Genomic DNA, 72,089 nt, shown 5'->3' with positions numbered 1-72,089 from the left:
CGCCGTTTTAAATATTTAAATAGAGACGTAGGCGAACAAAATTTATATACACACAACAACAAGGTTGTCAATTTCATAATACTAAAAGCTTTTCACCCATTTTCATCAGTAGATACATGGGAATGAGCAAGAACGAAAACGAAGCCAGAATTTATACTGGGGGTAGAGAATCAGCAAGAATATTCTTACGCAAGGCAGTTCCGTAAAAAGTCTGCATTCTCACGACTACGGATGATCCGGCCTTTGCACTTTAAAACATAATTCAGGTCCTGAATTAGTCGGTGGTCCAGTCGCCGTTTTAAATATTTAAATAGAGACGTAGGCGAACAAAATTTATATACACACAACAACAAGGTTGTCAATTTCATAATACTAAAAGCTTTTCACCCATTTTCATCAGTAGATACATGGGAATGAGCAAGAACGAAAACGAAGCCAGAATTTATACTGGGGGTAGAGAATCAGCAAGAATATTCTTACGCAAGGCAGTTCCGTAAAAAGTCTGCATTCTCACGACTACGGATGATCCGGCCTTTGCACTTTAAAACATAATTCAGGTCCTGAATTAGTCGGTGGTCCAGTCGCCGTTTTAAATATTTAAATAGAGACGTAGGCGAACAAAATTTATATACACACAACAACAAGGTTTTTAACCCTTTGGAGTCCATGGTTCGATTTCGAACCATGGGCATTTTGTATGCATGTGGGCGCAGTCAAACTTTCGGTTCTCGGCCAAATCTTGACCAAATTCAACAATCGAAGAGTCTAGATGGTAGAGAAAACTCTCAGCTATCGCCTTGAACAGGTCCGAAGTCTCTCCGGTGAAATATTTATGAGCGGCGAGCGATCAAACATTTCGAATTTTCTGCGCTGCATGCTGCGAGTCAACAGTGCGTCAAAAAAAGGGATTTCCCCAGCTTCATGACAGGCGGCACGTGCCAGGACCGGCGCGGCGCGAAGTCACGGCAAGGTAAGCTTCTACTCGAAAAACTTTGAACAGTTCCGAGCTAGATTCAGTGAAATGGCTACAGGAGACCGATTTAGTCTCAGAACTGGAACTGGACTCGCGTTTGGGGCGCGTTGTAGCAGACAATGAAAAGTGCTCTTGGCGAGTTGGGGCTCATTGTATTTCTCTCATCAGGAGCTTTCTAACGAGCCCAATATCTTCAAAATCGGTGAAGTAGAACCAAAGTTATGTTGGAAATGGAGTGCGCATTTTCGTGACTGCCACAAATTCTGTGGAAGTAAAAAAGTTACGGACTCCAAAGGGTTAAAGAGTCGGCGTGGAGAAAGCAATTTTATTAGTGCAATTAGGAGTATAATCGATGCAGACATGGCCAGACAACAACGAGTTCATGGGATTTTTAAGGATTTTTATGTTATTCAAAATCGATTTTCGTGTTCCGCTCATCAGTGAATAGTATCGGAACTGAGGGTACTGTGTACAACAATAGAACATTTTATAACAGCATAATTAATTAAAAGTGTGAACAACAAAGGAAGTGCTACAGCATTACATAATAGGTGTCAAACATAGTGCTAACGTATATAACTGAGTGCAGCCACAAAGCAAGAGGCGATACAGTGCAACATGACACAACATTTACATCTGATAACCAGCTACGAGAACAACTTTAGCGCGACTACATGCTTCTTTTGTTTACAAAGAACAGGATTATGCACACGAATACATACAGCTTCCAGAACCTTCAGCTGCTTAACATAACTTGCACGGCACAAAACAGAAAAGTGAGAATCATCGTACACACCAAGACAATCTGGACGTGATAACAAGTGACAAAATACAGCTGACTTTTTGCTCACGTCGCTCTCTTCCGTCTCATCCCGCTCCTTTCCTTCGACCTCCTCCGCCTTATCCTCGTCCTCCGTCTCATCTTCATCATCATCGTCCTCATCACCACCATCATCATCATCAGTCACTTCCTCATCATCCGTTTGATGCTCAGTCTCACTGCACTCCTTATCAGCCTCCAACATGGCTCCGTCATCTCCACCAGCATCACAAGTCGTTTGACCGCTGCTCCGCGTCACCGTTGCTGGGTTCTCTGCTACTGCACACCCATTTCCACTGTCCATTTTGCGTGGGCCAAGTCCATTCCGTGCATAAATTTCAAGTGAATAGTTTGCTGTGCTTCTTCTGGGTCTATGGGTGAGGATATTGGTTTCATTTTGGTTTGTCGATGATCTCCCTCTCTGTCCAGACACAGTCGGCACCGTGGATCCCAGCACCGGGGGGACCACCGTCTCGGTAGTCACCAAAGGTAAAGGGGGTGGCTCAGGCGGAGGCAAGGGCAACTGCCGAGGTGAAGGTTCAGTGTCTCTCGGTGGCCCCTCCTCCATTCCAGGACGATGATGGGGCACCTGGGGTGCCGTGGGTGGCTGGGGCTGGGGTGGGTTTGCCATCATTGACCTGGTCACCACTTCTCGACCCACTGCAAACGGCAGCGGAGCCTACTCTAGCACAACATCATCGTCCTGGAATGGAGGAGGGGCCACCGAGAGACACTGAACCTTCACCTCGGCAGTTGCCCTTGCCTCCGCCTGAGCCACCCCCTTTACCTTTGGTGACTACCGAGACGGTGGTCCCCCCGGTGCTGGGATCCACGGTGCCGACTGTGTCTGGACAGAGAGGGAGATCATCGACAAACCAAAATGAAACCAATATCCTCACCCATAGACCCAGAAGAAGCACAGCAAACTATTCACTTGAAATTTATGCACGGAATGGACTTGGCCCACGCAAAATGGACAGTGGAAATGGGTGTGCAGTAGCAGAGAACCCAGCAACGGTGACGCGGAGCAGCGGTCAAACGACTTGTGATGCTGGTGGAGATGACGGAGCCATGTTGGAGGCTGATAAGGAGTGCAGTGAGACTGAGCATCAAACGGATGATGAGGAAGTGACTGATGATGATGATGGTGGTGATGAGGACGATGATGATGAAGATGAGACGGAGGACGAGGATAAGGCGGAGGAGGTCGAAGGAAAGGAGCGGGATGAGACGGAAGAGAGCGACGTGAGCAAAAAGTCAGCTGTATTTTGTCACTTGTTATCACGTCCAGATTGTCTTGGTGTGTACGATGATTCTCACTTTTCTGTTTTGTGCCGTGCAAGTTATGTTAAGCAGCTGAAGGTTCTGGAAGCTGTATGTATTCGTGTGCATAATCCTGTTCTTTGTAAACAAAAGAAGCATGTAGTCGCGCTAAAGTTGTTCTCGTAGCTGGTTATCAGATGTAAATGTTGTGTCATGTTGCACTGTATCACCTCTTGCTTTGTGGCTGCACTCAGTTATATACGTTAGCACTATGTTTGACACCTATTATGTAATGCTGTAGCACTTCCTTTGTTGTTCACACTTTTAATTAATTATGCTGTTATAAAATGTTCTATTGTTGTACACAGTACCCTCAGTTCCGATACTATTCACTGATGAGCGGAACACGAAAATCGATTTTGAATAACATAAAAATCCTTAAAAATCCCATGAACTCGTTGTTGTCTGGCCATGTCTGCATCGATTATACTCCTAATTGCACTAATAAAACAACAAGGCTGTCAATTTCATAATACTAAAAGCTTTTCACCCATTTTCATCAGTAGATACATGGGAATGAGCAAGAACGAAAACGAAGCCAGAATTTATACTGGGGGTAGAGAATCAGCAAGAATATTCTTACGCAAGGCAGTTCCGTAAAAAGTCTGCATTCTCACGACTACGGATGATCCGGCCTTTGCACTTTAAAACATAATTCAGGTCCTGAATTAGTCGGTGATCCAGTCGCCGTTTTAAATTTAGAAAAGCGATCCTGTCAGCTTTTCTATTATTGTGTTCACATGGCAGAAAAAACGACATCGCTATGCTACGTAAGTTTCTACGTAAGGTGCTCGATATTTCACTTAGACTACGTAAGTTTCTACGTAAGGTGCTCGGTACGCGGTATTAGATCTACCAACGCTTGGTAGCCGCGTGCTGTGCACATGCACGGCAGACATTGTGTTGCAGTCCGTTTTCGGATGTGCATGCGGCGAGGAACTTCCTTCTTTGGAACTGCTTCTTGCATGAGCTGTTTCGGATATTTCGTGTCCTGGCTTATTTCGCTCCGGCTCTGCTGAGACCTCCTTTCACGAAATATTACTCAATGACATGTCGACAGGTGAGTTGACCAGTTCCCTTTGATTCATTTGCTTGTGTTGACTCTTTCATTTACGAAAAGTGTGCTGATTTTAGGTGGAACACAATAAAATTAATAATGGAAAAGCTGACAGGTACTCTTTTCTAAATTTAGCTTTTCTGCTGTCGAGGCCTCCTTTTACGGAATACTCAATGACAGGTGATCTCTGAGTTGACCAGTGCAGTTTCCTTCGATTCATTTGCTTATGCTCACCCTTTCATTTACGGAAACGTGTGCTGATTTTATTCGGATTTAGATCCATTCGTATCTCTTTCCCCTTACCAACAGTGTGCGAAGAACGCGAGTTCACCTTCTTGACGGTAAGGCTTATGTTGCTGCTGAGGCTTAGATGTGTTGTCGAAATACTCATGTTCATTGTACATTGGTACGTTACAAGTAAGGCACTGGTCATGATTGCTTCCGGCATTCCGTGCTCCGATCATAGGGTAGAATCTGAATTTTGCAGTGGCATAGCATCGTTGGCAGTTCCCAATCTGGAGGGAAAGGTTCAAGGACGCATTGGCCGAGTATGCAAAGTAAATTCACATATCAGGGAAAATCTCCATTATGGACAGGTTCATGCATTCAGTGACTTGTTTGCTTCATGCGAAACAAGCCAATGGGTGCAGTCTCGTCTCGTGAAAATCTAGTACGATTGGATTTGTTTACTCGAGTCTGGACTGTTTGATTTGTGAGAAGCGCCGAGATTGCACTGCCCCAAACAAAGTTGCGTGCCGGCAGAGCAAGAATTACGATCTGCAATCTGTTTGTAGTACATGTACCAGCGAGAATGTGCTGTATTATTATTATTTATTATTATTAACTTTTATTTCACAAGGGTGTACATGTCTCGTATTTTCTCTGTTGTTGTTTCAGTTGCCGTCATGTTGCTAAAGAAAGGTTCAGTGACTCATTTGTTTCATACAAGATGAGTCAATGGTTTGGTCTGGCTAAGAATCTTTCGCTGTAGACGAAATCTATTCGTGTCTATTGGAGAAATAATTGTATTCACTCGTTATAAAATAGAGCTAATTAAGACAAACTCACAGAACAAAATTAATACCATCTGTCCCTTGATATTCGTCCTAAAGAGGTTTGATTGGATATCATTCATACTCCCCCAAATTCGTGTAACATTTTTATTACTATGGAGTGCTTTGTTTATCTCTCAGTACCTCCAACCATAATTATATCCTTGCCCCTTATATCCTTTAGATCAGTGTAGTTGTTGGAACAAGGTGTCGGACTCAACAATGTATTTGTTTACATTTTAATACATGTTTATTGTTCCTACTTTGCTGTGTTGCTTTAGACAATCGTGGACTTGTAACACTTTGAAGTCATTGAACTACTTCCAAAAGTTGTATCGACATCAACAGGATTATGATTTCAGTACAATATGATGCAGGATGACCTTATCACGACAACCCATGACGTCAATTATAAACACAGAATCAACAAAAACATCAGCGGTACGCACCTGGTTACAATTCTCAAGTAAATGTGATTTAGGGTGTGGACATCTAAATTTTCTGAAAGACAAGACAATTTTATGACAGTCATGAAATTCTGCAACAGCAACATCCACAGAATGACCTGCGTAGAAAAAAGTATCACCGCCACTACCCATATGATTCCCCTGCAGAAGAACATGAATATGCAAGACTAGTGCCATTTTCTGCAAGAAAAGGCTTGCACATCAATACGGTATTGAATTTGATATGATGCACATGTAGAGGCGCTAACATTTAGGGCATTCCATTGGTGACACAATTATTATAATAATAGTATCAAGAGTCCATAACCACGGGTTATGGACTCTTGATAGTATCCTTAGCTAAAAAAAGAAAAGAAATTATAGCAATAAAAACTGCTTTATGGCAGTTTTCTAAAAAAAGTTATTGTGTTCTAGCAAGAGTCCATAACCCCCCAGAGTGTGCAACTCGTGATCCTTCTCAGCACAAATCAGTGCCGCAACGAAATCCAAACTTCATACGTCATGTAGTGAGTAGCGGATGTACCAGATATGCACATGGCCCCATCCCTGATCCGCCCATGCTTGACTATGGACCGGATGACGCAATGTTTGGATTTCGTTGCGCCAGACCCCAACCTGGAGTTGCACACTCTGGGGGGTTATGGACTCTTGGTTCTAGTCCATGGACCCCGTCTAAAAAGTAAGAAATTAACGAAATGTGATAGCTGAAAATTAAAATTTCACACAAAACCTCACAATAATTTACCCCCCACGGCTCAACATCGTGTATTGACGTTGTACTCACGGATCATCCTCACCTACTACTCTCTGTTACATCTGTTGCTCCTCTTGGTGCATCTGACCACGCACAGATCCTCAGTCATTTCCTACTGCCTACTGATGCTGTTTACCGTGAGGAACCTGCTGCAAGCGGACATCCCGCTGTTGCACCCCAAAGCCACTTCAGCAATGTTCCTGCAAAGCCGGAATATGACTTTAAATCCGTGCCATCTTCCGTCTGGGATAGTGTGAATGCAGAGCTCTCTGATATTGACTGGAGCTGGCACCTGCGTGCCAGCAACGTCGATGATGCGCTTTCACACTTTTCTTCCATTCTCAACAGTGCCCTTGAGAAGCACCTCTGGCCATTCGGAAAGCAGCCGTATTCTCACCGCTGCCCACGGCCCAGTCAGCCACCCTGGGTTGATGCCCATCTCCGCACAGCAATCAAGTGGAAATATGATCTCTATAGCATTTTTAGGAAGTACCCAACACAACAAAACAAACAAGCATACCAACAGCAGCGAAATATAGTGAAAACCCTGACGCGGACAAAGTACAGAGCTTATATCCGCTCAATGAAAACTACTTTGCAGGGTAGACACCGTCCATCGCTTCACCAGTTTGTGAGACAAGCAAGAATTCGAAACGTATCACGGGAAATTCCGTCACTCACAACAGGGACTCAGCAGGCGGCTGACCCTTTGGCCAAAGCTACGGCATTAAACGCCCAGTTTGCCTCTGTGACTCGGCCAGATGACCCGTTGCTCTCTATTCCCCCTATTCTCACCCCCTCGGAGCCCTCAGCTTGTTTCACGTCCGTCATCACCACAACTGCCACTGTCCGGCGTCATCTGAAGAAGCTTCCGACGTGCAAGGCGTCTGGTCCTGACGGCATCCCCAACCGGGTCCTCAAGGCCCTGGCACCATCCATAGCATTCCCTTTGTGCCATATTTTCAACATGTCATTTACCACGGGCATATTCCCTTCCGCATGGAAAACAGCGAAAGTCATACCTGTATTCAAGAAAGGTTCCCGCCACGAACCTGCAAACTACCGCCCTATCTCTCTTCTTCCCTGCGTGTCCAAAGTATGTGAACGCATCTTTTATGACCACTTATACAGACATGTTTCGCCGTTTCTGAGTCCCGCACAATCTGGGTTTCGTAAAGGCGACTCCACCTCTCTTCAACTGACCCGCATCGTGCAGCAGGTGTGCCAGCATAGGGATAACAGGGCGCTTGCTGGCATTTGCTTCTTTGACTTGGCCAAGGCTTTTGATACCGTCTGGCATCGAGGACTTTTGGCAAAGCTCGAGCATGCATTCAGGGTACGCAAACAGCCACTCTCCTGGCTGAAATCTTATCTCTCTGGGCGTTATCAGTACGTAACTGTGCTTGGCACATCCTCGGCTGCAGAGCCAGTATTGTCGGGCGTTCCTCAAGGATCAATTCTTGGTCCCCTACTATTTATAATTTACGTAAACGACTTACCTGCAGTCTTCCCTGGAACGTCTCTGTTTGCTGACGACACGACCCTTCTCACCTCATCAGCTTCCCTCACTGGCCTGAAAAACAACTTGCGTGCTGGAATTCAGGAAGTTCTTTCCTGGATGTCGTCCTGGAGGTTGTCCCCAAATCTATCAAAAACAAAGATCATGCTCTTCCCGCCCCAGCCGGAGTTCACAACCCTCATCCATGCCAACTTTCCAAATCCAATTGACATAGTGTCTTCTCACAAACACCTTGGCATTGTGATTGACTCTGCACTCTCTTGGGTACCTCACATCGAATATATCTGTAAAAAATCAAGTAAATCCTTAGGAATTCTCTCCCCCCACTGCTCCTACCTCCCACTTTCTTGCAAGCTTCTTTTTTATTTCGCCTACCTTCGCCCAATATTTCATTATGCAGATACGTCTTGGGTTGGGTTATCCTCTTCCGCTGCTGCAAAGCTTGAAATACATCACAAGAAAATCCTTAAAATTCTCCTCCGTCAACCCCGCATGCTCTCATCATCCGCCCTTTATAAAATCGCTCACACAACCCCGTTATCACATGGACGCAGTGCACACCTGGCTTCTCTTGTCCATTCTATTAAGCTTGAGTTGTGCCCACCTCATCTCATGTGTTTTAATTGGTTCTCTTCTCTAAGAACTAGAAACTCACTCTTACTCCCTAAGTGTAACTCATCCACTCTTTTGCGCTCCCCTCTCTTTATTGCTTATTCTGTTTGGCTCACTCTACCCAGAGAAGTTAAGGACCTGACCTCACTCCGCCTGTTTAAGATCCGTGCCGCCCCTTATTTACTACGACATGCATAGCTCATTATCCACATGTCCTTTGCGTCTCTGTGTTTTTCACTGTTTTTATTTGACATTATCTTTCTTTACGGAGTTGTTGTTGCTGTTCGTTTTGCTACTCTTTCTTTTTCCCTCCCCTTATTTCTATTTATCGCCGTGGTTGGCAATCACCCACTCTCGTAATATTGGCCGGTGTTTCCGCCGAGTCTTGAGATGTTGCAATAAATAAAAAAAAAAATAATAATCACAACACATGAGGATTAAGTTAAAAAAATACTGCTTTCAACACTGGTTTAGTCTGACCAAGAGTCCATCTTGGTCTGACACTTCACGGGTGACTTGTACGAGTACTGCGCCAACATGCATGAATAGGAAAGAGGACCACGAGGGGAAAAGGTCTTCTCGCTTTTCATCCTGTGTGTGATTATTGTGAGGTTTTGTGTGAAATTTTAATTTTCGGCTATCACATTTCGTTAATTTCTTACTTTTTAGACGGGGTCCATGGACTAGAACCAAGAGTCCATAACCCCCCAGAGTGTGCAACTCCAGGTTGGGGTCTGGCGCAACGAAATCCAAACATTGCGTCATCCGGTCCATAGTCAAGCATGGGCGGATGGGGCCATGTGCATATCTGGTACATCCGCTACTCACTACATGACGTATGAAGTTTGGATTTCGTTGCGGCACTGATTTGTGCTGAGAAGGATCACGAGTTGCACACTCTGGGGGGTTATGGACTCTTGCTAGAACACAATAACTTTTTTTAGAAAACTGCCATAAAGCAGTTTTATTGCTATAATATTTAAATAGAGACGTAGGCGAACAAAATTTATATACACACAACAACAAGGTTGTCAATTTCATAATACTAAACGCTTTTCACCCATTTTCATCAGTAGATACATGGGAATGAGCAAGAACGAAAACGAAGCCAGAATTTATACTGGGGGTAGAGAATCAGCAAGAATATTCTTACGCAAGGCAGTTCCGTAAAAAGTCTGCATTCTCACGACTACGGATGATCCGGCCTTTGCACTTTAAAACATAATTCAGGTCCTGAATTAGTCGGTGGTCCAGTCGCCGTTTTAAATATTTAAATAGAGACGTAGGCGAACAAAATTTATATACACACAACAACAAGGTTGTCAATTTCATAATACTAAAAGCTTTTCACCCATTTTCATCAGTAGATACATGGGAATGAGCAAGAACGAAAACGAAGCCAGAATTTATACTGGGGGTAGAGAATCAGCAAGAATATTCTTACGCAAGGCAGTTCCGTAAAAAGTCTGCATTCTCACGACTACGGATGATCCGGCCTTTGCACTTTAAAACATAATTCAGGTCCTGAATTAGTCGATGGTCCAGTCGCCGTTTTAAATATTTGAATAGAGACGTAGGCGAACAAAATTTATATACACACAACAACAAGGTTGTCAATTTCATAATACTAAAAGCTTTTCACCCATTTTCATCAGTAGATACATGGGAATGAGCAAGAACGAAAACGAAGCCAGAATTTATACTGGGGGTAGAGAATCAGCAAGAATATTCTTACGCAAGGCAGTTCCGTAAAAAGTCTGCATTCTCACGACTACGGATGATCCGGCCTTTGCACTTTAAAACATAATTCAGGTCCTGAATTAGTCGGTGGTCCAGTCGCCGTTTTAAATATTTAAATAGAGACGTAGGCGAACAAAATTTATATACACACAACAACAAGGTTGTCAATTTCATAATACTAAAAGCTTTTCACCCATTTTCATCAGTAGATACATGGGAATGAGCAAGAACGAAAACGAAGCCAGAATTTATGCTGGGGGTAGAGAATCAGCAAGAATATTCTTACGCAAGGCAGTTCCGTAAAAAGTCTGCATTCTCACGACTACGGATGATCCGGCCTTTGCACTTTAAAACATAATTCAGGTCCTGAATTAGTCGGTGATCCAGTCGCCGTTTTAAATATTTAAATAGAGACGTAGGCGAACAAAATTTATATACACACAACAACAAGGTTGTCAATTTCATAATACTAAAAGCTTTTCACCCATTTTCATCAGTAGATACATGGGAATGAGCAAGAACGAAAACGAAGCCAGAATTTATACTGGGGGTAGAGAATCAGCAAGAATATTCTTACGCAAGGCAGTTCCGTAAAAAGTCTGCATTCACACGACTACGGATGATCCGGCCTTTGCACTTTAAAACATAATTCAGGTCCTGAATTAGTCGGTGGTCCAGTCGCCGTTTTAAATATTTAAATAGAGACGTAGGCGAACAAAATTTATATACACACAACAACAAGGTTGTCAATTTCATAATACTAAAAGCTTTTCACCCATTTTCATCAGTAGATACATGGGAATGAGCAAGAACGAAAACGAAGCCAGAATTTATACTGGGGGTAGAGAATCAGCAAGAATATTCTTACGCAAGGCAGTTCCGTAAAAAGTCTGCATTCTCACGACTACGGATGATCCGGCCTTTGCACTTTAAAACATAATTCAGGTCCTGAATTAGTCGGTGGTCCAGTCGCCGTTTTAAATATTTAAATAGAGACGTAGGCGAACAAAATTTATATACACACAACAACAAGGTTGTCAATTTCATAATACTAAAAGCTTTTCACCCATTTTCATCAGTAGATACATGGGAATGAGCAAGAACGAAAACGAAGCCAGAATTTATACTGGGGGTAGAGAATCAGCAAGAATATTCTTACGCAAGGCAGTTCCGTAAAAAGTCTGCATTCTCACGACTACGGATGATCCGGCCTTTGCACTTTAAAACATAATTCAGGTCCTGAATTAGTCGGTGGTCCAGTCGCCGTTTTAAATATTTAAATAGAGACGTAGGCGAACAAAATTTATATACACACAACAACAAGGTTGTCAATTTCATAATACTAAAAGCTTTTCACCCATTTTCATCAGTAGATACATGGGAATGAGCAAGAACGAAAACGAAGCCAGAATTTATACTGGGGGTAGAGAATCAGCAAGAATATTCTTACGCAAGGCAGTTCCGTAAAAAGTCTGCATTCTCACGACTACGGATGATCCGGCCTTTGCACTTTAAAACATAATTCAGGTCCTGAATTAGTCGGTGGTCCAGTCGCCGTTTTAAATATTTAAATAGAGACGTAGGCGAACAAAATTTATATACACACAACAACAAGGTTGTCAATTTCATAATACTAAAAGCTGTGCACCCATTTTCATCAGTAGATACATGGGAATGAGCAAGAACGAAAACGAAGCCAGAATTTATACTGGGGGTAGAGAATCAGCAAGAATATTCTTACGCAAGGCAGTTCCGTAAAAAGTCTGCATTCTCACGACTACGGATGATCCGGCCTTTGCACTTTAAAACATAATTCAGGTCCTGAATTAGTCGGTGGTCCAGTCGCCGTTTTAAATATTTAAATAGAGACGTAGGCGAACAAAATTTATATACACACAACAACAAGGTTGTCAATTTCATAATACTAAAAGCTTTTCACCCATTTTCATCAGTAGATACATGGGAATGAGCAAGAACGAAAACGAAGCCAGAATTTATACTGGGGGTAGAGAATCAGCAAGAATATTCTTACGCAAGGCAGTTCCGTAAAAAGTCTGCATTCTCACGACTACGGATGATCCGGCCTTTGCACTTTAAAACATAATTCAGGTCCTGAATTAGTCGGTGGTCCAGTCGCCGTTTTAAATATTTAAATAGAGACGTAGGCGAACAAAATTTATATACACACAACAACAAGGTTGTCAATTTCATAATACTAAAAGCTGTGCACCCATTTTCATCAGTAGATACATGGGAATGAGCAAGAACGAAAACGAAGCCAGAATTTATACTGGGGGTAGAGAATCAGCAAGAATATTCTTACGCAAGGCAGTTCCGTAAAAAGTCTGCATTCTCACGACTACGGATGATCCGGCCTTTGCACTTTAAAACATAATTCAGGTCCTGAATTAGTCGGTGGTCCAGTCGCCGTTTTAAATATTTAAATAGAGACGTAGGCGAACAAAATTTATATACACACAACAACAAGGTTGTCAATTTCATAATACTAAAAGCTTTTCACCCATTTTCATCAGTAGATACATGGGAATGAGCAAGAACGAAAACGAAGCCAGAATTTATACTGGGGGTAGAGAATCAGCAAGAATATTCTTACGCAAGGCAGTTCCGTAAAAAGTCTGCATTCTCACGACTACGGATGATCCGGCCTTTGCACTTTAAAACATAATTCAGGTCCTGAATTAGTCGGTGGTCCAGTCGCCGTTTTAAATATTTAAATAGGGACGTAGGTGAACAAAATTTATATACACACAACAACAAGGTTGTCAATTTCATAATACTAAAAGCTTTTCACCCATTTTCATCAGTAGTTACATGGGAATGAGCAAGAACGAAAACGAAGCCAGAATTTATACTGGGGGTAGAGAATCAGCAAGAATATTCTTACGCGCCTCAAGTTCACACTACACTACCATAAGAATGTATGGATAGAGACGTAGGGGAACAAAATTTGTATACACACAACAACAAGGTTGTCAGTTTCATAACACTAAAAGCTTTTCACCCATTTTCATCAGTAGATACATGGGAATGAGCAAGAACGAAAACGAAGCCAGAATTTATACTGGGGGTAGAGAATCAGCAAGAATATTCTTACGCAAGGCAGTTCCGTAAAAAGTCTGCATTCTCACGACTACGGATGATCCGGCCTTTGCACTTTAAAACATAATTCAGGTCCTGAATTAGTCGGTGGTCCAGTCGCCGTTTTAAATATTTAAATAGAGACGTAGGCGAACAAAATTTATATACACACAACAACAAGGTTGTCAATTTCATAATACTAAAAGCTTTTCACCCATTTTCATCAGTAGATACATGGGAATGAGCAAGAACGAAAACGAAGCCAGAATTTATACTGGGGGTAGAGAATCAGCAAGAATATTCTTACGCAAGGCAGTTCCGTAAAAAGTCTGCATTCTCACGACTACGGATGATCCGGCCTTTGCACTTTAAAACATAATTCAGGTCCTGAATTAGTCGGTGGTCCAGTCGCCGTTTTAAATATTTAAATAGAGACGTAGGCGAACAAAATTTATATACACACAACAACAAGGTTGTCAATTTCATAATACTAAAAGCTTTTCACCCATTTTCATCAGTAGATACATGGGAATGAGCAAGAACGAAAACGAAGCCAGAATTTATGCTGGGGGTAGAGAATCAGCAAGAATATTCTTACGCAAGGCAGTTCCGTAAAAAGTCTGCATTCTCACGACTACGGATGATCCGGCCTTTGCACTTTAAAACATAATTCAGGTCCTGAATTAGTCGGTGATCCAGTCGCCGTTTTAAATATTTAAATAGAGACGTAGGCGAACAAAATTTATATACACACAACAACAAGGTTGTCAATTTCATAATACTAAAAGCTTTTCACCCATTTTCATCAGTAGATACATGGGAATGAGCAAGAACGAAAACGAAGCCAGAATTTATACTGGGGGTAGAGAATCAGCAAGAATATTCTTACGCAAGGCAGTTCCGTAAAAAGTCTGCATTCACACGACTACGGATGATCCGGCCTTTGCACTTTAAAACATAATTCAGGTCCTGAATTAGTCGGTGGTCCAGTCGCCGTTTTAAATATTTAAATAGAGACGTAGGCGAACAAAATTTATATACACACAACAACAAGGTTGTCAATTTCATAATACTAAAAGCTTTTCACCCATTTTCATCAGTAGATACATGGGAATGAGCAAGAACGAAAACGAAGCCAGAATTTATACTGGGGGTAGAGAATCAGCAAGAATATTCTTACGCAAGGCAGTTCCGTAAAAAGTCTGCATTCTCACGACTACGGATGATCCGGCCTTTGCACTTTAAAACATAATTCAGGTCCTGAATTAGTCGGTGGTCCAGTCGCCGTTTTAAATATTTAAATAGAGACGTAGGCGAACAAAATTTATATACACACAACAACAAGGTTGTCAATTTCATAATACTAAAAGCTTTTCACCCATTTTCATCAGTAGATACATGGGAATGAGCAAGAACGAAAACGAAGCCAGAATTTATACTGGGGGTAGAGAATCAGCAAGAATATTCTTACGCAAGGCAGTTCCGTAAAAAGTCTGCATTCTCACGACTACGGATGATCCGGCCTTTGCACTTTAAAACATAATTCAGGTCCTGAATTAGTCGGTGGTCCAGTCGCCGTTTTAAATATTTAAATAGAGACGTAGGCGAACAAAATTTATATACACACAACAACAAGGTTGTCAATTTCATAATACTAAAAGCTTTTCACCCATTTTCATCAGTAGATACATGGGAATGAGCAAGAACGAAAACGAAGCCAGAATTTATACTGGGGGTAGAGAATCAGCAAGAATATTCTTACGCAAGGCAGTTCCGTAAAAAGTCTGCATTCTCACGACTACGGATGATCCGGCCTTTGCACTTTAAAACATAATTCAGGTCCTGAATTAGTCGGTGGTCCAGTCGCCGTTTTAAATATTTAAATAGAGACGTAGGCGAACAAAATTTATATACACACAACAACAAGGTTGTCAATTTCATAATACTAAAAGCTTTTCACCCATTTTCATCAGTAGATACATGGGAATGAGCAAGAACGAAAACGAAGCCAGAATTTATACTGGGGGTAGAGAATCAGCAAGAATATTCTTACGCAAGGCAGTTCCGTAAAAAGTCTGCATTCTCACGACTACGGATGATCCGGCCTTTGCACTTTAAAACATAATTCAGGTCCTGAATTAGTCGGTGGTCCAGTCGCCGTTTTAAATATTTAAATAGAGACGTAGGCGAACAAAATTTATATACACACAACAACAAGGTTGTCAATTTCATAATACTAAAAGCTTTTCACCCATTTTCATCAGTAGATACATGGGAATGAGCAAGAACGAAAACGAAGCCAGAATTTATACTGGGGGTAGAGAATCAGCAAGAATATTCTTACGCAAGGCAGTTCCGTAAAAAGTCTGCATTCTCACGACTACGGATGATCCGGCCTTTGCACTTTAAAACATAATTCAGGTCCTGAATTAGTCGGTGGTCCAGTCGCCGTTTTAAATATTTAAATAGAGACGTAGGCGAACAAAATTTATATACACACAACAACAAGGTTGTCAATTTCATAATACTAAAAGCTGTGCACCCATTTTCATCAGTAGATACATGGGAATGAGCAAGAACGAAAACGAAGCCAGAATTTATACTGGGGGTAGAGAATCAGCAAGAATATTCTTACGCAAGGCAGTTCCGTAAAAAGTCTGCATTCTCACGACTACGGATGATCCGGCCTTTGCACTTTAAAACATAATTCAGGTCCTGAATTAGTCGGTGGTCCAGTCGCCGTTTTAAATATTTAAATAGAGACGTAGGCGAACAAAATTTATATACACACAACAACAAGGTTGTCAATTTCATAATACTAAAAGCTTTTCACCCATTTTCATCAGTAGATACATGGGAATGAGCAAGAACGAAAACGAAGCCAGAATTTATACTGGGGGTAGAGAATCAGCAAGAATATTCTTACGCAAGGCAGTTCCGTAAAAAGTCTGCATTCTCACGACTACGGATGATCCGGCCTTTGCACTTTAAAACATAATTCAGGTCCTGAATTAGTCGGTGGTCCAGTCGCCGTTTTAAATATTTAAATAGGGACGTAGGCGAACAAAATTTATATACACACAACAACAAGGTTGTCAATTTCATAATACTAAAAGCTTTTCACCCATTTTCATCAGTAGTTACATGGGAATGAGCAAGAACGAAAACGAAGCCAGAATTTATACTGGGGGTAGAGAATCAGCAAGAATATTCTTACGCGCCTCAAGTTCACACTACACTACCATAAGAATGTATGGATAGAGACGTAGGGGAACAAAATTTGTATACACACAACAACAAGGTTGTCAGTTTCATAACACTAAAAGCTTTTCACCCATTTTCATCAGTAGATACATGGGAATGAGCAAGAACGAAAACGAAGCCAGAATTTATACTGGGGGTAGAGAATCAGCAAGAATATTCTTACGCAAGGCAGTTCCGTAAAAAGTCTGCATTCTCACGACTACGGATGATCCGGCCTTTGCACTTTAAAACATAATTCAGGTCCTGAATTAGTCGGTGGTCCAGTCGCCGTTTTAAATATTTAAATAGAGACGTAGGCGAACAAAATTTATATACACACAACAACAAGGTTGTCAATTTCATAATACTAAAAGCTTTTCACCCATTTTCATCAGTAGATACATGGGAATGAGGAAGAACGAAAACGAAGCCAGAATTTATACTGGGGGTAGAGAATCAGCAAGAATATTCTTACGCAAGGCAGTTCCGTAAAAAGTCTGCATTCTCACGACTACGGATGATCCGGCCTTTGCACTTTAAAACATAATTCAGGTCCTGAATTAGTCGGTGGTCCAGTCGCCGTTTTAAATATTTAAATAGAGACGTAGGCGAACAAAATTTATATACACACAACAACAAGGTTGTCAATTTCATAATACTAAAAGTTTTTCACCCATTTTCATCAGTAGATACATGGGAATGAGCAAGAACGAAAACGAAGCCAGAATTTATACTGGGGGTAGAGAATCAGCAAGAATATTCTTACGCAAGGCAGTTCCGTAAAAAGTCTGCATTCTCACGACTACGGACGATCCGGCCTTTGCACTTTAAAACATAATTCAGGTCCTGAATTAGTCGGTGGTCCAGTCGCCGTTTTAAATATTTAAATAGAGACGTAGGCGAACAAAATGTATATACACACAACAACAAGGTTGTCAATTTCATAATACTAAAAGCTTTTCACCCATTTTCATCAGCAGATACATGGGAATGAGCAAGAACGAAAACGAAGCCAGAATTTATACTGGGGGTAGAGAATCAGCAAGAATATTCTTACGCAAGGCAGTTCCGTAAAAAGTCTGCATTCTCACGACTACGGATGATCCGGCCTTTGCACTTTAAAACATAATTCAGGTCCTGAATTAGTCGGTGGTCCAGTCGCCGTTTTAAATATTTAAATAGAGACGTAGGCGAACAAAATTTATATACACACAACAACAAGGTTGTCAATTTCATAATACTAAAAGCTGTGCACCCATTTTCATCAGTAGATACATGGGAATGAGCAAGAACGAAAACGAAGCCAGAATTTATACTGGGGGTAGAGAATCAGCAAGAATATTCTTACGCAAGGCAGTTCCGTAAAAAGTCTGCATTCTCACGACTACGGATGATCCGGCCTTTGCACTTTAAAACATAATTCAGGTCCTGAATTAGTCGGTGGTCCAGTCGCCGTTTTAAATATTTAAATAGAGACGTAGGCGAACAAAATTTATATACACACAACAACAAGGTTGTCAATTTCATAATACTAAAAGCTTTTCACCCATTTTCATCAGTAGATACATGGGAATGAGCAAGAACGAAAACGAAGCCAGAATTTATACTGGGGGTAGAGAATCAGCAAGAATATTCTTACGCAAGGCAGTTCCGTAAAAAGTCTGCATTCTCACGACTACGGATGATCCGGCCTTTGCACTTTAAAACATAATTCAGGTCCTGAATTAGTCGGTGGTCCAGTCGCCCTTTTAAATATTTAAATAGAGACGTAGGCGAACAAAATATATATACACACAACAACAAGGTTGTCAATTTCATAATACTAAAAGCTTTTCACCCATTTTCATCAGTAGTTACATGGGAATGAGCAAGAACGAAAACGAAGCCAGAATTTATACTGGGGGTAGAGAATCAGCAAGAATATTCTTACGCGCCTCAAGTTCACACTACACTACCATAAGAATGTATGGATAGAGACGTAGGCGAACAAAATTTGTATACACACAACAACAAGGTTGTCAGTTTCATAACACTAAAAGCTTTTCACCCATTTTCATCAGTAGATACATGGGAATGAGCAAGAACGAAAACGAAGCCAGAATTTATACTGGGGGTAGAGAATCAGCAAGAATATTCTTACGCAAGGCAGTTCCGTAAAAAGTCTGCATTCTCACGACTACGGATGATCCGGCCTTTGCACTTTAAAACATAATTCAGGTCCTGAATTAGTCGGTGGTCCAGTCGCCGTTTTAAATATTTAAATAGAGACGTAGGCGAACAAAATTTATATACACACAACAACAAGGTTGTCAATTTCATAATACTAAAAGCTTTTCACCCATTTTCATCAGTAGATACATGGGAATGAGCAAGAACGAAAACGAAGCCAGAATTTATACTGGGGGTAGAGAATCAGCAAGAATATTCTTACGCAAGGCAGTTCCGTAAAAAGTCTGCATTCTCACGACTACGGATGATCCGGCCTTTGCACTTTAAAACATAATTCAGGTCCTGAATTAGTCGGTGGTCCAGTCGCCGTTTTAAATATTTAAATAGAGACGTAGGCGAACAAAATTTATATACACACAACAACAAGGTTGTCAATTTCATAATACTAAAAGCTTTTCACCCATTTTCATCAGTAGATACATGGGAATGAGCAAGAACGAAAACGAAGCCAGAATTTATACTGGGGGTAGAGAATCAGCAAGAATATTCTTACGCAAGGCAGTTCCGTAAAAAGTCTGCATTCTCACGACTACGGATGATCCGGCCTTTGCACTTTAAAACATAATTCAGGTCCTGAATTAGTCGGTGGTCCAGTCGCCGTTTTAAATATTTAAATAGAGACGTAGGCGAACAAAATTTATATACACACAACAACAAGGTTGTCAATTTCATAATACTAAAAGCTTTTCACCCATTTTCATCAGTAGATACATGGGAATGAGCAAGAACGAAAACGAAGCCAGAATTTATACTGGGGGTAGAGAATCAGCAAGAATATTCTTACGCAAGGCAGTTCCGTAAAAAGTCTGCATTCTCACGACTACGGATGATCCGGCCTTTGCACTTTAAAACATAATTCAGGTCCTGAATTAGTCGGTGGTCCAGTCGCCGTTTTAAATATTTAAATAGAGACGTAGGCGAACAAAATTTATATACACACAACAACAAGGTTGTCAATTTCATAATACTAAAAGCTTTTCACCCATTTTCATCAGTAGATACATGGGAATGAGCAAGAACGAAAACGAAGCCAGAATTTATACTGGGGGTAGAGAATCAGCAAGAATATTCTTACGCAAGGCAGTTCCGTAAAAAGTCTGCATTCTCACGACTACGGATGATCCGGCCTTTGCACTTTAAAACATAATTCAGGTCCTGAATTAGTCGGTGGTCCAGTCGCCGTTTTAAATATTTAAATAGAGACGTAGGCGAACAAAATTTATATACACACAACAACAAGGTTGTCAATTTCATAATACTAAAAGCTGTGCACCCATTTTCATCAGTAGATACATGGGAATGAGCAAGAACGAAAACGAAGCCAGAATTTATACTGGGGGTAGAGAATCAGCAAGAATATTCTTACGCAAGGCAGTTCCGTAAAAAGTCTGCATTCTCACGACTACGGATGATCCGGCCTTTGCACTTTAAAACATAATTCAGGTCCTGAATTAGTCGGTGGTCCAGTCGCCGTTTTAAATATTTAAATAGAGACGTAGGCGAACAAAATTTATATACACACAACAACAAGGTTGTCAATTTCATAATACTAAAAGCTTTTCACCCATTTTCATCAGTAGATACATGGGAATGAGCAAGAACGAAAACGAAGCCAGAATTTATACTGGGGGTAGAGAATCAGCAAGAATATTCTTACGCAAGGCAGTTCCGTAAAAAGTCTGCATTCTCACGACTACGGATGATCCGGCCTTTGCACTTTAAAACATAATTCAGGTCCTGAATTAGTCGGTGGTCCAGTCGCCGTTTTAAATATTTAAATAGAGACGTAGGCGAACAAAATTTATATACACACAACAACAAGGTTGTCAATTTCATAATACTAAAAGCTGTGCACCCATTTTCATCAGTAGATACATGGGAATGAGCAAGAACGAAAACGAAGCCAGAATTTATACTGGGGGTAGAGAATCAGCAAGAATATTCTTACGCAAGGCAGTTCCGTAAAAAGTCTGCATTCTCACGACTACGGATGATCCGGCCTTTGCACTTTAAAACATAATTCAGGTCCTGAATTAGTCGGTGGTCCAGTCGCCGTTTTAAATATTTAAATAGAGACGTAGGCGAACAAAATTTATATACACACAACAACAAGGTTGTCAATTTCATAATACTAAAAGCTTTTCACCCATTTTCATCAGTAGATACATGGGAATGAGCAAGAACGAAAACGAAGCCAGAATTTATACTGGGGGTAGAGAATCAGCAAGAATATTCTTACGCAAGGCAGTTCCGTAAAAAGTCTGCATTCTCACGACTACGGATGATCCGGCCTTTGCACTTTAAAACATAATTCAGGTCCTGAATTAGTCGGTGGTCCAGTCGCCGTTTTAAATATTTAAATAGGGACGTAGGCGAACAAAATTTATATACACACAACAACAAGGTTGTCAATTTCATAATACTAAAAGCTTTTCACCCATTTTCATCAGTAGTTACATGGGAATGAGCAAGAACGAAAACGAAGCCAGAATTTATACTGGGGGTAGAGAATCAGCAAGAATATTCTTACGCGCCTCAAGTTCACACTACACTACCATAAGAATGTATGGATAGAGACGTAGGGGAACAAAATTTGTATACACACAACAACAAGGTTGTCAGTTTCATAACACTAAAAGCTTTTCACCCATTTTCATCAGTAGATACATGGGAATGAGCAAGAACGAAAACGAAGCCAGAATTTATACTGGGGGTAGAGAATCAGCAAGAATATTCTTACGCAAGGCAGTTCCGTAAAAAGTCTGCATTCTCACGACTACGGATGATCCGGCCTTTGCACTTTAAAACATAATTCAGGTCCTGAATTAGTCGGTGGTCCAGTCGCCGTTTTAAATATTTAAATAGAGACGTAGGCGAACAAAATTTATATACACACAACAACAAGGTTGTCAATTTCATAATACTAAAAGCTTTTCACCCATTTTCATCAGTAGATACATGGGAATGAGGAAGAACGAAAACGAAGCCAGAATTTATACTGGGGGTAGAGAATCAGCAAGAATATTCTTACGCAAGGCAGTTCCGTAAAAAGTCTGCATTCTCACGACTACGGATGATCCGGCCTTTGCACTTTAAAACATAATTCAGGTCCTGAATTAGTCGGTGGTCCAGTCGCCGTTTTAAATATTTAAATAGAGACGTAGGCGAACAAAATTTATATACACACAACAACAAGGTTGTCAATTTCATAATACTAAAAGTTTTTCACCCATTTTCATCAGTAGATACATGGGAATGAGCAAGAACGAAAACGAAGCCAGAATTTATACTGGGGGTAGAGAATCAGCAAGAATATTCTTACGCAAGGCAGTTCCGTAAAAAGTCTGCATTCTCACGACTACGGACGATCCGGCCTTTGCACTTTAAAACATAATTCAGGTCCTGAATTAGTCGGTGGTCCAGTCGCCGTTTTAAATATTTAAATAGAGACGTAGGCGAACAAAATTTATATACACACAACAACAAGGTTGTCAATTTCATAATACTAAAAGCTTTTCACCCATTTTCATCAGTAGATACATGGGAATGAGCAAGAACGAAAACGAAGCCAGAATTTATACTGGGGGTAGAGAATCAGCAAGAATATTCTTACGCAAGGCAGTTCCGTAAAAAGTCTGCATTCTCACGACTACGGATGATCCGGCCTTTGCACTTTAAAACATAATTCAGGTCCTGAATTAGTCGGTGGTCCAGTCGCCGTTTTAAATATTTAAATAGAGACGTAGGCGAACAAAATTTATATACACACAACAACAAGGTTGTCAATTTCATAATACTAAAAGCTGTGCACCCATTTTCATCAGTAGATACATGGGAATGAGCAAGAACGAAAACGAAGCCAGAATTTATACTGGGGGTAGAGAATCAGCAAGAATATTCTTACGCAAGGCAGTTCCGTAAAAAGTCTGCATTCTCACGACTACGGATGATCCGGCCTTTGCACTTTAAAACATAATTCAGGTCCTGAATTAGTCGGTGGTCCAGTCGCCGTTTTAAATATTTAAATAGAGACGTAGGCGAACAAAATTTATATACACACAACAACAAGGTTGTCAATTTCATAATACTAAAAGCTTTTCACCCATTTTCATCAGTAGATACATGGGAATGAGCAAGAACGAAAACGAAGCCAGAATTTATACTGGGGGTAGAGAATCAGCAAGAATATTCTTACGCAAGGCAGTTCCGTAAAAAGTCTGCATTCTCACGACTACGGATGATCCGGCCTTTGCACTTTAAAACATAATTCAGGTCCTGAATTAGTCGGTGGTCCAGTCGCCCTTTTAAATATTTAAATAGAGACGTAGGCGAACAAAATATATATACACACAACAACAAGGTTGTCAATTTCATAATACTAAAAGCTTTTCACCCATTTTCATCAGTAGTTACATGGGAATGAGCAAGAACGAAAACGAAGCCAGAATTTATACTGGGGGTAGAGAATCAGCAAGAATATTCTTACGCGCCTCAAGTTCACACTACACTACCATAAGAATGTATGGATAGAGACGTAGGCGAACAAAATTTGTATACACACAACAACAAGGTTGTCAGTTTCATAACACTAAAAGCTTTTCACCCATTTTCATCAGTAGATACATGGGAATGAGCAAGAACGAAAACGAAGCCAGAATTTATACTGGGGGTAGAGAATCAGCAAGAATATTCTTACGCAAGGCAGTTCCGTAAAAAGTCTGCATTCTCACGACTACGGATGATCCGGCCTTTGCACTTTAAAACATAATTCAGGTCCTGAATTAGTCGGTGGTCCAGTCGCCGTTTTAAATATTTAAATAGAGACGTAGGCGAACAAAATTTATATACACACAACAACAAGGTTGTCAATTTCATAATACTAAAAGCTTTTCACCCATTTTCATCAGTAGATACATGGGAATGATCAAGAACGAAAACGAAGCCAGAATTTATACTGGGGGTAGAGAATCAGCAAGAATATTCTTACGCAAGGCAGTTCCGTAAAAAGTCTGCATTCTCACGACTACGGATGATCCGGCCTTTGCACTTTAAAACATAATTCAGGTCCTGAATTAGTCGGTGGTCCAGTCGCCGTTTTAAATATTTAAATAGAGACGTAGGCGAACAAAATTTATATACACACAACAACAAGGTTGTCAATTTCATAATACTAAAAGCTTTTCACCCATTTTCATCAGTAGATACATGGGAATGAGGAAGAACGAAAACGAAGCCAGAATTTATACTGGGGGTAGAGAATCAGCAAGAATATTCTTACGCAAGGCAGTTCCGTAAAAAGTCTGCATTCTCACGACTACGGATGATCCGGCCTTTGCACTTTAAAACATAATTCAGGTCCTGAATTAGTCGGTGGTCCAGTCGCCGTTTTAAATATTTAAATAGAGACGTAGGCGAACAAAATTTATATACACACAACAACAAGGTTGTCAATTTCATAATACTAAAAGTTTTTCACCCATTTTCATCAGTAGATACATGGGAATGAGCAAGAACGAAAACGAAGCCAGAATTTATACTGGGGGTAGAGAATCAGCAAGAATATTCTTACGCAAGGCAGTTCCGTAAAAAGTCTGCATTCTCACGACTACGGACGATCCGGCCTTTGCACTTTAAAACATAATTCAGGTCCTGAATTAGTCGGTGGTCCAGTCGCCGTTTTAATATTTAAATAGAGACGTAGGCGAACAAAATGTATATACACACAACAACAAGGTTGTCAATTTCATAATACTAAAAGCTTTTCACCCATTTTCATCAGTAGATACATGGGAATGAGCAAGAACGAAAACGAAGCCAGAATTTATACTGGGGGTAGAGAATCAGCAAGAATATTCTTACGCAAGGCAGTTCCGTAAAAAGTCTGCATTCTCACGACTACGGATGATCCGGCCTTTGCACTTTAAAACATAATTCAGGTCCTGAATTAGTCGGTGGTCCAGTCGCCGTTTTAAATATTTAAATAGAGACGTAGGCGAACAAAATTTATATACACACAACAACAAGGTTGTCAATTTCATAATACTAAAAGCTTTTCACCCATTTTCATCAGTAGATACATGGGAATGAGCAAGAACGAAAACGAAGCCAGAATTTATACTGGGGGTAGAGAATCAGCAAGAATATTCTTACGCAAGGCAGTTCCGTAAAAAGTCTGCATTCTCACGACTACGGATGATCCGGCCTTTGCACTTTAAAACATAATTCAGGTCCTGAATTAGTCGGTGGTCCAGTCGCCCTTTTAAATATTTAAATAGAGACGTAGGCGAACAAAATATATATACACACAACAACAAGGTTGTCAATTTCATAATACTAAAAGCTTTTCACCCATTTTCATCAGTAGTTACATGGGAATGAGCAAGAACGAAAACGAAGCCAGAATTTATACTGGGGGTAGAGAATCAGCAAGAATATTCTTACGCGCCTCAAGTTCACACTACACTACCATAAGAATGTATGGATAGAGACGTAGGCGAACAAAATTTGTATACACACAACAACAAGGTTGTCAGTTTCATAACACTAAAAGCTTTTCACCCATTTTCATCAGTAGATACATGGGAATGAGCAAGAACGAAAACGAAGCCAGAATTTATACTGGGGGTAGAGAATCAGCAAGAATATTCTTACGCAAGGCAGTTCCGTAAAAAGTCTGCATTCTCACGACCACGGATGATCCGGCCTTTGCACTTTAAAACATAATTCAGGTCCTGAATTAGTCGGTGGTCCAGTCGCCGTTTTAAATATTTAAATAGAGACGTAGGCGAACAAAATTTATATACACACAACAACAAGGTTGTCAATTTCATAATACTAAAAGCTTTTCACCCATTTTCATCAGTAGATACATGGGAATGAGCAAGAACGAAAACGAAGCCAGAATTTATACTGGGGGTAGAGAATCAGCAAGAATATTCTTACGCAAGGCAGTTCCGTAAAAAGTCTGCATTCTCACGACTACGGATGATCCGGCCTTTGCACTTTAAAACATAATTCAGGTCCTGAATTAGTCGGTGGTCCAGTCGCCGTTTTAAATATTTAAATAGAGACGTAGGCGAACAAAATTTATATACACACAACAACAAGGTTGTCAATTTCATAATACTAAAAGCTTTTCACCCATTTTCATCAGTAGATACATGGGAATGAGCAAGAACGAAAACGAAGCCAGAATTTATACTGGGGGTAGAGAATCAGCAAGAATATTCTTACGCAAGGCAGTTCCGTAAAAAGTCTGCATTCTCACGACTACGGATGATCCGGCCTTTGCACTTTAAAACATAATTCAGGTCCTGAATTAGTCGGTGGTCCAGTCGCCCTTTTAAATATTTAAATAGAGACGTAGGCGAACAAAATATATATACACACAACAACAAGGTTGTCAATTTCATAATACTAAAAGCTTTTCACCCATTTTCATCAGTAGTTACATGGGAATGAGCAAGAACGAAAACGAAGCCAGAATTTATACTGGGGGTAGAGAATCAGCAAGAATATTCTTACGCGCCTCAAGTTCACACTACACTACCATAAGAATGTATGGATAGAGACGTAGGCGAACAAAATTTGTATACACACAACAACAAGGTTGTCAGTTTCATAACACTAAAAGCTTTTCACCCATTTTCATCAGTAGATACATGGGAATGAGCAAGAACGAAAACGAAGCCAGAATTTATACTGGGGGTAGAGAATCAGCAAGAATATTCTTACGCAAGGCAGTTCCGTAAAAAGTCTGCATTCTCACGACTACGGATGATCCGGCCTTTGCACTTTAAAACATAATTCAGGTCCTGAATTAGTCGGTGGTCCAGTCGCCGTTTTAAATATTTAAATAGAGACGTAGGCGAACAAAATTTATATACACACAACAACAAGGTTGTCAATTTCATAATACTAAAAGCTTTTCACCCATTTTCATCAGTAGATACATGGGAATGAGCAAGAACGAAAACGAAGCCAGAATTTATACTGGGGGTAGAGAATCAGCAAGAATATTCTTACGCAAGGCAGTTCCGTAAAAAGTCTGCATTCTCACGACTACGGATGATCCGGCCTTTGCACTTTAAAACATAATTCAGGTCCTGAATTAGTCGGTGGTCCAGTCGCCGTTTTAAATATTTAAATAGAGACGTAGGCGAACAAAATTTATATACACACAACAACAAGGTTGTCAATTTCATAATACTAAAAGCTTTTCACCCATTTTCATCAGTAGATACATGGGAATGAGCAAGAACGAAAACGAAGCCAGAATTTATACTGGGGGTAGAGAATCAGCAAGAATATTCTTACGCAAGGCAGTTCCGTAAAAAGTCTGCATTCTCACGACTACGGATGATCCGGCCTTTGCACTTTAAAACATAATTCAGGTCCTGAATTAGTCGGTGGTCCAGTCGCCGTTTTAAATATTTAAATAGAGACGTAGGCGAACAAAATTTATATACACACAACAACAAGGTTGTCAATTTCATAATACTAAAAGCTGTGCACCCATTTTCATCAGTAGATACATGGGAATGAGCAAGAACGAAAACGAAGCCAGAATTTATACTGGGGGTAGAGAATCAGCAAGAATATTCTTACGCAAGGCAGTTCCGTAAAAAGTCTGCATTCTCACGACTACGGATGATCCGGCCTTTGCACTTTAAAACATAATTCAGGTCCTGAATTAGTCGGTGGTCCAGTCGCCGTTTTAAATATTTAAATAGAGACGTAGGCGAACAAAATTTATATACACACAACAACAAGGTTGTCAATTTCATAATACTAAAAGCTGTGCACCCATTTTCATCAGTAGATACATGGGAATGAGCAAGAACGAAAACGAAGCCAGAATTTATACTGGGGGTAGAGAATCAGCAAGAATATTCTTACGCAAGACAGTTCCGTAAAAAGTCTGCATTCTCACGACTACGGATGATCCGGCCTTTGCACTTTAAAACATAATTCAGGTCCTGAATTAGTCGGTGGTCCAGTCGCCGTTTTAAATATTTAAATAGAGACGTAGGCGAACAAAATTTATATACACACAACAACAAGGTTGTCAATTTCATAATACTAAAAGCTTTTCACCCATTTTCATCAGTAGATACATGGGAATGAGCAAGAACGAAAACGAAGCCAGAATTTATACTGGGGGTAGAGAATCAGCAAGAATATTCTTACGCAAGGCAGTTCCGTAAAAAGTCTGCATTCTCACGACTACGGATGATCCGGCCTTTGCACTTTAAAACATAATTCAGGTCCTGAATTAGTCGGTGGTCCAGTCGCCGTTTTAAATATTTAAATAGAGACGTAGGCGAACAAAATTTATATACACACAACAACAAGGTTGTCAATTTCATAATACTAAAAGCTTTTCACCCATTTTCATCAGTAGATACATGGGAATGAGCAAGAACGAAAACGAAGCCAGAATTTATACTGGGGGTAGAGAATCAGCAAGAATATTCTTACGCAAGGCAGTTCCGTAAAAAGTCTGCATTCTCACGACTACGGATGATCCGGCCTTTGCACTTTAAAACATAATTCAGGTCCTGAATTAGTCGGTGGTCCAGTCGCCGTTTTAAATATTTAAATAGAGACGTAGGCGAACAAAATTTATATACACACAACAACAAGGTTGTCAATTTCATAATACTAAAAGCTTTTCACCCATTTTCATCAGTAGATACATGGGAATGAGCAAGAACGAAAACGAAGCCAGAATTTATACTGGGGGTAGAGAATCAGCAAGAATATTCTTACGCAAGGCAGTTCCGTAAAAAGTCTGCATTCTCACGACTACGGATGATCCGGCCTTTGCACTTTAAAACATAATTCAGGTCCTGAATTAGTCGGTGGTCCAGTCGCCGTTTTAAATATTTAAATAGAGACGTAGGCGAACAAAATTTATATACACACAACAACAAGGTTGTCAATTTCATAATACTAAAAGCTTTTCACCCATTTTCATCAGTAGATACATGGGAATGAGCAAGAACGAAAACGAAGCCAGAATTTATACTGGGGGTAGAGAATCAGCAAGAATATTCTTACGCAAGGCAGTTCCGTAAAAAGTCTGCATTCTCACGACTACGGATGATCCGGCCTTTGCACTTTAAAACATAATTCAGGTCCTGAATTAGTCGGTGGTCCAGTCGCCGTTTTAAATATTTAAATAGAGACGTAGGCGAACAAAATTTATATACACACAACAACAAGGTTGTCAATTTCATAATACTAAAAGCTTTTCACCCATTTTCATCAGTAGATACATGGGAATGAGCAAGAACGAAAACGAAGCCAGAATTTATACTGGGGGTAGAGAATCAGCAAGAATATTCTTACGCAAGGCAGTTCCGTAAAAAGTCTGCATTCTCACGACTACGGATGATCCGGCCTTTGCACTTTAAAACATAATTCAGGTCCTGAATTAGTCGGTGGTCCAGTCGCCGTTTTAAATATTTAAATAGAGACGTAGGCGAACAAAATTTATATACACACAACAACAAGGTTGTCAATTTCATAATACTAAAAGCTGTGCACCCATTTTCATCAGTAGATACATGGGAATGAGCAAGAACGAAAACGAAGCCAGAATTTATACTGGGGGTAGAGAATCAGCAAGAATATTCTTACGCAAGGCAGTTCCGTAAAAAGTCTGCATTCTCACGACTACGGATGATCCGGCCTTTGCACTTTAAAACATAATTCAGGTCCTGAATTAGTCGGTGGTCCAGTCGCCGTTTTAAATATTTAAATAGAGACGTAGGCGAACAAAATTTATATACACACAACAACAAGGTTGTCAATTTCATAATACTAAAAGCTTTTCACCCATTTTCATCAGTAGTTACATGGGAATGAGCAAGAACGAAAACGAAGCCAGAATTTATACTGGGGGTAGAGAATCAGCAAGAATATTCTTACGCGCCTCAAGTTCACACTACACTACCATAAGAATGTATGGATAGAGACGTAGGCGAACAAAATTTGTATACACACAACAACAAGGTTGTCAGTTTCATAACACTAAAAGCTTTTCACCCATTTTCATCAGTAGATACATGGGAATGAGCAAGAACGAAAACGAAGCCAGAATTTATACTGGGGGTAGAGAATCAGCAAGAATATTCTTACGCAAGGCAGTTCCGTAAAAAGTCTGCATTCTCACGACTACGGATGATCCGGCCTTTGCACTTTAAAACATAATTCAGGTCCTGAATTAGTCGGTGGTCCAGTCGCCGTTTTAAATATTTAAATAGAGACGTAGGCGAACAAAATTTATATACACACAACAACAAGGTTGTCAATTTCATAATACTAAAAGCTTTTCACCCATTTTCATCAGTAGATACATGGGAATGAGCAAGAACGAAAACGAAGCCAGAATTTATACTGGGGGTAGAGAATCAGCAAGAATATTCTTACGCAAGGCAGTTCCGTAAAAAGTCTGCATTCTCACGACTACGGATGATCCGGCCTTTGCACTTTAAAACATAATTCAGGTCCTGAATTAGTCGGTGGTCCAGTCGCCGTTTTAAATATTTAAATAGAGACGTAGGCGAACAAAATTTATATACACACAACAACAAGGTTGTCAATTTCATAATACTAAAAGCTTTTCACCCATTTTCATCAGTAGATACATGGGAATGAGCAAGAACGAAAACGAAGCCAGAATTTATACTGGGGGTAGAGAATCAGCAAGAATATTCTTACGCAAGGCAGTTCCGTAAAAAGTCTGCATTCTCACGACTACGGATGATCCGGCCTTTGCACTTTAAAACATAATTCAGGTCCTGAATTAGTCGGTGGTCCAGTCGCCGTTTTAAATATTTAAATAGAGACGTAGGCGAACAAAATTTATATACACACAACAACAAGGTTGTCAATTTCATAATACTAAAAGCTTTTCACCCATTTTCATCAGTAGATACATGGGAATGAGGAAGAACGAAAACGAAGCCAGAATTTATACTGGGGGTAGAGAATCAGCAAGAATATTCTTACGCAAGGCAGGATTCAGCAGCTGGTTCGTGTGTTTGCGTGTGCACGTGTGCGCCTGCCTAGGAGACAGCATAGTCGGATTCGGCAGCTGGTTCGTATGTTTGCGTGTGCATGTGCGCGCGTGCCTAGGAGACTGCATAGTCGGATTCGGCAGCTGGTTTGTGTGTTTCCCTATTCACGTGCGCGCGTGCCTAGGAGACTGAATAGTCGGATTCGGCAGCTGGTTCCTGTGTTTGCGTGTGCGCGTGCTCGCGTGCCTAGGAGACTGCATAGTCGGATTCAGCAGCTGGTTCGTGTGTTTGCGTGTGCACGTGTGCGCGTGCCTAGGAGACTGCATAGTCGGATTCGGCAGCTGGTTCGTATGTTTGCGTGTGCACGTGCGCGCGTGCCTAGAAGACTGCATAGTCGGATTCAGCTGCTGGTTCGTGTGTTTGTGTGTGCACGTGTGCGCGTGCCTAGGAGACTATATAGTGGGATTCGGCAGCTGGTTCGTGTGTTTGCGTGTGCACGTGCGCGTGTGCCTAGGAGACTGCATAGTCGGATTCGGCAGCTGGTTCGTGTGTTTGCGTGTGCACGTGCGCGCGTGCCTAGGAGACTGCATAGTCGGATTCAGCAGCTGGTTTGTGTGTTTCCCTGTTCACGTGCGCACGTGCCTAGGAGACTGGATAGTCGGATTCGGCAGCTGGTTCGTGTGTTTGCGTGTGCGCGTGCTCGCGTGCCTAGGAGGCTGCATAGTCGGATTCAGCAGCTGGTTCGTGTGTTTGCGTGTGCACGTGTGCGCGTGCCTAGGAGACTGCATAGTCGGATTTGGCAGCTGGTTCGTATGTTTGCGTGTGCATGTGCGTGCGTGCCTAGGAGACTGCATAGTCGGATTCAGCAGCTGGTTCGTGTGTTTGCGTGTGCACGTGTGCACGCGCCTAGGAGACTGCATAGTCGGATTCGGCAGCTGGTTCGTATGTTTGCGTGTGCATGTGCGCGCGTGCCTAGGAGACTGCATAGTCGGATTCGCCAGCTGATTCGGGTGTTTGCGTGTGCACGTGCGCGCGTGCCTAGGAGACTGCATAGTCGGATTCGGCAGCTGGTTCGTGTGTTTGTGTGTGTACGTGCACGTATGCCTAGGAGACTGCATAGTCGGATTCGGCAGCTGGTTCGTGTTGTTACTTGTGCACGTGCGCGCGTGCCTAGGAGACTGCATAGTCGGATTCGGCAGCTGGTTCGTGTGTTTGCGTGTGCACGTGTGCGCGTGCCTAGGAGACTGAATAGTCGGATTCACCAGCTGGTTCGTGTGTTTGCGTGTGCACGTGCGCGCGTGCCTAGGAGACTGCATAGTCGGATTCGGCAGCTGGTTCGTGTGTTTGCGTGTTCACGTGCGCGCGTGCCTAGGATACTGCATAGTCGGATTCGGCAGCTGGTTCGTGTGTTTGCGTGTGCACGTGCCTAGGACACTGTATAGTAGGATTCGGCAGCTGGTTCGTGTGTTTGCGTGTGCACGTGTGCGCGTGCCTAGGAGATTGCATTGTCGGATTCGGCAGCTGGTTTGTATGTTTCCGTGTTCACGTGCGCGCATGCCTAGGAGACTGCATAGTCGGATTCGGCAGCTGGTTCGTGTTGTTGCTTGTGCACGTGCGCGTGCCAAGGAGACTGCATAGTCGGATTCGGCAGCTGATTCGTGTTGTTGCTTGTGCATGTGCGCGCGTTCCTAGGAGACTGCATAGTCGGATTCGGCAGCTGGTTCGTGTGTTTACGTGTGCACGTGCACGCTTGCCTACGAGTCTGCATAGTCGGATTCGGCAGCTGATTCGTCTGTTTGCGTGTGCACGTGCGCGCGTGCCTAGGAGACTGCATAGTCGGATTCGGCAGCTGATTCGTGTGTTTGCGTGTGCACGTGCCTAGGAGACTACATAGTCGGATTCAGCAGCTTGTTCGTGTGTTTGCGTGTGCACGTGTGCGCGTGCCTAGGAGACAGCATAGTCGGATTCGGCAGCTGGTTCGTATGTTTGCGTGTGCACGTGCGCGCGTGCCTAGAAGACTGCATAGTCGGATTCAGCTGCTGGTTCGTGTGTTTGTGTGTGCACGTGTGCGCGTGCCTAGGAGACTATATAGTCGGATTCGGCAGCTGGTTCGTGTGTTTGCGTGTGCACGTGCGCGCGTGCCAAGGAGACTGCATAGTCGGATTCAGCAGCTGGTTTGTGTGTTTCCGTGTTCACGTGCGCGCGTGCCTAGGAGACTGAATAGTCGGATTCGGCAGCTGGTTCGTGTGTTTGCGTGTGCGCGTGCTCGCGTGCCTAGGAGGCTGCATAGTCGGATTCAGCAGCTGGTTCGTGTGTTTGCGTGTGCACGTGTGCGCGTGCCTAGGAGACTGCATAGTCGGATTTGGCAGCTGGTTCCTATGTTTGCTTGTGCATGTGCGCGCATGCCTAGGAGACTGCATAGTCGGATTCAGCAGCTGGTTCGTGTGTTTGCGTGTGCACGTGTGCGCGTGCCTAGGAGACTGCATAGTCGGATTCGGCAGCTGGTTCGTATGTTTGCGTGTGCATGTGCGCGCGTGCCTAGGAGACTGCATAGTCGGATTCGCCAGCTGATTCGGGTGTTTTACGTGTGCACGTGCGCGCGTGCCTAGGAGACTGCATAGTCGGATTCGGCAGCTGGTTCGTGTGTTTGTGTGTGTACGTGCACGCGCCTAGGAGACTGCATAGTCGGATTCGGCAGCTGGTTCGTGTTGTTGCTTGTGCACGTGCGCGCGTGCCTAGGAGACTGCATAGTCGGATTCGGCAGCTGGTTCGTGTGTTTGCGTGTGCACGTGTGCGCGTGCCTAGGAGACTGAATAGTCGGATTCACCAGCTGGTTCGTGTGTTTGCGTGTGCACGTGCGCGCATGCCTAGGAGACTGCATAGACGGATTCAGCAGCTGGTTTGTGTGTTTCCGTGTTCACGTGCGCGCGTGCCTAGGAGACTGAATGGTCGGATTCGGCAGCTGGTTCGTGTGTTTGCGTGTGCGCGTGCACGCGTGCCTAGGAGACTGCATAGTCGGATTCAGCAGCTGGTTCGTGTGTTTGCGTGTGCACGTGTGCGCGTGCCTAGGAGACTGCATAGTCGGATTCGGCAGCTGGTTCGTATGTTTGCGTGTGCACGTGCGCGTGTGCCTAGGAGACTGAATTGTCGGATTCGGCAGCTGGTTCGTGTGTTTGCGTGTGCGCGTGCACGCGTGCCTAGAAGACTGCATAGTCGGATTCAGCAGCTGGTTCGTGTGTTTGCGTGTGCACGTGTGCGCGTGCCTAGGAGACTGCATAGTCGGATTCGGCAGCTGGTTCGTGTGTTTGCGTGTGCACGTGCGCGCGTGCCTAGGAGACTGCATTGTCGGATTCGGCAGCTGGTTCGTGTGTTTGCGTGGTCACGTTCGCGCGTGCCTAGGAGACTGCATAGTCGGTTTCGGCAGCTGGTTCGTGTGTTTGCGTGTGCACGGGCGCGTGTGCCTAGGAGACTTCAAAGTCGGATTCGGCAGCTGGTTCGTGTGTTTGCGTGTGCACGTGCGCGTGTGCCTAGGAGACTGCATAGTCGGATTCGGCAGCTGGTTCGTGTGTTTGCGTGTGCGTGTGCACGCGTGCCTAGGAGACTGCATAGTCGGATTCAGCAGCTGGTTCGTGTGTTTGCGTGTGCACGTGTGCGCGTGCCTAGGAGACTGCATAGTCGGATTCGGCAACTGGTTCGTATGTTAGCGTGTGCATGTGCGCGCGTGCCTAGGAGACTGAATAGTCGGATTCACCAGCTGGTTTGTGTGTTTCCGTGTTCACGTGCGCACGTGCCTAGGAGACTGAATAGTTAGATTCGGCGGCTGGTTCGTGTGTTTGTGTGTGCACGTGTGCGCGTGCCTAGGAGACTGCATACATTCGGCAGCTGGTTTGTGTGTTTGTGTGTGTACGTGCACGCATGCCTAGGAGACTGCATAGTCGGATTCGGCAGCTGGTTCGTGTTGTTGCTTGTGCACGCGCGCGCGTGCCTAAGAGACTGCATAGTCGGATTCGGCAGCTGGTTCGTGTGTTTGCGTGTGCACGTGTGCGCGTGCCTAGGAGACTGAATAGTCGGATTCACCAGCTGGTTTGTGTGTTTCCGTGTTCACGTGCGCGCGTGTCTAGGAGACTGAATAGTTAGATTCGGCGGCTGGTTCGTGTGTTTGTGTGTGCACGTGTGCGCGTGCCTAGGAGACTGCATACAGTCAACTTCGCTTATAACGACACTCGGCGGGGCATCAAAAAGGTGTCCTTATTCGCGAAGTGTCGTTATACCTTAAGTCTCATTACATGTATTACAGTGGTATGGGACTTTGCTCTGGGCATGGAAATTCTGTCGTTATTCGCGAATTGTCGTTATATCCGCAGTCGTTATTAGCGAAGTTGACTGTAGTCGGATTCGGCAGCTGGTTCGTGTGTTTGTGTGTGCACGTGCGCGTGCCTAGGAGACTGCATACCGTATTTCCGCAAAATAAAAGGCCATCCTCGTATACAACGCCTTCCTCGTATACAAGGCCGGCGCAGGGGGCGATTGGAAAAATAAAAGACTGTCTCCGATTAGAAGACCGGGCCTACTAAATGAGTCTTTGTTCTTGTGTTAAAAATAGAAGACCGTGCTCAAACTGTGGAAAAATAGAAGACCGTGCTCAAACAGTGTAGAAGAAAATGGAAGAACGGGGGTAAAACTGTGTGTGGCGACAAATAGAAGACCGGGGTCAAACTGGGTTCAAGACCGTCCTCGAATACAAGACCGTTCTCGATTATAAGGCCGGGTTAGGACGAGGTTGAAAAAATAGTAGACCGGCCTACTATTTGTGGAAATACGGTAGTCGGATTCAGCAGCTGGTCCGTGTGTTTGTGTGTGCACGTGCGCGTGCGCGCGTGCCTAGGAGACTGCATTCTAGTCACTGGCATGGTAGTTGTCGGCAGCCGGTTTGTGTGTGCGTGTATGCATGCATGTGTGTGACATCATCTTAAAATAATAATAAAATTATAATAAAATTAGAATAAATTAAGATAAAATGCATTTTTTGATGTAAGGGTGTTCTATCCCAACGCACAGTCGTACCGATCTCGCCCGCTGGCTGAGGTGTTCCAGCGTCAGAAGCAGTCGGCATACGGTGCCCGGATCTGGGAAGTTGAGCACGCGTCGTTCACCCCGATCGTCCTGTCTTCTGCTGGTGCAATGGCGAAGGAGGCCACCCGGTTCCTGAAGCTGCTCGGAACGAAGCTCTCCACCAAGCTCTCGCAGCCTTATCCCCTCGTGATGGGAAAGCTGCGGACGGACCTGGCTTTCAGCCTTGTCCGCGACTCCGTCCTGATGGTTCGTGGGAGTCGCCGTGCATTCCGTGCACCTGGTCTGGCGGCGGATGTGGATGCTGTTTCTGTGGAGGCCCGCATTCCCGCCACTACGTGACGCTAAGTCCTCCTGGGGTTTGCCGCTCTCCGGTCCTCTTTCATCCCGTTCTCCCCTCCTTTTTGGGGCTTCTTTGTACTTCGTCTTTCTTGTTTTTCTTGTTCCTTTGTTTTTTGTAGGACAGATTTTTGGTGTACTGATTTCGGTTGTTGTTGTGTCTGACTCTATTCCCAATATCTAATTCTGTGGTTGGTTTTCCAACTCATTGGGTTGTAGTTTCCATCATGAGTTTGATTCCATCGTGAGTTTGATTCCATCGTGAGTTTTGATTCTATTAATTTTGCTATTTTTCGTTCCATTTTTGAGCTCATATTTTATTTTTCCTGATTTCTTCTCCAGTGTACTAGTATGTTGTATTGCTTTTTTAATACATTGTGTTAATTTTTGCCCGTAAAAGAGGCTTGCACATAAAAAATAAAAAAATAAAATATATATACGTTCGGGCCTGATTGGAAATTTTTATTTCCATTGCTATCAGGTTCGGCCTCATTTCCTCTGTGCTAGCTATGCTGCTGCGCTGATGAGTTCAAAAAGAACGAAACAGCATGCTGTCCGCAGATTGAGTATATATATATATAGAGAGACGTAGGCGAACAAAATTTATATACACACAACAACAAGGTTGTCAATTTCATAATACTAAAAGCTTTTCACCCATTTTCATCAGTAGATACATGGGAATGAGCAAGAACGAAAACGAAGCCAGAATTTATACTGGGGGTAGAGAATCAGCAAGAATATTCTTACGCGCCTCAAGTTCACACTACCATAAGAATGTATGGATAGAGACGTAGGCGAACAAAATTTGTATACACACAACAACAAGGTTGTCAGTTTCATAACACTAAAAGCTTTTCACCCATTTTCATCAGTAGATACATGGGAATGAGCAAGAACGAAAACGAAGCCAGAATTTATACTGGGGGTAGAGAATCAGCAAGAATATTCTTACGCGCCTCAAGTTCACACTACACTACCATAAGAATGTATGGAGCAGTGGAAAAATGCGGGAAACATCACATGAGGGGAATGCAGTACCAGAACAAACACGTGATAAAGTTGTCAGTCCGGTTGCAGCTTGAACAGCCGCAGCACCTTGATGTGCTTCTTTTGTCGACACAGCTCTGGCCTCAAACTGCGAATGTACAGCGCCTCCAGTGTGAATCTGTGCGCGCTGTTCCGGGCTGGTGTGATGACACTGAAGCTGCTGTTGCGTTCTTGCGGGATGCATTCAGGTTGCGCCTGCAAATGCTTTGTGATGGCGCTGTCACTTGTTGCCACACGTTGGTCAGGCGGCTTCTTGTACAGCTTGTCTGGGATATGCTGCTTGATCCTTTCCGAGAATCGCTGACATGTCTCACCAACGTACGTTCGCTCACAGCGACACGCATACTTATAAATAAAATTACTATTTTCAAGAGTTGGTGAAACATCCTTCGCGATAGACCTGAATGCGGGCCTGGTTGTATAAATTACAATGGGGGATACTGTAGGATAGCAGTTCAAAATTGCAGCTTTAATCTTTTTGCGGAAGGCAATGCAACCCCGCCCTTTCCACGGCAATTTTGTGATAATACGCGTTGCAGGTTCAAGTTGTGCAGAAGCTGTATCTGGGCTAGGTTCAAGAACGCTTGTCATGACTCGCTTGAGTACTTTGAGTGGGTAACCGTTAGAACACAGAATATCCTCTAGCTTAGCAATTTCAGCTGATAATAGTGATGGTGAGCAGATGGTTTTAGCTCTGAAAGTTAATGATCTGATCAAATTGATTTTGTTTCTAGTGTCACAAAACAAGTCCCAGCGGGTGTAAAGACCTGTGAACGTCGGCTTTCTATATACTGTGGTGAGCAATTCTGTGGAAGAATGCTTAATCAATACATCAAGAAACGGCAATTCTCCATTATTCTCCTCCTCCATTGTAAACTGGAGAGCTGGGTGAAGATTATTTAAACGCCCCGAGAATTCCAATGCCAGTTTCCGGTTGTGAAATGCTGCGAATGTGTCATCCACATAACGCCTATAGAATTGGGGCCAATGACTGTCTGGAATTGTGTTCTCAAAATATCCAACAAAGATATTGGCTAGCACGGGGCCCAAGGGTGAACCCATGGCTACTCCGTCCCTCTGTGCGTACATATTGCCGTTGAAACTGAACTGCACGTCTGATGTGGCTTTGAAAAGCAGCTTCTTGAAAAGATCTTGGGGTATTTGCGGGGCTGATATTTCATCATCATGGTATAGCGACTGTATGCAGATATCTATTGTTTCCTTGAGAGGCACGTTTGTAAAGAGGCTGACTACATAGAAAGAGCACAGGAACAGCGATCCAGAGTTCTCTGCCTGCTGCTGGCCAAATTCCCGTACATCATCCACGAACTCGAATGTATCCTTAGTTGCGTGGGCGGAATATTTGTTCAGGACTGGTTTTAGTAATTCAGCTAACCACTTGGCCATTTCGTGTTGGGGAGCATTGATCATGGACAGGATTGGTCGAAGTGGCACGTCTTTCTTATGTATTTTCGGTACGCCATAGAGCACAGGTCGGCACGAGCCAACGGGTCGGATCCGGTCGTAATCTATATTGAGTATTTTTCCAGCCTTTTTGTATCGCAATAGGTATGCCTGCAAGGCGCGTTCATCCAGGTAAGTGCGGTCATGCGTTTCCGTCGGTCCCAGGAGTTGAAACTTCGATGCATCAGCCAGAATAGCATTCATCTTGTCATTGTAATCACTTCGCTGCATTATCACCACTCCATTCCCTTTGTCCGGCCTGCTGATTATTATATCTTTGTCATTCTTTATTTTCCTGATGGCTGCCATATGCTTGTCGTTGAGGGGATAATCGGTTTTATCTGCTTTACTGTTACTAAACTCTTCTGCAAGATTCGCCAACGCTGCTTGACACGTATCCCTCTTGGCATCACTCACTGGTACGCAGCGCTCCAATTGATCATTTGTTAGTTCGAATTCTGCCTGCACAATCTCCTTGTCCATTCTGGAACTAGGGGGGACTCCAAACTTCAAGCCCCTGCACAGTACGTCTTTTTCAATATTAGTTAGCATAACTCCGGCCAAGTTGAGTAGGTGGGAGTGTTTTAATTCGCTTGAGCCCTTCTCATAGCGCACCTCCCTCCTGAGTGCATCGTCAAACTTACTTTTGATCCGGCATTGTAATCTTGAGGAGGTCTGGTTGATGAGCTTCGCGAACCTGAAGCGGTCCAGCACGCTAAGGCTCCGATTGACTTCGTGAAGAACACGGCGGTACTCGAGGAGAAAGTGTTCCAAGTCAGCGGCGGTCCTCTCCAGTTCGTCCTTGATAAAGGCGCGTTCGATTCTCCATGGCTTCTTGGCCTTAACTCTCTGCACCCGCTTCTTGATAGAGCGGGGCGCAACGCCGCACGTAAGGCAGTTCCGTAAAAAATCTGCATTCTCACGACCACGGATGATCCGGCCTTTGCACTTTAACACATAATTCAGGTCTTGAATTAGTCGGTGGTCCAGTCGCCGTTTTAAATATTTAAATAGAGACGTAGGCGAACAAAGATTGTATACACACAACAACAAGGTTGTCAGTTTCATAACACTAAAAGCTTTTCATCCATTTTCATCAGTAGATACATGGGAATGAGCAAGAACGAAAACGAAGCCAGAATTTATACTGGGGGTAGAGAATCAGCAAGAATATTCTTACGCGCCTCAAGTTCACACTACACTACCATAAGAATGTATGGAGCAGTGGAAAAATGCGGGAAACATCACATGAGGGGAATGCAGTACCAGAACAAACACGTGATAAAGTTGTCAGTCCGGTTGCAGCTTGAACAGCCGCAGCACCTTGATGTGCTTCTTTTGTCGACACAGCTCTGGCCTCAAACTGCGAATGTACAGCGCCTCCAGTGTGAATCTGTGCGCGCTGTTCCGGGCTGGTGTGATGACACTGAAGCTGCTGTTGCCATGGAGCTGCTGAAGCCATGGAGAATCGAACGCGCCTTTATCAAGGACGAACTGGAGAGGACCGCCGCTGACTTGGAACACTTTCTCCTCGAGTACCGCCGTGTTCTTCACGAAGTCAATCGGAGCCTTAGCGTGCTGGACCGCTTCAGGTTCGCGAAGCTCATCAACCAGACCTCCTCAAGATTACAATGCCGGATCAAAAGTAAGTTTGACGATGCACTCAGGAGGGAGGTGCGCTATGAGAAGGGCTCAAGCGAATTAAAACACTCCCACCTACTCAACTTGGCCGGAGTTATGCTAACTAATATTGAAAAAGACGTACTGTGCAGGGGCTTGAAGTTTGGAGTCCCCCCTAGTTCCAGAATGGACAAGGAGATTGTGCAGGCAGAATTCGAACTAACAAATGATCAATTGGAGCGCTGCGTACCAGTGAGTGATGCCAAGAGGGATACGTGTCAAGCAGCGTTGGCGAATCTTGCAGAAGAGTTTAGTAACAGTAAAGCAGATAAAACCGATTATCCCCTCAACGACAAGCATATGGCAGCCATCAGGAAAATAAAGAATGACAAAGATATAATAATCAGCAGGCCGGACAAAGGGAATGGAGTGGTGATAATGCAGCGAAGTGATTACAATGACAAGATGAATGCTATTCTGGCTGATGCATCGAAGTTTCAACTCCTGGGACCGACGGAAACGCATGACCGCACTTACCTGGATGAACGCGCCTTGCAGGCATACCTATTGCGATACAAAAAGGCTGGAAAAATACTCAATATAGATTACGACCGGATCCGACCCGTTGGCTCGTGCCGACCTGTGCTCTATGGCGTACCGAAAATACATAAGAAAGACGTGCCACTTCGACCAATCCTGTCCATGATCAATGCTCCCCAACACGAAATGGCCAAGTGGTTAGCTGAATTACTAAAACCAGTCCTGAACAAATATTCCGCCCACGCAACTAAGGATACATTCGAGTTCGTGGATGATGTACGGGAATTTGGCCAGCAGCAGGCAGAGAACTCTGGATCGCTGTTCCTGTGCTCTTTCTATGTAGTCAGCCTCTTTACAAACGTGCCTCTCAAGGAAACAATAGATATCTGCATACAGTCGCTATACCATGATGATGAAATATCAGCCCCGCAAATACCCCAAGATCTTTTCAAGAAGCTGCTTTTCAAAGCCACATCAGACGTGCAGTTCAGTTTCAACGGCAATATGTACGCACAGAGGGACGGAGTAGCCATGGGTTCACCCTTGGGCCCCGTGCTAGCCAATATCTTTGTTGGATATTTTGAGAACACAATTCCAGACAGTCATTGGCCCCAATTCTATAGGCGTTATGTGGATGACACATTCGCAGCATTTCACAACCGGAAACTGGCATTGGAATTCTCGGAGCGTTTAAATAATCTTCACCCAGCTCTCCAGTTTACAATGGAGGAGGAGAATAATGGAGAATTGCCGTTTCTTGATGTATTGATTAAGCATTCTTCCACAGAATTGCTCACCACAGTACATAGAAAGCCGACGTTCACAGGTCTTTACACCCGCTGGGACTCGTTTTGTGACACTAGAAACAAAATCAATTTGATCAGATCATTAACTTTCAGAGCTAAAACCATCTGCTCACCATCACTATTATCAGCTGAAATTGCTAAGCTAGAGGATATTCTGTGTTCTAACGGTTACCCACTCAAAGTACTCAAGCGAGTCATGACAAGCGTTCTTGAACCTAGCCCAGATACAGCTTCTGCACAACTTGAACCTGCAACGCGTATTATCACAAAATTGCCGTGGAAAGGGCGGGGTTGCATTGCCTTCCGCAAAAAGATTAAAGCTGCAATTTTGAACTGCTATCCTACAGTATCCCCCATTGTAATTTATACAACCAGGCCCGCATTCAGGTCTATCGCGAAGGATGTTTCACCAACTCTTGAAAATAGTAATTTTATTTATAAGTATGCGTGTCGCTGTGAGCGAACGTACGTTGGTGAGACATGTCAGCGATTCTCGGAAAGGATCAAGCAGCATATCCCAGACAAGCTGTACAAGAAGCCGCCTGACAAACGTGTGGCAACAAGTGATAGCGCCATCACAAAGCATTTGCAGGCGCAACCTGAATGCATCCCGCAAGAACGCAACAGCAGCTTCAGTGTCATCACACCAGCCCGGAACAGCGCGCACAGATTCACACTGGAGGCGCTGTACATTCGCAGTTTGAGGCCAGAGCTGTGTCGACAAAAGAAGCACATCAAGGTGCTGCGGCTGTTCAAGCTGCAACCGGACTGACAACTTTATCACGTGTTTGTTCTGGTACTGCATTCCCCTCATGTGATGTTTCCCGCATTTTTCCACTGCTCCATACATTCTTATGGTAGTGTAGTGTGAACTTGAGGCGCGTAAGAATATTCTTGCTGATTCTCTACCCCCAGTATAAATTCTGGCTTCGTTTTCGTTCTTGCTCATTCCCATGTATCTACTGATGAAAATGGGTGAAAAGCTTTTAGTGTTATGAAACTGACAACCTTGTTGTTGTGTGTATACAATCTTTGTTCGCCTACGTCTCTATTTAAATATATATATATATATATATATAGACAGTTGTCTAAAGTCCCTAGGCTGCTTACAGTGCTCAATGTCCACTGGACAGAGCAAGTAATACAATATTACACAGCAATGAATCAAACAAGTCTCATTCCGCTGTAACTCCGAGTTTCGTGTCAGAACACTTCATCAGACAGCATATGACCAAGACTAACAATCACTAGAATATATATATACGGAGAAGGGGAGAAGAGGGCAAAAGGCGATGGAGGTACATTTCAGTAGCGCGAGGAAAAGGGATGACAAAATCAGCGTGATTATAAGAGGAAAAAGATGTGTCATCACACCAGCCCGGAACAGCGCGCACAGATTCACACTGGAGGCGCTGTACATTCGCAGTTTGAGGCCAGAGCTGTGTCGACAAAAGAAGCACATCAAGGTGCTGCGGCTGTTCAAGCTGCAACCGGACTGACAACTTTATCACGTGTTTGTTCTGGTACTGCATTCCCCTCATGTGTTGTTTCCCGCATTTTTCCACTGCTCCATACATTCTTATGGTAGTGTAGTGTGAACTTGAGGCGCGTAAGAATATTCTTGCTGATTCTCTACCCCCAGTATAAATTCTGGCTTCGTTTTCGTTCTTGCTCATTCCCATGTATCTACTGATGAAAATGGGTGAAAAGCTTTTAGTGTTATGAAACTGACAACCTTGTTGTTGTGTGTATATATATATATATATATACCCAATGCTGTAGACAGCAAGCTGTTTCGGCCATAAAGGCCTCATCAGTACAGCTACGAGCTAAATAGGCCGAGCTCCCAGCCATGGTGCAAAGGAGGCACCACAGACATTAGGGTAGCTCGTCGCTCTAGCGCCAGAGTGCTCAAACTACAAAATGTAGCGGGCATTGCGCGATGCAGCAGCACTAGAGCAGCCTACTGAGAGTGCTCAACAAGGCGAAAGCCGAGGAGCGTGATACCCAATGCTGTAGACAGCAAGCTGTTTCGGCCATAAAGGCCTCATCAGTACAGCTACGAGCTAAATAGGCCGAGCTCCCAGCCATGGGAGACTTAAAAATAAAAATAAAAAAATAAAATATAATAATTATTTAGCCGTCAGATGAGAAAACAGACCTTATCGCAAAAACTGTACAGTGCAGAAAAGTGCACTTGAAAGTTGGCGAGTTTACCCACTGGTGCGTCTGGACAACCAAGCTACAAACCGTCGTATTTCAGTCAAATATCGGTCTTTCGGGACAATCCAAGTATGTAAATCGAAGAGAAAAGTCCATTGTCTCCGAGTTTTGTGTGAAAGTTATTCAATTTGCTGACGATATTCTATTGTATGTTTGCGGTACGCAGAAGATTGCGCTTAGCAACTCCCTGTCTGCAGCTGTCTCAGCCATTAGTACCTGGCTGTCAAACCGCAATTTAATTCTAAATGCCCGGAAGACACAAGTGCTCTTCCTGTCTACGCCACATATTACTGACCACCAATTTGCAGTCCCTTGTCATGGAGTGCAGCTAAAGCAAGTGACATGTGCAAAGTATCTTGGAATACATTTGGATCAGGATCTTTTTTGGAGGACTCAAGTTGATTCTATGGTCACCAAACTTGCCAGTAAAATTGGTATTCTGTTCCGAAATCGACACAATATTCCGCTGACTTGCCGAGAAACCTTTGTAAAGTGCCTAGTGTTGCCAGATTTTCTATATGCATCAAATTGTTTTTCTGCTGGCCTTTCCTTAACCCAGTGGACCGTATGCGTGTTAAAACAAAATGGCGTCACGATTTATTGAAAGTGGTATAGTTGGTGGAACGAGTGTTCAAACCCATTTGAACTTCATACTGCTCGTCTTCTTTTTGACATGCTCTCTTTCCATCGTCCTTAGCTTTTGTTTGTTGAGAGCTGTTTTGGCTTTCTTCTATACCTCTGGGGGCTGCCAAGTGATGGTTTTGAGAGGCTGGTGATGGCTGTGAGCGAGAGTTTGCCGATCGGCGTCGTCCTCGCTATAGCGATGAAAATACTAGTTACTGCGCACCTGGCACATATCACAACACGTCGGAGCGTCCAGGAGCAAAGGAATCTTGGGTTTTCACTGGAATCTAGTTCCTCCAGCATCGTGTAGCCCACCGTCGGTGAATGGCGGTCCAGAAAGGTCGAAACTGGTCTTCTGCAGCATCTCGCAGTCCTGCGAGGCACACTGAATACGCCTGTCATGTATTCTACAAATAAAAATCACGAAGTAGTGGACTTTACAGTGATGAGTCTATCCTGTATGCTGCAAAAGACCCAGGAAATGTGACTGGTGTCCGTACACTGGACGCCAATATCATCCCAGTCTTCTCCTGCAGGATCTGTTTGACATTGACATACTGGTATGCAGTGGGTCGACATTGGCCTGGTTTGGCAGCTATCTGCCTGGGTGGATGTAGCAGGTTTGCATTGGCGCGTCGTCCAGTCCGACATTTTCTTGTAACTGTGGAGTACCGGCAGGGTCTGAGAGGTTGCTCGTGCTGTGAACACATCTCTACTGCCTGTCTCGTCCTGGAAGTGCCGTCTCGCCGCTTCCTTGCTCTACAGTCACGCCGTTATTTCGCTTTGTTTCGTGGTGCAGCTCAAAACCTGCCCAAACAACTGTGAGCTCGCAACATGGTATGGACAAATTGCACCACTCATGCTGGTTAACTAAAACCGGGATAGTCGAGTAAGCGAGTTCACTCCCTGGGCCATGGCAAGATCTGTTCAGCGCGGGCTATTCCACCTCCAAGTGCATAGTCACCGATCGATCCATGCGATGGTGGTTGACCTACAAAGAGCCAAGGTCTACGAGTACTACTATTGGATGCTGTCTACATGCAGTCAACAAAATCAAAGTACCTCAGTATGCCCCAGAACAGGGCATGTGCATCTATAGCATGACACAACAGGGGTTCTGGCGGCACCTGTCAAACAAGCAGTAGCGACTAGTGCCAGCTACCTATTGGAGGCTAGCCGCTACAGTCTGTCACTGGAGATAATTATTATGTTCACTGTTTAGACTGAGCACAATCAATGATGCCCAATCAATCTGCCCAATGTGTGTTCTGTTCCACCTAATTATAACGTCCCATCGCATCAACCCTACTACACGCACATGTCGTCACTCTAGCACGACTTGTGTTATTATTGTTTATTTTGATTCGCACGATAAATAGAGCACACTAAACGTTAACTTGACCGAAGGTTAAAGGCGACTGCAGATAGAGGAACACATCGAGGTACAGGTACCGGCATCAATACAGTATCAGAGAGGTACGCAGAAAAAACTCTCGTAAGCCCAAGGGGAAGTGGTTGATGAGGGATGAATGCACTCTCCACGCTCGTCTACACTGTTCGTGGAAATGCACACATACATACAATAATATACAACATAGCAATAGCATGCACAGAACCGAACAATTTCATGTTCACACATGCAAGCACAGACCTGAACATTAGTACCAAAAGCCGATACAGACAATATCCCCATACACACAGACGCACACACACACAATGTCCCATGTATGCGCCCGTGGCGAGAAAAGCACGCAGATCTAAAAATGCACTGGATGTGAACCCACAGATTTTCTCTAATAGCAATGATAGCGGATCTGATTCTGAATGAAACACACACACAATACAATTATTGAATGCCCATCCGCAGATGATGGCAGGTCCTGAAAGAACAGGCAGTGTTCCAGTGATGGGGAACAGAACTTCGAGTGGCGAGTGATGTATACACACACACGTGCGTGCGCGGGCACACACCAAAGTATGAAGAAATAGAATCAACATCGTAGTATTCATTGGTTGGGGAATGGAAAGGAAAATAAAACATTGCTGTAGGTTATTGTTGTAAGGACACTGGGAGCACAACAGAAAGGTAAGCAACTTGCTTTGAAGCAAAGAAAGTTATTATTCCACGGATCTCAGAAGGAAGGAACGTTCCAGAATGCTGCACTGGCAACAGGCGGCCTGCATGTGCGCGGCCCCTGCAGTCGGTCCAGCTGCCGGCCTTGCAGTGCTGAAAAGAATGTGCAGTACAGCATGTCACATAGTATCGCAGCCGGGACAAATAGATGCTGGGAAGTCCTAGTTATGTGCTCACCTACACCACGATGCACCAATCTTCTGAGCTACTTTGGCAACAATTTTGTCCACTTGAGACTCCCATGGGCTGAGCCAGTTGTTGAGGGCTGCATCAAGGTGGACGGCAATGACCGCTGATGGCAAGGCAATCCATGACACACAGTCACTAGGGCATCGTCAACATGGCGCTGAGGCTGGATGAATAAAATCAACCTTTAGGCTGCCGCGGGATTGACAACGAGGCCGCTGTCTCGAAGCTAGTCAGTCAGCCTGGTCACCGCCATTGACGAACCAGTCGCCACCGCCAGCAGTGGCGGTAGGTTGTGACAAGTATGGTGCAATAAAAAAAAATAAAATAAAAATTTCACGGTTCGCGTGAGACTCGGCTGGAAGCCGAGTTTTCCGCATCCGCCGTGGGAACGCCACCACCCTCTAGGATCAAAGGCGCAGATGCAGCGCCTAAACGGTGGGAGGTGAGTAGATCAGACCCACCACCAAGTGGTCAAAGACCGAAATCCCATTAGCTGCATCCATGTTACCCTCGTGCCAGGCCACGAGTTCCCAATTAACTGTGGGTCGCAGCACGGCTGGAAAAATTCCTTCCGCTTCCAAGCAGGACTTGAACCTGGTACCCTCTGTTTCTCAATCATGGTCTTAGACCATCTCACTATGCCTGCCTGCCTTATGGTGCAATATAGGGCTTGAAAGTGATGACGTCAATCGTCGCTTGGCAACAAAACTGGATCCACTTCGCTTTTTGGATCCACTCGCGTCAAGCTGATTTGATGCTGTTTCCCATACTTTTCGAAGCAGAAAGAAGCGACATTTTGAGAAGAGGCCACTTGAAGAACTGTGGGAGCAATTTTCGATACCTAGTATACTCTTGACCCGGCAGGGCGGCTTCGTATGACCATGGTGCAGTGTTTTGCAGCAGAATGCAACCACAGGACAGAGGATCGCAAGTGCAGCTTCTTCCGATTCCCGGCGAGGGATCCAGAGCGCAGAGAGATATGGAGGAAGATGTGTCGGTAAGGATATGTAGGCAGCCTGTACAGTACCTGGATAGTTTTATCGTGATGTGCTATTCACGCTGTGAGTAAATGCTTACCAAGTCTGCTAATGCGTTTTGCTTTGCTGGCGGATGGATGGCGTAACGCTTTTTCACAGTTTGTATTTTGTTCGATCGAGTGGAAGTAATTTTTTCAATTATTTTTTTTATTTTCCCATAGTTGCAGGGAAGCCTACATGTAGTTGGTCCCATAGGTCTTCAAACATTTGGTTGGTGACGGATGTGCGTAAATATCTACGGCGTGATAAATTCTTCCTCAGATTTTTCTCTTTCATATCCTGCAGGGCATGATTTACTCAAACCCAGAATCAGATGCATAGCAACTCACGTGTGTTACAGTGCATGGCATAAATGAAAGATCAGTGCAGTGTACAATGTAACCTCAAGAGTATATAACTCCCCAAGAGTGTGCAACTCCTGATACCCTTTCTATGGGGTACGTCGACGGCGAAAACTCACATCACGTGCAGTGTCGCAGTTGTACGTTTCCAGCCCGTTTTTAGCGAGCAGCGGAGTAATAAAAAAAATCTCTGACAGAAACTCACTGCGGGTATGCAAATCCCCAGCCAAATCATGGCAGATATTCGGATTGCACGCACGCAATCCTTCGTTTGTACGTAGTACGAACGTATCAGAGACACGTGATATGAGTTTTCGCCGTCGGAGACTCCATGTGCAGAGTTGCACACTCTTGGGGGGTTATATACTCTTGATAACATTTAGTCTGTGGACTCCACAATCTGCGCAGTCGACAACGTATTTGTGCTACTGTCAGAGTCAGTACCGTACCGAGTGCTCAGAACATGTGGGGTACAGGTACACACTTCACACGACCTTTCGACCGCAATGCATGGCATGCATCGCACATTTTCGTTACACAACCCTGACCTTGAGTCGCAAGTAGGCGCATCTGCGTCGCAAACTGCCATGCGAAGTAGGCGCATCTGCGTCGCAAACTGCCATGCGATATGGGATAAATCATGCCCTGCCGTGCTAACTTATATTTTTGGCAGAACGATTTTGTTTTTAATCAATGATAGCCGTCTAGGCTAAGCTAAACCAAATTAGTACATGAGCAAGACTGTGCAAATCCTTATACAATCATGTAGGTGGCTTTTTATGATGCAATCTATTGTGACTATTTACTATTGTTTCAAGTTATTGAGCAGCTAGCTAAACTCTCCTGGATATTGTTTGCTCTGTACTTTGCAGGCGACAAGACAAGGAGCCAGATGCCAGTTCTCGACTATGTAGCTGTCATTTCAAAGACGGAGATAAAAAGAAGGACCCCACTATATTTCCACGAAATAAGGATAAGGCGTTCGGTTTTCAGGACCCTGAACCAATGCATAGAAGGTATGTAGTCTAGGTCAATGTAAGAGATTTGTATATTGAACTTGATGTTCTCCTGAAGCGATTTCTAAATTTGTTTTGCCATCCCCCTAAATGAAGTGTGCTATGTGAATTCTAGTAGAGGACCAGATCAGTATTTCATAACACTGTGAACCATCGACAGGCAATCTTTCATTTTTGTTTTGTTTCTCACTGTCTCTCCATTATTTTGTGCAGGAAACGGACTGTAAAGGCATTAGCTGTTGATGATACGGACAAGGATGGTAGCGAACCAACTGAAGCTGACCCATTTGAAGCTGAACGTGAAGCTGCTGAACGCGAAGCTGCTGAACGTGAAGCTACTACTATGCAACGCCTGCTTGAACTTTTCCAACGCATCGACACGTCAATTCTCGAAGTGAAGTATGATAAGCTGAAGGCTGAAGTTAGTGCCTTAGAAAAGCGAAAAGCGAAGGTGGAAATCCAGTTCTGTTTCGAATTTATTTCCCGGAAAGCTGAACTTGTTCGGCACTACACCGGCCTGCCGTCTGCTGACGACTTTCGTATCCTGTTTCGTCTTTGCACGAGGTTCCCGATAGAGTATCACCAGGGCTGGCGAGTGGAGCTGGTACCAATGGAGGACCAGCTCCTCATCACCCTCATGAAGTTGCGGTGCAACTTCAGTCTGACTGACCTCGGCTTACGTTTCGGCACTTCGCACACCACTATATCTAATATCTTCCATACATGGCTTTCTGTCCTTCATACTGTACTCTATCAAGGCATGCTCCCGTCGCAACTTCCGTCCGTCACGAAAAACAAGACTTCTCTACCCGTCTGCTTCTCTACGTTCTCCAGTTGTCGTTTAATACTTGATTGTACTGAAGTCGAAATTGCAATTCCAAGCCGTATGGACACTCAGACGTGGACCTATTCCCACTACAAACATAAAAATACATTCAAAGGTCTTGTGGGTGTCGCACCGAACGGTGTTGTCAATTATGTCAGTCCTCTGTACCCAGGTTCAACCAGCGACAAAGAAGTCGTTCGCCACTGTGGAGTGCTGTCAAAGTTGACAGCCGGTGACATGGTACTCGCCGATAAAGGATTCCTGATCCATGACTTGATGCCGGCTGGTGTTTCTCTAAATCTTCCTCCTTTTCTCACTACTCCTCAGTTTACCGCTGCTCAAGCAAATGTAACTGCCCGCATCGCAAGAGCTCGGATCCATGTGGAGCGAGCCATACAACGCATAAAGATCTTCGCCATTCTCGACTACATACCCTACCAATACCGTTCTTTCTCCAGCGAAATCTTCCAAGTCTGTGCAATGCTAACTAATCTTTGTAATCCTCTCCTGAAGGAGATTGAAGCTGGTGACCTCAGCGCTGATCCTGCATCAGAAACTTCTGAGCACACCGACATCTCTACTCTCACACCACTGCAAACCCCTGCTGCTACGCCATCACAGAAACTGCCCATCACACCCGACATGGTGAATCAGTTATTCGCAGTCCTGTCAGCTGCAGACCCGTTAGCCAAAGCACCAGCACCGTCAGCATCAGCCGCAGCACCGTCAGCCAAAGTACAGTCAGCATCAGCCACAGTACAGTCAGCATCAGCCGCAGCACCGTCAGCATCTGCCGCAGCAGCAGTACCGTCAGCATCTGCCGCAGCAGCAGCACCGTCAGCATCAGCCATCACACCCGACATGGTGAATCAGTTATTCGCAGTCCTGTCAGCTGCAGACCCGTTAGCCACAGCAGCAGCACCGTCAGCATCTGCCGCAGCAGCAGTACCGTCAGCATCAGGCGCAACAGCAGCACCGTCAGCCGCAGCAGCAGCACGGTCAGCATCTGCTGCAGCACCGTCAGCCGCAGCAGCAGCACCCGCAGCATCTGCCGCAGCACCGTCAGCCGCAGCAGCAGCACCCTCAGCATCTGCCGCAGCACCGTCAGCCGCAGCAGCAGCACCCTCAGCATCTGCTGCAGCCGCAGTTTCACGGGTCTCCCTGGATACATTGCATTATTTGCCACATGACATGTGCCAGTCTCGAATGGATGGGCGGCAATGGAGCAATGCCTGCACCATCATTGCATGTCTACAGGCCTGGAAGTACCTGACTGTGCCCTACCCCATACAGCCATTGTCATCTGCCGAAGTCACGAAGAGATTTGTAAACAGCATGAGAGAGGGCAATCGACTGTATGATGATGCCAAGTTGGGGAACAATCTCCTTGCCATTTATGATGCGCTTGATGTCATACCAGGCAAGCCACTTCGGGTGGCACCTCGTTCCGATTTTGGTGCACGAAATGAGGAAGGTTTATCAAAGTTGTTAAAGAAGTGTAAGGATCAGGCTATTCTTTCCCAATCTGTTCTTCCTGCCTCTTTAATTCAAAATCCCTACACCATTCTTCTGGTATTTTTCCCATCTGGTTATGCTCAAGTCTTCGACAGCCATGCCCATGGCGAGCGTGGTGCCCTAATCGCTATTCTCCCAGCTGACATGAAAGTTGCAGCGAATTTTCTTTCCACGCTTGTTGGGCACATAAAAGATAGCCATCTCTGTATATTGGCACGAAAACAGTAGTTTATCCTTTTGGTGCGTTTTGCCAAAATTATCTTGACCCACTGATTGTGACGAGAAATGTAGTTCTGGAAACTATAAACATTTCAGCCATGTGTTATGGCGATCGCATGCATTCCCCCGATACACATCGCATACATACTCATTCTTCCAAGTTGCTTCACGTTATGATCTTGCATTTGAAAGCCCTATTTGAATATTGTGGCCAGCTGTCTTTGATGGTACGGTACGGCACAGGTACGAGCTGTCTTTGATGGTACGGTACGGCACAGGTACGGGATAGCGCAAGGCATGCCGATGGCACAAACAAACAAACACAAAGTTAAAGCTGTGATGACCTTGGCTAGCGTCAGACGTTACTGAAGTAACGTCTTTTGCATAGCTACGGTAATAATATAATTGTCAGCTTGTAGGTGCAATTGTGTGGAATGTTCAGGTGGTGTTGAAGGAAGAGGAAGGTGTAGAGTTATGATTGCAGCCATGGCACAGGTGACTAAAGCAAGAGGGGTGCTGTTTATCATGCACCTACAATATTCATGCATAAACGAACACGCACATGCACCCACACATACAGAATTATACACCCATACACAACGCATCACACACAAACACACACACACACATGCACCCAGCCACACCTACACACACAGTGGCAGAACTTCAATTTAGAACAAACATACAGATGTTCTCACTGTACTCTACTGTACGCTGTTTTGGTGGAAAGAAAGACATGGCTGGATATAGAAGGGAAGAGTTACACAGGCCATTGCAATCCTAGGATTGACTACACACCACCATCCAGAAAGACAGGCAAGAAAAAGGTTTTGTAGAATTCCTCGATCCGAGCCAAATTTCCTGACCAGGTCGGGTCAGCCCGAATTGGGATGATCACCGTCTCCAACGGAGTCCACACGACAAGGTCGCATACTTCACGACCTGTCAGACATAAGTTACCTTGGATTTGATGGAAATAATTCCATCCAGATTCAGTTGACAAATCAAGGGAAAAGTTAGCAGGAGAGGAAGAAGACACTGACAAGAAGAAGGTCTTTTCCTTCGCCATAGCTGCAAGAGATGTCGATCTTGCCGAGTACGGACACTTGACCTCGATGAGCTTTGTTTCACTAACTACGCCATCTGGGGAACCACCAATGAGGCCACATGGTGCAAGCCATAAGCCGCTGGATCTCACAGACACATATTCACACTCCTCATAGCATGCAACAGCCGTACTTTCGTGCATGAGACCCCACTGGATGGCCTTTTGCCCAGACAAATCATACTGACCAAGAAGGCGAGTAAATAAAGATTTAGATGGCTGGCGGCCAGATGAGATAGTCTTCAGCACAGGACCGAAGTTGGATGCCGTTATTCTGCCCTTGCGTAGAAGCGACCAAGTAGCATTCGAGTTTTGGCCACGTGTTGCTTTTTCCACGGCTACAATTTGGGCAGCAGATACGGATAGCCTGGTACACACATAGGTGACTTTGTGTTCTGCTTCCAGGAATCCTTGACTCAGGGTAATACCTTCAACCGTCTCCGTCGGCAAATTGTCCGCTTCTTTCACCTCGGGATCTAGCAGCCAACGAAAACCCTTCCACCTGTCAAGTGTCCCAAGCTGATGGTGAAACCATGCCCTGTCCTCATTATCCACAGGGCGTGAAATGGCACAAAACGGCTTCGACTTCGGGAAAATGTCATCCACAGTCCTACAAAGCAGATAAAATGCGTGCACACACACACACACACACACACAGAGTGCTTTTTATTACTCCGTTGCTCGCTAAAAACGGGCTGGAAACATACAACTGCGACACTGCATCACGTGACGTGAGTTTTCGCCGTCGGCGTACCCCATAGAAAGGGTATCATGAGTTGCACGCTCTTGGGGGTTATACTCTTGCTAATATCAAGAGTCTGCCTGTCTTCTGGCATATGCGAATACGTGGACTTACTGTTGACGTAAACGCGGACGTGCATATACTAATATCAATAAGTATATAAACAAGAGTGTGCAACTCGAGGATGGGTTGGCCCACGACGCAATTTTTTGTTGACGTAATATTTTCTATGACGGACACGCTGCGAGCCTTTTGGGAAGTTTTGCCTCGTGCACTTGGCCAGGCTTTACATTACAAGGTCGGTGCCCAGCACCTGCTCTTACACTGCCCTGCGGCAAAATCCGCATGCTCTGTAAAAAAAGGTGACGTCAACAAAAAATTCTGCCCGCGGGCCGCGGTATCTGCAGATTGTGCAGGAGAGATCCGGAGTTGCACACTCTTGTTTATCTACTCTTGCTAATATTGATAAGCATCCTCCACATCAGTAACAGTAACACCTGCCAACTGGTTGTCGCACATGCTGGATTGCCAGTAAGCTAAACATCGAGGCAAAGAATTTCATGAAACCAATACATGTACGTGTTGCAGTCACATCGGAGGCACCAGTTTTCTACTTTCACAAAACTAATAATCAACAATAATTTGCTTAAAAATCCTTACTTTGTTTCACTAGTTCCCTTCCGTACAGTCCAAGAACATTCCCTGTCCGTGCTGCTCACATTCTTGTTCGCGTAGACAAGGGCTGCAGCCATGTGGTGGCACCGTCCTTGGCCTTTGGGACAAGTGCACGAAGCGCGTACAACGCCACCTTCAGAACCAAGTTCGATCTACACAAAAATTTGAATATAAAAATAGTAGAAATATTCAAAGACGATGTGAGGGTGTCCAGGTCGATAGAAGAGACTGTAAGCAGCTAGGAACGGCACAACAGTTGCTTAGTGCTAGGTTGCTCACCTCCACATCATATCTCTTGTCCTTCATGCTTGCGTGGATCTTGGCAGTAATGTGCCCAAGCTCATGGTGAAACAGAAATGATTCCACGCGGTTCGAAGAGTGTGCATTTTCTCCACGCTGGATCAGCCTTGGTTCTCCACTGAAAAAAGTGGCGATGCTAGATAACGGTACTAAAGACATTCTAAAACAAACAAAACGCAGAACTGGGGGCCAGGGGGAAGACAGCAGCCTAGGCTTCTGGTCGAAATCGAAAGAAATATATGTCTCCTCCACTATTTTCAAAGCTGGTCACAAGAGCTCGAGTGGGTAGTGGATCCAGTTCATGTTGCACGTGATCCCGTGACGTAGGACTTTCAAGCCCTATTGTCAGCAAATTCAGTACTCAGGATAAGATGAGTGACAAAGGGAACGTTGTGTTTGATAATATTGAAGTGAACAGGGATGATCACAAACCCTGCGCGTACTCCACCGTGAGTTACAAGAAAATTCCGGACTGGACGACGAGCAAACACCAACCTGCTACATCCAACCAGGCAGATACTATAACGATAGCTGCCAAACCAGGTCAATGCCGACCTACTGCATAATGTCAATGTCAAACAGATCCTGCAGGAGAAGACTGGGGTGTTGGCGTCCAGTCACTGAGTGTACAGACACCAGTCACATTTCCTGCGTCTTTTGCAGCATACAGGATAGACTCATCACTGTAAAGTCCACAACTTCGTGATTTTTATTTGTAGAATACATGACAGGCGTATTTAGTGTGCCTCGCAGGACTGCGAGATGCTGCAGAAGACCAGGTTCGACCTTTCTGGACCGCCATTCACCGACGGTGGGCTACACGATGCTGGAGGAACTAGATTCCAGTGAAAACCCAAGATTCCTTTGCTCCTGGACGCTCCGACGTGGTGTGATATCTGCCAGGTGCGCAGTAACTAGTATTTTCATCGCTATAGCGAGGACGACGCCGATCGGCAAACTCTCGCTCACAGCCATCACCAGCCTCTCAAAACCATCACTTGGCATCCCCCAGAGGTATAGGAGAAAGCCAAAACAGCTCTCAACAAATAAAAGCTAAGGACGATGGAAAGGGAGCATGTCAAAAAGAAGACGAACAGTATGAAGTTCAAATGGGTTTGAACACTCGTTCCACCAACTATACCACTTTCAATAAATCGTGACGCCATTTTGTTTTAACATGAATATCGCGGGTTAGGCAGGCTTGAACGAATGCTAAAGTAGTGACTTTACTCCCTCGCACCCAGACGCTGATTTTTTGGAAACAAGTTTCTATACTTCCGATGGGAGAATCCGACATGGCAGTGCATTTCGGCGTGGCCAGGTCAAATTGTAGAATATCGCATCGAGTGAATGGACCGTATGCGTGTTAAAACAAAATGGCGTCACGATTTATTGAAAGTGGTATAGTTGGTGGTACGAGTGTTCAAACCCATTTGAACTTCATACTGTTCGTCTTCTTTTTGACATGCTCTCTTTCCATCGTCCTTAGCTTTTGTTTGTTGAGAGCTGTTTTGGCTTTCTCCTATACCTCTGGGGGATGCCAAGTGATGGTTTTGAGAGGCTGGTGATGGCTGTGAGCGAGAGTTTGCCGATCGGCGTCGTCCTCGCTATAGCAATGAAAATACTAGTTACTGCGCACCTGGCAGATATCACAACACGTCGGAGCGTCCAGGAGCAAAGGAATCTTGGGTTTTCACTGGAATCTAGTTCCTCCAGCATCGTGTAGCCCACCGTCGGTGAATGGCGGTCCAGAAAGGTCGAACCTGGTCTTCTGCAGCATCTCGCAGTCCTGCGTGGCACACTGAATACGCCTGTCATGTATTCTACAAATAAAAATCACGAAGTAGTGGACTTTATAGTGATGAGTCTATCCTGTATGCTGCAAAAGACGCAGGAAATGTCACTGGTGTCCGTACACTGGACACCAATATCATCCCAGTCTTCTCCTGCAGGATCTGTTTGACATTGACATACCGGTATGCAGTGGGTCGACATTGGCCTGGTTTGGCAGCTATCTGCCTGGGTGGATGTAGCAGGTTTGCATTGGCGCGTCATCCAGTCCGACATTTTCTTGTAACTGTGGAGTACCGGCAGGGTTTGAGAGGTTGCTCGTGCTGTGAACACATCTCTACTGCCTGTCTCGTCCTGGAAGTGCCGTCTCGCCGCTTCCTTGCTCTACAGTCACGCCGTTATTTCGCTTTGTTTCGTGGTGCAGCTCAAAACCTGCCCAAACAACTGTGAGCTCGCAACATGGTATGGACAAATTGCACCACTCATGCTGGTTAACTAAAACCGGGATAGTCGAGTAAGCGAGTTCATTCCCTGGGCCATGGCAAGACCTGTTCAGCGCGGGCTATTCCAACCTCCAAGTGCATAGTCACCGATCGATCCATGCGATGGTGGTTGACCTACAAAGAGCCAAGGTCTACGAGTACAGTCAGACCTCGCATAACCGCACACATCCGTTTTCCACAAAAATATCCGGATAGGCGAGGGAACCGGATAATCGAACACACATACTGTATGTAAGCATGGCATATGCTGTACATTTGTAACCAACTATTTTCTTCCGGATGGCGAGGGATCCGGATAAACGAGGACCGGATAAGCGAGGTCTGACTGTACTACTATTGGATGCTGTCTACATGCAGTCAACAAAATCAAAGTACCTCAGTATGCCCCAGAATAGGGCATGTGCATCTATAGCATGACACAACAGGGGTTCTGGCGGCACCTGTCAAACAAGCAACAGTCTGTCACTGAAGATAATTATTATGTTCCCTGTTTAGACTGAGCACAATCAATGATGCCCAATCAATCTGCCCAATGTGTGTTCTGTTCCACCTAATTAGAACGTCCCATCGCATCAACCCTACTACACGCACATGCCGTCACTCTAGCATGACTTGTGTTATTATTGTTTATTTTGATTCGCACGATAAATAGAGCACAATAAACGTTAACTTGACCGAAGGATAAAGGCGACTGCAGATAGAGGAACACATCGAGGTACAGGTACCGGCATCAATACAGTATCAGAGAGAAACAAACAAACAAAAATGAGAGGTACGCAGAAAAACTCTCGTAAGCCCAAGGGGAAGTGGTTGACGAGGGATGAATGCACTCTCCACGCTCATCTACACTGTTCGTGGAAATGCACACATACATACAATAATATACAACATAGCAATAGCATGCACAGAACCGAACAATTTCATGTTCACACATGCAAGCACAGACCTGAACATTAGTACCAAAAGCCGATACAGACAATATCCCCATACACACAGACGCACACACAACACACACAATGTCCCATGTATGCGCCCGTGGCGAGAAAAGCACGCAAATCTACAAATGCACTGGATGTGAACCCACAGATTTTCTCTTATAGCAACGATAGCGGATCTGATTCTGAATGAAACACACACACACAATACAATCATTGAATGCCCATCCGCAGATGATGGCAGGTCCTGAAAGAACAGGCAGTGTTCCAGTAATGGGGAACAGAACTTCGAGTGGCGAGTAAGGTATACACACACACACGTGCGTGCCCGGGCACACACTAAAGTATTCAGAAATAGAATCGACATTGTAGTATTCATTGGTTGGGGAATGGAAAGGAAAATAAAACATTGCTGTAGGTTATTGTTGTAAGGACACTGGGAGCACAACAGAAAGGTAAGCAACTCGCTTTGAAGCAAAGAAAGTTATTATTTCACGGATCTCAGAAGGAAGGAACGTTCCAGAATGCTGCACTGGCAACAGGCGGCCTGCATGTGCGCGGCCCCTGCAGTCGGTCCAGCTGCCGGCCTTGCAGTGCTGAAAAGAATGTGCAGTACAGCATGTCACATAGTATCGCAGCCTGGACAAATAGGCGCTGGGAAGTCCTAGTTATGTGCTCACCTACACCACGATGCACCAATCTTCTGAGCTACTTTGGCAACAACTTTGTCCACTTGAGACTCCCATGGGCTGAGCCAGTTGTTGAGGGCTGCACCAAGGTGGACGGCAATGACCGCTGATGGCAAGGCAATCCATGACACACAGTCACTAGGGCATCGTCAACATGGCGCTGAGGCTGGATCGATAAAATCAACCTTTAGGCTGCCGCGGGGTTGACAACGAGGCCGCTGTATCGAAGCTAGTCAGTCAGCCTGGTCACCGCCATTGACGAACCAGTCGCCACCGCCAGCAGTGGCGGTAGGTTGTGACAAGTGTGGTGCAATATTGTCAGCAAATTCAGTACTGAGGATAAGATGAGTGACAAAGGGAACGTTGTGTTTGATAATATTGAAGTGAACAGGGATGATCACAAACCCTGCGCGTACTCCACCGTGAGTTACAAGAAAATTCCGGACTGGACGACGAGCAAACGCCAACCTGCTACATCCAACCAGGCAGATACTATTACGATAGCTGCCAAGCCAGGTCAATGCCGACCTACTGCATAATGTCAATGTCAAACAGATCCTGCAGGAGAAGACTGGGGTGTTGGCGTCCAGCCTCGAGTCACTGAGTGTACAGACACCAGTCACATTTCCTGTGTCTTTTGCAGCATACAGGCTGAGACTAATCACTGTAGAGTCCACTACTGCATGAGTTTTATTTGTACAATACATGGCAGGCGTACACGGTGTGCCTCGCAGGACTGCGAGATGCTGCAGAAGACCAGGTTCGACCTTTCTGGACCGCCATTCACCGACGGTGGGCTACACGATGCTGGAGGAACTAGATTCCAGTGAAAACCCAAGATTCCTTTGCTCCTGGACGCTCCGACGTGTTGTGATATCTGCCAGGTGCGCAGTAACTAGTATTTTCATCGCTACAGCGAGGACGACGCCGATCGGCAAACCCTAGCTCACAGCCATCACCAGCCTCTCAAAACCATCACTTGGCATCCCCCAGAGGTACAGGAGAAAGCCAAAACAGCTCACAACAAACAAAAGCTAAGGACGATGGAAAGAGAGCATGTCAAAAAGAAGACGAACAGTATGAAGTTCAAATGGTTTTGAACACTCGTACCACCAACTATACCACTTTCAATAAATCGTGACGCCATTTTGTTTTAACATGAATATCGCGGATTGCTTTATCTGAGAGAGGAGATGTTCGTGCCCTTGAGACCCGAAGTCCCGTTTCCATACGACAACATTTAGGAGCTCTGCGCTCAGCGCTTTTTCAGGGTATGAATTTCGGGTTGTTCTGGTCGGGTCGCAGCGTCGCGGACTATTCCATCGTCTTCAGCGTCGAAAAACTACTGGCCATGTGAAAATACAAGGCGGTGAGACGCTTTCGTCTTCCTCTACGAGCGAATTTGTTCTGCGCCAGCATACCTAAGTATGCAATTTCGAACGCGCAGTTCGAGTGACGAAGCGTGTGCACGGTACACTGTACTGCATGTACGGACTGTGCGGTCGTTCTCGATTCTCCCATCGCTCCCATTCATTTCTGTTTCCAGCAAAAGTCCAACTTGGCGCACTTCAAATCACTATAACTCAAGAATGGCTGGGCCGATTCGAATAATACTTACAGATTTCCTATGTACTACGCCTGGGAGAATCGAATGAGACCAAAATCGAAGCGATCGGAGAAAGTTTTGGAAATTGGGTGTAGTCACTAGCTAAAGCGAGCTTTGCGTTCAATGTACGATACTGGTTTTTGTAGCCCATCAAGCCCTTTATTTGCGAGACTTGGTCTAGATCGTTTGGCATCCATGTATTGCAAGAAATTACTGTATCTAACGTAGCGCTGTTTGGAAGGCCGCTGTAGTGTCATTGAGTCAATTGTTCGAGCGTTTAAATAATGGTCTTGCAACGCGCAGCCTTGTATCACGCACTCTTAAGTTGCCCATGCTCAGAACTGCCTTTGCCCGTCATGGCGCTTCCTTCCAATGTGCTAAGCTGTGGAATTATTTACACCCTCTAGCTCGCTGTGTGGATAACTCCGCCCGTTTTAAGAAACTGTTACCCCAATGCCTTGCTTTTTCACGCTAGTACTTATGATTTTCAGCTATGCAAAATGCGAACATCATCACCTATCCAATACCGGTAGTCTATTATATTAAATGTTCATATCTTTTTGCATCTTTCCCTCGAGTGGGTCTATTGTTATTAGGCAATTGTCTGTTATAGTCGCCACTATAAATAAAAATCCAATCCAATCCAATCCAAAACTCCAAAGAATCCAATACAGCATGCGCGATCGCGGCACGATGCTGCGTTCCCGAGATGCGAAGCCTGCAAGATACGTCACGGCACTTTGCATTTCTACACGCGAGTCAAACGCTCCAGACCTGGTAGTACAGGAGCCAAGTGGGCAAAATGTGACTTCACGTTCCCACTTGGGGTGTACCACGATTATTTTGCTAATATGATAGAGGAGCATACGTAGATGATGTTTCCACTTGTTGTCATTCTCAGAACTTTCTGAAAGGTTGTGAAAAATGCAATTGAAATTGCCTTTAGTTACCATGCCAACTGACCACAAAAATCGATTTTCTATTACTTTCATCCCGGAAAATTCTATCTGCCAAACAACTACATAAAATATTTGAAGCACCCCAGAGCATTTTTCGAACTTGGTTACCATGGTAACCATGGTAACCAAGAACAAACATCTTAGCAACAGCATGGCAACACTGTAATAATAGCGCAGAAACAGTTACGATTCTTACGAAACATTAATAATGGGTAGGACTGATGTTATCAATCCTGGAATATTATATATATTATGGATTAGAAGCATGCCTTGAAATAACTTATCTGGAAAGACTTTCATGCAATGGGTGCACCACTACGCCCCGTTTCATCAATGCAGAGGACAGACCGTTTCGATTGGTCATGTATTAGCATTGATTGAGCTGCTTAAACGCATGGCAACCAGAATCCGTAAACTGTACCCTAGAGTCTGATGTACTTCGAATTACACATAACATAGTAAATAAAAGTTAATAATAATAATAATAATAATAATAATAATAATAATAATAATAATAATAATAGCCAGCCAGAGTAGCAGTATCAGAGGAAACATCACGGAAGACAACGACTACTGCAGTTCACTTAGGCTCATTACAGATATTATGCTGTGATTGTTATCACTGAACATGAAAACTAGCATACAGTGTGTAAAGAGTGTGTGGCATGATCGAATGGGCCTACCAGGTTGCCAGGGCAAGTACAGTCTGTAGGCAGTTAAGGAGGCTCCCACCTAAAGAAGTAAAAATAAAAGGTCCATGGACACCCTGTTTTTTATGCATAGAATGGTGGAGTGATGTCTCCTCTTCAACTTGGTATAGTTTTTAGGTAGGGTCACCAGGCATATAAGAGGTATTCTGGTGTATTTAGTGAGTGTACAATTTCTTGATTTTCGGCAAAATAATGGTAAAAAAATTTGGTTTTTGACCCAAAGAAGCCTCCTGGAGGGAGGATACTAAGCATTTTCTTCATCATATGTTTAAGAACCGCATTTGGAGGTATCTTGGCTACACAAGATAGACTGTGTCTTGGTTTTGCCCTTGGCGAGCCACTTTTTCGAAATTACGGGTACCGAAATTTCCATCGGGTGCTGAATTGTGAAATGGTTCAGCCTGCAACATTTTGTCCATGGACATATCGATTTTTGTGGCTTTCTGTGATCCATGAGCCCCAAGGAAACCGATAATGGACAGTTTTGATGGTGTCACCAGGCACTTTAGGCCCCTACGAAACAATATAGGTATCAAAATATGGTATTTTTAGGCCAATTCTCAAAATAGCATTTTTAGAAAATCTGACCATTCTTGCCTTCTTGACTACATAGCACTACCAATGACATGGTAGTATGGTAATATTATGTTAGAAGAAGTTATTTTCATGCTGCAACCTCCTTTGGACATACCAGATAGTCGTCTGTGGTTGGAAAGGTACATGTATCATTACATGTACATCATGTAGCCATCAGTCCTAGCACATTGATATACGAGTAGTGTACATGTAAGGCAGCGAGGTTTCATAACAACCTCGACCATGAAACTGGCACATGAATAATGTGAAATCAGGCATTCAAAATCAGGCACACTAGACACCCACACGTGTGCGTGCCCACGCACATACATGTACATGTAAACACCCACCCACATGCACTCTCATGCACGCATCATTGTAACACTACTAGTCCATACTGGACCATAGGACTTAGTGTAAATATAAGCATGAAGACCAGCCACTGCACTGGGCATGCATTTGCTGGTTGTCACTTGCGTTGATAGCAGCAGACTGCAGAAAAACACACGCTATGTACAATGTACGTGAAGGGCAATATGCATCTACACACGCTGGCGTGCAGCACATATACCATGTACATGTAGTGTACTGTCATGATCTCTTGGCAATTCTTTTTTGTGTCTCAAATGCGGTTCACAAATGTGCATTCACATGCACCTCCTGTACTGTAAAGCCACTGCCACACTGTCCTTGCGGACACCAGAGAATAGAGCCAAACAGAACCAGCACCGTGAGCCCCCCCCCCCTTCCACACCTAGCTTTGCACACGCGCGTGCATGCGCACACACGCACGTGCATACACACATACATGTGCGCAGACATTTGCATGCACACAGTGTACTCGTGGGAACATGTGCATGTTGTTGTTGATTTTTATTTTACTTCGCAAGGCCAAACGGGCAATGGTGCCCAATTCTATGGAAGCGAATTTCAAAGGGGAGCATAACCCAGATCAACATTGCATGCGAACCCACACATGCGGGCACGAGCACGCGCGCACACACACACACACGCACACACACATGTGAGCACACATACACACATACACACATGTGCGCACACACACACACACACTATATTGAGTCATACACCTGCCCACCGCTGAAGCGAGGATAGCGAGCAAACTACGTTAGACATAGCAACTTGTGCTCGGATTACACCTTTCAACAGCTTGCACACACATACACACACGCGCGTGCATGCGTGCACGTACACACGCGCACATACACACACACACATAAATGCATGTACTTGCGCATAGGAAAGGATTCAAAAATATTCAGCCATAGACATTATTTACCCAATGCACACCTGAGTGTGCACATCTTAGTTGCGGCATCCCCATTTTTACAAGAGCAGGATTTAGAAGTTCGTCCTTGGTTCAAAACACAAGCTTCTGGCCAGCACTTTCCTTACACCATCAGTACAGTACAGTGGTTGACACGAACCTCATTCCTACAGGGACAGCAGCCCAAGTTCAGTAGCTCTGAGATACGTTGTCCATTGAGCTCAGGATACTCAAGGATCCACCGAAAGTTTCAAACGGCACTCGTGCGACTGGAGCTGCAAGTGGGTCCACTTACCAGCGAGTGGGCAGCCACTTCATGCTCCACAGGAAGTCCATGCTAAATTCCAGTACCAGTACTAGTATCACTACGTTCGACATCGATGTCTTCACTGACTTCAGCCTGCTTTTCTCACCCTTCTTCGTCAGTAATAATATTTTCTTCTTTGTGGCCACCGCGTACCGCTTCAGCAAAGTTTTCAGAAAAAAATCAAGCAGCGTAGGAACTGCCTTTGTTTTGCATTATCCATGGTCAGTGATTCATTCCAGCGTAGAAACTGGGGGGGGGGGGGGGTACGGCTACAGAAACACTGCAACAAGTAGAACTACATCCTGGAACAACTGCGCATGCGAGCACAGAGAAATCAAAAAACTTCTTTCTGAACAACAGCTTGTTTTCGCGTGGAACGCGATATTTTTTTAATCTCGCGGCAAAAAACAGATTTTGGAGGTGCCCTTTTTACACTGCGCTGCGCAACTGTTCGGAGCCTCCTTAAGGTGGCTCACACCCTCTGCGCGCGCATCGTTTGAAAAGTGTAGATTTTCAGTAAATTTTTCGGTAGCGATGATTTTTGTGCGATCAATCGTTGCAGGAAACGTTTTCTCGCTTTTCTGCAATTCTGGCGACCTAGCTAGAACCTGCTGCTAGTGTCCCTCTTCACTCGTTCTTTCTATGAAAGGGGAAGGCAGCACTCGCAGAAGATTTTCCAACAATGCAATGTCGACTGGTGCTCGTACTATAAGAAGGGAGAAATCAAAGTCCGCTCTTGAATCACGCCTGAGTCTTAGAAAATTATTTCAGAATACGCTTGTGTAGATTTCCTGCCAGTGCCACTGACATCTCGCGACCTTCAAATATAACTTGCTCGATCATCTCCCGCACTGACTGGTAAATTCGTCGGGTAGCTGTGGATGGATCGATTCAGGGAGATCGAAGGTAAATACATCGAAGCACTTCAAACACGTTTCAAGACGCACTTCAAATTTTGTAATTGTGTCTTGAAAATTGTTTACAACAATTCGTACTTCAATACGCTGTTGAATTGTATCCTCTGCTTGGGAGTCTCGACTGTTCTATTGCTGCATGGCTTTCCTCAACACCGTTCACTGTACATGTATCGCGGAACGCAGATTGGATGGCATTGGAGATGAATTTGATAATTTGTGACTGTGTCATCAACCAAGTGAGGACATCAAATATCAACAGGGACGTTCCGAAAATCACAAACGCTGCGAAATAGGTATGAAATGGTCTTACACACTGGTGGGTATTCCACATTCATTGTGTCATATCTTTAGACTGTTCGAAAGTTTGTCGTGCCGTGCAACTTTCACAGACTAATCCGATAATTGGCATGTGGCCCTATCGGCACACACTCATGCGTATGCCGCTGAGTCTATCTATATGGGCACGCACATGTGTGTATACTTACACAATTTTATTACGTATGCAAAATTAGGCAATCTACATGTACATATATATATATATATATATATATCGGAGGTGACCTGAACTGTAGACTGCGCTTGCTATCTGTTACACATATACAGAACTCCTGCTATCTAATGTGCATGCATCCTACTTCACTTTATGCACACCACCCGGCCTGCGCGATTGCTCACACTACCACACTTGCCACATTTATCTTCACCTGTGATTCCCACCTAGACTGGCTAGCGTGCTTCTTTTCTCCACCTGTGATTCCCACCTAGGGTGCTTCTTTTCGTCTTTTCTGGTATGTAAAGGGATACTGATGTGAGAGAAGAGTAAGTTGCCTGAAGAGTGCTTTTGCACGAAACTCAGAGTAGCAACACTGAGAAACTTGGAGATCCTTTGTGTCTGAGTGTATAACCCCGCTCTGTCTTAGGACATTGAGCACTTTTTGCCGACGCAAGAAATACTTCTATTGTTCTATATATATATATATATATATATATATATATATATATAGTGTATAGTGTATAGTGTATAGTGTATAGTGTATAGTGTATAGTGTACGAAACAGCATGCTGTCCGCAGATTGAGTATATATAGTGTACATATATACTTAGTAAGACTATGCCTGTAGCTGCAGAAAAAGTGCTCAACATCCAATTTCTTGGGGGGAGCAATGACACATGTCAACAAACAAACAAACAAACACGAGTGATCCATTGTTTGTTGACATAGTGTACATATATATATATATATATGTGTGTGCACTCACTCCTATGACATAGAACGACAGTGCAGGCTATGTAGAGTCGCACGAATGTGTGTTACCCGGGTGTGTATATGCATGCGCACTCGCGCGGGCGTTTTGTGTGCGCGCCTGGCATGGCATAACGCCGTTCAATATGACTAGTGTTCAACCGTGGTAATTTGCCCCACCCCTTCTTTTTTCTATTGGCGTTGGATATGCAACTAATGACATAAACTCGGTTGTTGAAAACGAGTGCCATGCACCACAATGGATTGACAATAATATAATACAAGTAGCGCTGTAAAAGCGCTGGTAATACTCATGTTGCAGCCATGGCAGTTGTGATTAGCTTTCCAAGTCAAGCCTGCTGCAGAAATTATTGCACTCTGACCAGCTGGAGTGGCCCAGGACTGCAGGTTGTGGAGAACAGGAGTGATGCTTGTATATACGCTTGTATTTACATAATGGACTTCGAAGTAACGTTAGGTGTATTACTTGTATGTTCTTCTGCCTGTGCACGTGTACATGTGCTGGTCAGTGTGGAACCGCCATCCATATCAGATCATACAGCTCAGCTGCTATCAGTCTCAACAGCTTATATCTGGCAAATAGGGTTTTAGTGACTCAATTTTGCTTACTGTGTTCAACAGAGTGGCATTGCACACAGCTACTTTATGTAATAGTAGCATCTTGGAAATTTTATATTTTTGGTAGTTAGCTTCAGTAGAAACTTCTCCAGTGTGGCTCTTAGCTTCATTACCATGGAGACTAAGCATTCAAGTAATGCACGAAGAACAGTGGCTAGATGCGAAGTGAAAAGCCATTGCATCAATGGAATACGCATTTAGTATAGCAGTATTGCTTGCTATGTTGGCAGCAAACACTGTATAATAATAATTGCATTACCAGTAGAAAGTGCCCAATGTGCATTGCTTCAGCACTGTGTTTTTGGACAAAGCAGTCAAAAAATTCCACATCAGTATTGGCTTCATGTTGGAGAAAGTTGTGAAAAACACTAGAGCATACATGTACACTCAATACACATGCTCAGCTACATGTATGGCATTTAGTATGTGGGCGACTTCAAAGTTCTATTTTGGTAGTTAGCTTCGGTAGAAACTGTCTAAACTTGATCCAAAGCTCTACTACTACTGTATGTTCTGAAGATGTTGCAATCAAGTAATGTAAGACACGTATCTGCCGCATTGGAGCTAGCTGTGAAAACCTTTAGACCATACACACAATGCACATGCTCAGCTATGGCATTTAGTATGTGGGCGACTTCAAAGTTCTATTTCGGTAGTTAGCTTCGGTGGAAACTGCTAAAACTTGATCCAAAGCTCTACTACTATGTTCTGAAGATGTTGCAATCAAGTAATGTAAGACACGTATCTGCCGCATTGGAGCTAGTTGTGAAAACCTTTAGACCATACACTCAATGCACATGCTCAGCTATTGCATTTAGTATGTGGGCGACTTCAAAGTTTTATTTTGGTAGTTAGCTTCGGTGGAAACTGCTAAAACTTGATCCAAAGCTCTACTACTATGTTCTGAAGATGTTGCAATCAATTATTGCAAGATAAGTATCTGTCATATGGTGGAGTCAGGGGTTCTAAGGCGTTGGACAATGTCCCAGTGCAATGTGCTGATTCTTGAAAATATGGCATCACTTGACACTTCAAAGTTTTATTTCAAGAGGTACCTTCGGTAGAACCTGCTCAAACTTGCTACACAGTACCATTATTAGGTTATGATAGCAAAACCATCGAATACAGGGCAAGTCCAGTGTCAAATACTTGTGGGCGGGGCTAATATGTGGGACGTGTGCGCTGAAATGGGATGATTCCGAAAAGAGAAAAAGGTCACCTTCTAGCAGAATTCTACCCACTTCTAAAGCTTATGCTGGTATTTAGCAAGTATACTACTGTCCTGATGTTGGACATCAAGAAAAATAGGGTAACTACGAGTGCTACGACCAAAAAAGTGGTTTTCCGGTGTTTTTTGGCCTAAATTGGCAATTGTGAGTATGCTATGTTTGGCCCCTCCCCCGAGTGAAACCGGCCGGTAGAACTTGATAAAATTTTGTCTCCGTACACTAGATATCCTACGGAACAAAGTACAATCGTTTGTAGCCACGTTTCAAACAAAAAGATTTTGGACCCGAGGGGTAGGAGCCACCTTAAGGAGGTTCGCGACGGTTAGCGCCATGTTGGATTTCCGAATTTTTTTCTGAAAAATAATGCCTTTCGGAGTGGAAAAATGGGACGCGATCATGCACAATCGAGTAAAAAAATAAGCAGTTTGACCATGACTTCGCAGCGCGTGCTCGAGTCGAGACAAGATTTGAGGAAGAAGCTCAGCCACTAGTGGACTTGCGGATTTGTTTTGACATTGGCGGTTTTTGGATAGCTCGGTTCTCCTGCCGACGTGTCGTGGAGATGAAGACGCGGGAGAGTAATCCGTCACCCACGACGCGGCCTCTCATTCTGCGTACTGGACGATGCAAGAAGCCGAGGACGGGGACGCTTCGCAAACTCAAACGATCGATCGAGTTCCTGAAAAACGGAAAGGGCGATCTCCACCACTAACGCCACTGGATTCGACTCCCGCGAAGAGGTCGTTCAGTGCCCCTCTTCACGGTCGACGAATCGTTCATCTCAGGTATCTGGCAGTGGGATTGTCTGCGTGCCAGAATCCTGGATGTGGCAAACCTCTGGCGCTCATTGTCGGATTGCGTTGAAGAGAAGAGGTACGACCAGGGCAGCGTACTTGTCATTCCGTGTCAGCAGTGTGGGATGGAGAATTTTATAGATACATTACAGATAGCCCTGTAACTGCTCAACACCCTGGCCCCCGTGCTTCCACAAGCAACACCAAAGCTGCTTTGGGTAAGTGCGTTTTTCAATCTCATAAGATTTATTCATGATATTTGCGAGTCATTGCCACCCTATGGCTATGGAAATATATGAGCACACTGTATGCGCGGCGGCCGCGAGTGTGTGTGTGGGTGTTTGCATAGACCTGCATGTTTGTGCATGTGTGCACCATACGCATGTATGAGCATGCACATGCATATGCGCTCATGTGGACGTGCCCTCGCACACATACTATACACACGTGCATGACCGCTCCCAGGGCATGTTGGTGTGACATGTGTATGCGGGCATCTCCACTCATGCACATGAGTGTGCACATGCATGTGGGTGGGTACGCACACGTGCGTGAATGTATGTGTGTGTACGCGCGCGTGTGTTCTATTGCGTGTGAGAGCATGCATGTGTGTGTGTGTGCGCGTGTGTGTGTGTGTGTGTGTGTGTGTGTAAGACCAAGCTTCTCGTTGCAGGTTTCGGAGTTTGCCCTGCTGATTGCTCTGATTTGGTCATTGGCAGTGATAGGGTTGAAGCAGTCACCTCATTCCCCTATCTTGGTTCCACCATCACTCCAGACTCGCGGTCGCAAGCGGACATTCGGAGCCGTCTAGCAAAGGGTGCAGGGGCCTTTGGTGGTCTTCGGCGCATCCTACATGACCGGAGCCTGAACCTCCCTACCAGGCGCCACCTGTATGTCGTTTGCGTACTGTCAACGGTTCTGTATGGTTCAGAATGCTGGACGCCGTTGAAGGCAGATTTAGATAGAATGGACCGGCTTCACCATGCCAACATTCGCTCCATCCTTGGCGTATCGCGAGGCCGACAGTGGGAACAGCGCATCTCTTCACAGGAACTGCGAGCACAGTGGGGTGATCCCACACGTCACGCATGGTGCAGCAGAGACGGTTGGAGTGGCTTGGGCACCTGGCTCGTCTTGATGACACCAGAGTACCGAAGCAGTTGCTGTTTGCCTGTCTCCCTCAGTCTCGGCCATTCTGTGGACCTCGTCGTCGCTGGAAGGACACCATTCACACGGACCTATCCCTGGCTGGAGTGCGTAACTGGTTTGAGTTGGCAAGCGATCGTGGAGAGTGGCGTGGAGTGGTGAAAGCAGCAGGTGAGGACAAGGAACCTGCCCCGAAGAGCATCGAGTGCCCAACCTGCAACCGTCTGTTCCGCCGTAGTTCCGACATGGCCCGGCACAAGTGTTCAGCAATCCGTCAGCTCCCGGTATCGGAGCAGCCTGGATCAGTACAGTGTCCAACATGCAACCGATGGCTACGTAGCAGAGGAGGCTTTGCGGTGCATAAGTGTCGGCTAGGCGATGTCGACCAGCCGCCGGCCCCTGCCCCTGCTCCTCTTGTTGTTCCGGGTGTAACTTGCACCAACTGTCAGCGTTCATTTAAATCGGCTGCGGGTCTCAAGCGTCACCGTTGTGGAACCTGTCCAAAGCGCCCTACTGTGGCTGAACGCCAACAATTCAAGTTTCACTGCCAAGTTTGCCACAACCGACGGTTCCGGAGGCGGCAAGATCTGGAACGCCACTTGGAGCATTGCCTTCCTCCCCCCTAACCTCTCTGACAGTACCTCCCATCTGGGAGCGGCGTGGCCAATCCTGGCAGCTGTCAATAGTAGTAGTAGTAGTAGTAGTGTGTGTGTGTGTGTATGTGTGCACGGATGTGTGTGTGTGTCGATGGTGTGCATTTTTGTGCTGGGTGAACACTCTGATCCCTAAACCGCGATACCGGAGCTCCCAAGCTACAGCCTCAGATTGATTTATAGTTCATCGTTGGGAATGAGTTCGCTGCTCATGATGCTGTTGCGGCCCTAGCTGAAATTGTCGAAGCTCGCCCTAATGCCAGTATCCTGTAGAACTCATCAGCATGTTCGGCGGTGGAGTTTGCAGAACATCAGCAAAAGCGGCTGGCCACCCTTCAACCGTTGGTCCAAGCAACGTGCTTCTCTAAATCAGTTGCAGTGCGGGCAGCTGCCAGTGGGTTGGTGATGAAGCACTTTGTCTTGTCCTACAAACGAAGTGGTGAGCCAGCCATTTCCAGACTGATGAAGGAGCAAGTCGGAAGTAAGAAGCGGGTGACAGTCTCAAGGAAGATTATATTAGCGGTGGCTGAACACCTAGCGAAGAACCAGCAGCAACCCAACTGTAAGGAACGCCCTGTGGCACAGTGCTTCACTTGTTTGTGCGCACCGTAAAATACCATCATTTTTGCCAGTGTTGGGACACGTTCTAGCTCGCATAGTTGAAGAACAAGAGGACTCAATGTTGTCTGATTCGTTCCAACATGTCAGCTTTCATTGCAGTTTGATATGGGGCTGTGCTAAGCGCTATCACAGCTACATGTACATGTATCACAACCAAGTACCAACAGGAGAGTAATCATGGAGAAAAGTACCTATCGATAATGCGTGCACCCAGGGTTTTCCGGCAAATTTACTAGTTCAGCTATTCCATCCTTGTATTGTTCTGAACGCCGAGGGCTCTAGTGAGTTTATGCAACACCTAACAGCCAAAAATCCAATAAGTTATGACCAAGGCAGCAGCAGAGAAGTACAAGCAATATAGATACGTGAATTTACCAATTTTAGGCAAATTTTGACAGTTTTTTGGATTTTTCTCCAGAATATGCACGGTGACCCCTATTTTCGCCGCGGTAAACCTGTTCCAACCCACTTATAGAACGTATTTGAAGTATCCACATATGGGGCAAACTCAAAAATAAGCTGCAAAAAATATTCAAAGTTTCATTTTTTGCGTCTTTTTGTTCTTCTCCAGGAAATGACGACCTGGATCCCATCGTCAACCAAAGTGTACATTTTTCGGTGTTGATATCATCTTAGTCAATACCTCGAACAGTCTGTAAAATTTTAGGTCATATTTTCTGTCCTAACTGATGTTATGGACGATTTCTCATCAATTTTGGGATTTTGTGTTATTT

At 44.5% G+C, this 72,089-nt stretch overlaps 2 protein-coding genes across 2 annotated transcripts; one reads left to right on the top strand and one right to left on the bottom strand.

Moving 5' to 3' along the window:
* Window positions 1-47,637: 47,637 nt before the first annotated feature.
* Window positions 47,638-52,137, top strand: LOC135823788 (uncharacterized). The gene is made up of 3 exons (XM_065336631.1): window positions 47,638-47,970; window positions 49,224-49,367; window positions 49,581-52,137. Exons 1-3 carry the CDS (start codon window positions 47,849-47,851, stop codon window positions 51,934-51,936), a joined length of 2,622 nt encoding a protein of 873 aa, XP_065192703.1. The 5' UTR covers window positions 47,638-47,848; the 3' UTR covers window positions 51,937-52,137.
* A 125-nt stretch (window positions 52,138-52,262) lies between these two features.
* Window positions 52,263-55,101, bottom strand: LOC135823790 (uncharacterized). The gene is made up of 3 exons (XM_065336632.1): window positions 54,729-55,101; window positions 54,435-54,601; window positions 52,263-53,642 (listed from the first exon to the last, which is right to left on the bottom strand). Exons 1-3 carry the CDS (start codon window positions 54,906-54,908, stop codon window positions 52,718-52,720), a joined length of 1,272 nt encoding a protein of 423 aa, XP_065192704.1. The 5' UTR covers window positions 54,909-55,101; the 3' UTR covers window positions 52,263-52,717.
* Between the last annotated feature and the right edge of the window lie 16,988 nt (window positions 55,102-72,089).

The sequence above is a fragment of the Sycon ciliatum genome, chromosome 8, assembly GCF_964019385.1.
Source record: "Sycon ciliatum chromosome 8, ocSycCili1.1, whole genome shotgun sequence".
In the NCBI taxonomy this organism is placed as follows: domain Eukaryota; kingdom Metazoa; phylum Porifera; class Calcarea; order Leucosolenida; family Sycettidae; genus Sycon; species Sycon ciliatum.
This window is presented reverse-complemented; position numbering and strand designations above follow the sequence as displayed.

Coding starts and splice junctions, on each gene's coding strand:
- LOC135823790 (XM_065336632.1), bottom strand. CDS start 54,908: ATGTCTTTAGTACCGTTATCTAGCATCGCCACTTTTTTCAGTGGAGAA. Junction 54,602..54,728: donor ACAAGAGATATGATGTGGAG/GTGAGCAACCTA, acceptor ATTTTTGTGTAG/ATCGAACTTGGTTCTGAAGG. Junction 53,643..54,434: donor AAGGGAACTAGTGAAACAAA/GTAAGGATTTTT, acceptor TCTGCTTTGTAG/GACTGTGGATGACATTTTCC.
- LOC135823788 (XM_065336631.1), top strand. CDS start 47,849: ATGACCATGGTGCAGTGTTTTGCAGCAGAATGCAACCACAGGACAGAG. Junction 47,971..49,223: donor ATATGGAGGAAGATGTGTCG/GTAAGGATATGT, acceptor TGTACTTTGCAG/GCGACAAGACAAGGAGCCAG. Junction 49,368..49,580: donor CCTGAACCAATGCATAGAAG/GTATGTAGTCTA, acceptor TATTTTGTGCAG/GAAACGGACTGTAAAGGCAT.